Here is a 72,089-nt window from a genome sequence, read left to right as displayed (position 1 = left end):
TGTAAATAAACTTATTTTTGTTTGTAAAAAAAAAAAAAAGAAGAAAAAAAAGACTGAGCACCAAAGAATTGATGCCTTCGAACTATGGTGCTGGAGAAGACTCCTGAGAGTCCCTTGGTCAGCAAGGAGATCACACCAGTCAATCCTAAAGAAATCAACCCTGAATATTCATTGGAAGGACTGGTGCTGAAGCTCCAATACTTTGGCAACCTGATGCGAAGAGCCAATTCATTGGAAAAGTCCCTGATGCTGGGAAAGATTGAGGGCAGGAGAAGGGAGTGGCAGAAGATGAGATGGTTGAACAGCAGTATCGACTCAGTGGATATGAATTTGAGCAAACTTTGGGAGTTAAAGAAGGCTAGGGAAGCCTGGCTTGCTGCATTCCACGGGACCGCAAAGAGTTGGACATCACTTAGCAACTGAACAACAAGGAGGCAGGTTACATCAAGAAAGAAGGTTCCTTTCCTCTGGAAAGTAGGGATCTTAACCTCTACTGGACAAAGCAGAAAATTCCAGGAGACATTCTAGAATGAATGAACCAAAACTCTGAGGATACATAAGGGATTCTGGAAGCAAGTGATCCTCACCCAAGCAGGCCAGATTCCAGTAGTTCTCTAACATCACGTCCTTGTACAATTCCCGCTGACCGAGGTCCAGGCATTCCCACTCCTCTTGAGTGAAATCCATGGTCACATCCTGGAATGTCAGCAGCCCCTGAAATATAAAGGACATGAGCCATGTTGACCAGGGAAGACTTCCTAATGTGACCCAAGATGAAACCAGCAAGAGAAATGGTTTTGATTTAGGAGAATGTCTGGTGTTACACAAGAATATAATTTTTATACTACCGTATTTTCCACTGTATTTCTAACCCCAGGAAAAGAGAATGAGATATGATCCACAGACCACTATAGAAACTATTCTGATCTGGAAGAGAAATTATAAAAGAATCACATCAACACTGACATCTATTTTTGAGAGTTGTACTCCTGTGACCCAGGATAAACTGTCTATCAAGGAAAGCATGTTAGTCACTCAGTCATGTCTGATTCTTTCCGACCCCATGGACTGTAGCATGCCAGGATTCTCTGTCCATGGGATTTTTCAGGCAAGAATACTGGAGTGAGTTGCCATTTCCTTCTCCAGGGGAATCTTCCCCACCAAGGGATCGGGCCTGGGTCTCCCACTTTGCAGGCAGATTCTTCACCATCTGAGCCACCAGGGAAGCCCCCTATCAAGGAAACAGGAAATATTTTAAAAAAGCATGCTCTGATCTAAGAGTACTGGAGTGGAGCCAATGTGCCGCATTTTTAACAAGCTTATTTTAACTAGTAATGTTGAAAATTCTGATACATGAATGACCGTTCTGAATAGCAAAGAAGTAGACCACTAAGGTAAGAATTAATACTTAACTTTGAATTTTAAGTGTTTTACAAAATTGAGAGGTCTGATAGAATACTACCGATAGCAGCAATAATCCTTTGAAGTATTTAGTATATACTATATGTCTTTCTAAAAGTTTTTACAGGTTCTTGAATGCATCACATAAATAATATAAAATCAACAATTGTTGTTCCACCGTTTTGCAAATATTTTGTCAAACATTCATTAAATGACAGATCTTGAATTTGCTTCAGTTCATGTGAACTAAAATTTAACTAGTAAAACACAAATACACAGAGTCAACACTAAAGAAAGTGTATGCGAGTTTTTCTAGGGTCTTCCCTGGTAGTCTGAGCTCCCAAGTCAGGAGGCTGGGTTCAGTCCCTTGTTAGAGAACTAGATCCCACACGCCACAGCTAAAGTTTGCCTGCTGCAACAAAGTCCCCTACATGGCTCCAAGATTCTGCACGCTACGACCAAGACACAACTCAGCCAAACATAAATACGTGTATTTTTTTTTTTTTTTGAAGAACTTTATATAACTGGGGAGAATACCAAAACAAGAAAAAAAAATACTTTTAACATTTTCATGCATACAGACATATTACAATGAGACTGTATAGTTACTAAGAGTATTAAGAAAAAGCTAACATTCAGAAAACTAAGATCACAGCATCCGGTCCCCTCACTTCATGGCAAATAGATGGGGAAAGAGTGGAAACAGTGGCTGACTTTCTTTTTGGGGGCTCCAAAATCCCTGCAGATGGTGACTGCAGCCACGAAATTAAAAGACGCTTACTCCTTGCAAGGAAAGTTATGACCAACCTAGGCAGCATATTAAAAAGCAGAAACATTACTTTGTCCACAAAGGTCCGTCTAGTCAAGGATATGGTTTTTCCAGTAGTCATGTATGGATGTGAGAGTTGGACTATAAAGAAAGCTGAGCATAAAAGAATTGATGCTTTTGAACTGTGGTGTTGCAGAAGACTCTTGAGAGTCCCTTGGACTGCAAGGAGATCCAACCAGTCCATCCTAAAGGAAGTCAGTCTGGATGTTCATTGGAAAGACTGATGTTCAAGCTGAAACTCCAATATTTTGGCCATCTGATGCGCAAAACTGACTCATTTGAAAAGACCCTGATGCTGGGAAAGATTGAAGGCAGGAGGAGAAGCGGACGACAGAGGATGAGATGGTTAGATGGCATCATTGATTCAATGGACATGAGTTTGGATACACTCCAGGAGCTGGTGATGGACAGGGAGACCTGGAGTGCTGCGGTTCATGGGGTCACAAGGAGTGAGACACGAATGAGCAACGGAACTGAAGTGATTCATGTACAGTTCAGTTCAGTTCAGCTGAGTTCATTCATATTCATGTCAATAAAATTGATATTCACGTCAATAAAATGAGTTCATGTTCAGTTCAGTTCAGTCATTCCTATTCATGTCAATAAAATCGACATTATTTTTAATGGGTTAAAATATATACATCTACTTGTGGAAGATATTCTTTGTATATTTTAAATACACTAGGGGGCAAACATATACAATGGTATGAGATAAATTAAAGCTCTTGGCTCTGAAACTTTAATTTCTTGAAAAACTGTATCATTTTGTTGAGCTGTATCTTAGAAATTCAACACAGGTGAAAACAGATTAGCACCAATAGGATCTTTGCAAATATTTTGACAAAAAAATGCAAAAATGTGAGTAAGAAGACTATGTCTGTGATATGAGCGAGGAGTGTACTGGAAACATCACACTTGGGCTTGAGTGATGAAAACTCTCACTCCCCAAACCCAGTATCGATCATCAACACAGTGAGTGTTCATTTTCCAAAGCAAAGAGAAACCAAGAAGATGTGGAGTTTCTCCATTAAGTGTGAGGGTTTTCACATGTTCCTCATTCCATTTTTCCGCAGCCTTGTTTAAAGACAGAGGGAAACAAAATGAACGTTATAGCCTGATAATCTCAGAGAAATCACCAGAGCCAGTGGAGATCATCTGTCATGGTGTAAATGGATCACACGGAAGATGCACTATCAGAACCTGGGCATGTCAGAAAAAACAAGGAAATTCTAACTTGAACCTAACATAAAAAATATCAGTTTTATGCAAAATTCATTTCATATATACTTCCTCTGTTTTGTATCCTAACAATGTTGTCACGCGAGTGTCTGTTCCTGGGTTCTTTGTCTCGTCACAACGAAAATTTGGAGTGATGGACATTAACGCCCCTTGGCGGGTCACGGCTCTCAGAGGACAGGCCGTGTTATAGCTCTTAAATAAATCAGTGTTAGAGCTCTATTTATTTGGATAATACCCGGAAAACCCATCTTTGAGTTGTGAGGACATGTCGATCCCAAGACGCGAGGAGATCACCCCATCGCGAGGGAGAGAGAGAGATGGAGACAAGAAGGAAGAGGATTTGGCTCCTCTTTTTATCTGTTTCTCTGCCCCTGGGTCTGTCTAATGTAAATTAGGCCTAGGCAGGCGCGTTGTTTTACCTGAGATTCGCACTCCGGTCCTCTGACCTACCTTTGTTCTGTTTTTTCGGGCTTTCCCTTCCAGGTCTTTTAGCCACTGCCATTTTGGACTGTTTTTCCCTATTCTAACTACCTAACAATGTGTTTAACTACTAAGTTTTAGCATTACAGAGGACAGTATCGCCTAGTTTTCTTTTTATTTCTGAGCATTTTCTGAAAAATTCTGGATCACTGAGTTTATTCAATATATAAGGGCATTTTCTAACTCCTAAAGAGCTGAAATTGCATCCCCATGTAAACTCATCATGGCATTTCCCCTAGTTCCCTAAGATCCCGACACCGAACCACATCCCAGTGGGAATATAGGATACCAGTGCCTCTCCGTGCTTCTCTCTCACAAAGGGAATATATTCAGCAGTTGAAAGTCGCTAATTCATGCTGAGAATTCATCATGCTCCGTAGAAAGCCAGGATACAGACAAGGGAGACAAGATTCTGGGACACAAGGAAGAAGTGGTCTAAAGAGCCAGGCTTCACTATGATAAGAAGAAAAGGAAAAAATAAAGAAGTTGATAACAAACACCCAGGCAGAAAAGTTAGAAGCAGAGAACTAAAGGTGTGCAGGTTCTCAGTCCAGGCATTTCAGGAAGAAAAGCAGACACAGCCCCAGACCCGGGACAGGACACGTACCTGAGAAGCTGCCATTTCCTCCTCTTCTTCCTCCTGCTCTGCGTCTTCTCTGGGGATGTTACATCCCAAACTCACATCTGCATCTTGAGAAAATACCTTCAAAGGCATCCATGCAGCTGTTTAACCTGCAACTGCTGCAGGGAAAGAGAAGAAAAGGTTTTCCTGTTTCCCTCACCCTTTTCTGAGCTCCTTCTCGACTTTCTGTGTTCCCAATCTGTAGTGGGGAATCAAGACTAACCTGATAATGCTAATCACATCCTGGTGCTCTACACTATTTGCAGATCTTCGGGGCTAGTTCTTCTCCTTCCATTTCGAGTTACAGAGAACAGTTCACGAGAGACAGTGGGCCCTCCTTCTGTACTACCGGACCCACCCTAGGAGGGTTGTGAAAGAAATGTAAGAGGAAGACCCGCATTCAGAGACCTGAGGGGAAACCTCACACCTGAAACCTCAGGAAGGGAGGGTTTAGGGAGGGAACTTCTAGAAACAAAGAAGGTCAACCTGATTCCCTGGGGAGGGGCTCTTTCTAGGATGGGTGTGGTCATCCACAGCCTGCCTGTATCCTTGGGGGCTGGGAGGGGAGAGGTGAGTGTTTGGTGGGCATCACCTGGGGGTCTTGGGTTCCTGCCAGGCTTGACTTGCAGAATTCTTCCCAAAGGTCTCCCCTGTCCTTAGTTTTTTTTCACCCCCCTCTGCAGCCTGGGGACACAGGTTTTCACAAAATGATTTGCTTTGTGACCACCTCTCTGCAGGCGTGGCACCTCCAACTTCAGAGACCAAGAGCCTGGAGGCACTTCCATCCCCGCTTTCTTGGAGAAGAAACCAGGGGCAGCAGGAGACGTGGCGTGCTGCAGTCCACGGGGACTGAGTGACTGAGCTGAACTGAACTGAGCAGGACACGCTAGGTTCACAGTGCGTATGGGCGGAGTCAAATGCCTCTGAAAACGATGCCCTAAATGCTATCTGATGACCAACCAAGAAGTAATGATCCGTGTTGTCATAAGTTACATCACACATGAATTAACACCTGAGAATGTTGTTGCTCTACTTCCTGTCTGTGTTTTTCTAGGTTTTATGAATCAACTGCTACAGTTCGTTGTCTCCTCCATTTAGAGAGCTCTATTTTCCCACATCTTTAAAGCATAATGACCAAGGAAAAATTAAAGATAGAAGCATATTGATATTTCTCATATTATATATTCTAAAAAATATTCAGTCTGCATTCACCAGTACCAACTTTGTAGAAGATTTATTTCACTGCAGATTTGAGAATAAAGTATAGACATTTCCCATATACCTCTTGTTCCCACATGTGGACAATCTCCTTACTTAGCTTTCCCCACCAGAGTGAGCATTTGTTACCACTGATGAATCTACATGGGCAGTAAATAGATAAACTCTCTAGTTTACCCCTTTGTTCCTCTTTTAGAAATGTGTACTCCATACCTCTGGATAAATCTTTAATAACATGTGTCCATCATGACAGTTTAACACAAATTATTTCATGGTCCTGAAAGTTCTCTAGACTTAGGATATTCATAGTCGCTTTTTGAAACCCACAGTAATCATGGACCTTTTTAATCTCTTCTATATTTCTTACTAGATTCCCAGGTAACTGATTGGTAAGCAATCTGCCTGCAGATGCAGGACATCCAGGTGATGCGGGTTCAATCCTTGGGTCAGGAAGATCCCCTGGAGGAAAAGATGGCAACCCACTCCAGTATCCTTTCCTGGGAAATGTATGGACAGAGGTGAGCCTGGCAGGCTACAGCCCCTGGGATCACAAATACTCAGACACAACTGAGCACACATAAGAACATTTACCTACACCAGAAAGTCTTATTGTAAAAATCCTACTTTTTGTAACATTTTCAAATGGGCTTCTTTCACTTGGTAATGAAGGAGGAAACAGAGACAGCTGGACTCCCTCTTAGGCCAGGCTGTGAGCATTAGGCTACACGCATGGTCACCCTCCCAGTGGACTCTGAACTTTGTGCCCTGGCGTCTATAGAAATGGCATACCAATGGAAAATCAGATCCCCCCTCCTGCCCCCCATAAAAGAGCCTCAGGACTTGTACTTGGACTCTGTTGCCTAAAAGAATATGTTAATTATCTCTGTAACAAAACAAAGTTGTGAATTCCATTCTGTTTATTGGGATATGACCACAGGCCTGTTGATAAATATCCACTGTTCCTTTAGTCCTGTGACACAAGAATCATGGGTTAACTTTGATCATATCTCTCTTTTACCTTGTCCAGACTAGGTTCAAGGAGTTGGGGAGGTGGGTTTGAGCAAGTACACTTAGGGTATATAAAGTTTTCACAAACACTGTTTGGGGTCCTTGGCTAAGAGGAGACTGTGCCTTGGCCCCATCGGTGTAATAAACTACACTCCGCTATCTGCATTGTCCTTCTGAGTCAGTTTGTTTCCCAAAACACACAGCTACAACAGTAAAATGCATGGAATGATTGTCAATGTATTTTATGCCTTGAAAGCTTAACATGCAAAAGCTTAAGAACTATCTCTGCGCCTATATTCCTGCTCAGAAAATAAGTTCGTCAATACCATTTTTTAAGTTCCATACATATCTGTTAAGACAATATTTGTACAAATATAGAGATCAGACGTGGACACAGCAGGAGAAGAAGAGGGGGACCAATTGAAAGGGTACCACTGACATATATACACCACCATGAGTAAAATGTTGGAGAAGACTCTTGAGAGTCCCTTGGACTGCAAGGAGATCCAACCAGTCCATCCTAAAGGAAATCAGTCCTGAATATTCATTGGAAGGAATGATGTTGAAGCTGAAACTTCTATATTTTGGCCACCTGATGTGAAGAACTGACTCATTGGAAGAGACCCTGATGTTGGGAAAGGTTAAAGAGGGGAGTAGAAGGGGACGACAGAGGATGAGATGGTTGGATGGCATCACTGACTCAATGGACATGAGTTTGAGCAAGGTCCAGGATTTGTTGATGGACAGGGAGACCTGGCATGCAGCAGTCCATGGGGTCACAAAGAGCCAGACACGACTGAGCAACTGAACTGAACTGATGGTGAAAATAGGTAGATGGTCGGAAGCTGCTGTTTACCACAGTGGGCTCAGCTTGGTGCTCTGTGCTGACCAGAGGGGTGAAATGGAGACCACGGGAAGGAGGTCGAAGAGGGAGTAGATTTATGTATAGTTATGGCTGATTGACGATTTCATACAGCACAAACCAGCACAGCATTGTAAAGCAATATATATTCCAATAAATAAATATGTGTGTATATATATATATATATATATATATATATATTATATATATATATATATATGTCTCAAAAGGGAAAAAAGCTAAACAGATTGGTCACCGGTGGTGGAGAATCCATCTGACACTGCGGGGGACAAAAGCCTGATCCCTGGTCCAGGAATACTCCACATGCTGTGGGGAGACTAAGCCTGTGCCCCACAGCTGCTGAGGCTGGGCGGGGCAGCTTGCTCTTTTCCATGGGCAGGAGGCAAAAGAAATATGCTCACCACCCCTAAACAATAAGGAATGCAAAAGAAGCTACAGGGATGTATCACCGCATGCAAGGCGGAATAACAATGCGCAAAAAGCCCACAAACAATATCACAAACACTGAAGGGGTTTGGAGATCAGGGAACCTCCTACATGGCTGGAGGGATTGTAAGCTGGTGCAGTCACGAGAGAGGACCGTGTGGAAGTTCCTTAAAAAACATAACCTCCTGACATTTAAGGCAATGAATTCCATGAAAAGTAGACAAAACATATTAATCAACAAATTGACAAGCTTTAGAGGTTTTAGTAAATCCTCTGCAATTCTGAAAGGACCAGTTTTGATCTAGCATTTCTAAATTCTCTAAGTTAAATGTGGAGGAATACACATACACTCACATATTCCTACTTCGTTTTCTCACTAACATGTATACCTTCAGATATTTATATCTTGTATTCAATGTGTGTTATATAAATCATATTATGTATATATCTTCAGATATTTATATATTGCATTCAAAGTATGCCAAAGCCGTGAGAAAACAGTTCCTTTAAGCCTTACAAGACACATGTGCTAAGAATGATACAGGGTAAGATTTTAGAAATCTTGGTTCAGAATTTTACCATCATGGCTTTTGACTATTCTTTTTGTGACTTTGTTAAACTTACATTTGCTTAAATGTGCCCCTGAAAAGTTTTAGCTAAAAGAAGAACAAAGGACAATTGCAGCAGGTGAGTTTATGATTCTAGGTCCTCAGAAAATTCACAGCAAGCCTTGAGGGCCCCTGAGGAAGGTCCAGCCTAGAACCAGGCAGAGAAACTTCCAGTACTTGGGGTTCAGACCTGACCCTGGGTAAAGTGCTGTGGGTCCCACACGCTGAGTATAGATGGGTCCATTCAAACAAAGACGAGCAGGATGCTGGTGAGCTCTGAGGGTAACACTGAAGGGGGGGGGGGCCTGTGCAGTAGACCCTGGGGTTCAGCAAGACTGCTGGTCCCAAGGAAGGGGTCATCTAGTGCAGGTGCTCACAGGACTGGCTGGTGTGAGTTCAAGAACCTGTAGGCTGCCTGCTCCCCAGACAGACGCTGAGGCAGCAACAGCATGGAGCAGTTCAGGGGAGCTCTCAACAGTACTCTGTATGATCCTTCTTATTAGAAACACCACGATGTCCAAGTAGATAAAAATGGGAGTGGAGATACAACATAGAAATGGTGGGAAATATATGAAGTTATGACAGGTTTAACGGCAGTAAGGAACTAATTTCTACAGATGCCATCCCCCTGTGCTTCAAATAGTTTATCATTACGTTACCTTTCCTGCAACCTTAAATAGGTGGGAGAGGTTAATGCTGGTGGTGGGTTAACCCTTCATTCATTCCACATCAATTGCCACACTGAAAAACCATTCACTTTTATTAAGATACATTAATTTTGCACAGGTGGAATAAAACCTTTTACAATTGTTGTTTGATCCTTGATTAAAATACACATTACAAGCTTCTAAAAACTGTCCTGTTTCTCTGATGAAATGATCTGATAATGTGATTTATATGGTTTACAAAATGGAGGCTAATTTACTAAACATGGATGGACATTAATTATATTAATATGACTTTTCCAGAGTTTTCTATACTTACATCAGATAGAAGAGGTGTCTTTACTTCAAGCCTGCGAGATAATATGCATGATTTCTCTATGTTGCTGTTATAAAAATACCTTTGATTTTCATGAACTATCCTTGTTTTATGCTTAAAAAGCAAGTGACATAATTATTGAAAACTTAGAGCAAACTTCTGTCTTACTTTGAATTATTCCCTGATCACTTACATCATGGTGACCACAGAGGTGTTTGACATCAGTGAGAAATACCTCCATTCAGAGGTTTAGTGTGTATATAACATGACTGTGTTCTTAATCTTATAAACTGGAGAATAAATGTAAATAATTCCCACTTCATATAGAAGGGCTTCTCTTACCATTGCGCAACTGTCAAAAACGTAAGTTCATATATACAGTAGATACAAATCACAGCATGTAGTAATTTGAGAGTTGAAATACATTCCTTTTCGTTCCTTAATAATCTCAAACAACATTAACATAAACAAGGATACATTAATAATAATTATACCTCTGCAAATATCCACCCCTTCATCTTGTGATCCATACTAACATATCAATTTTGTATGTGTTTTACTTATGGAATACTTGCTACAGTGTTTCTGCTTCGAGTAATTCAACAAAAGTGGTACTAATGAAATGCTTTCTAGTATGAATTCTCTGGTACTGAGCTACGTTTGATTAAGCAGTTTTCTACATTTTTCTATTTCATTCATGTACCTTTCCAAAGAAAACACTGGTTTTTTTCAAAATTGCATATTTAGGACCAAATTTTTTTTTTTATCACTGATTCATTTCTAGGGTTTCTCTGCAGTATGTATTCTCTGATTGTGAGTGAGGTGATGGCTGTGATGAAATTCTCAGCCACATTCCTTACATTTCTAACATTTCTCTGCAGTATGAACTCTCTGATGTCTAGAAAGACCTGAATTGTGGGAAAAGGATTTGCCACAGTCTGGACATTTATAAGGCCTTTCCCCGGTATGGATTCGCTGATGTTGAGTTAAATTTGAAGTGTGCTTAAAAGCCTTGCCACATGCTGTACATTTATAAGGTCTCTCCCCAGTATGGATTCGCTGATGTCGAGTAAGAAGTGAATAACGGATAAAGGCTTTGCCACATGCTGTACATTTATAAGGTCTCTCCCCAGTATGGATTCGGTGATGTTGAGTTAAACTTGAACTGTGCTTAAAAGCCTTGCCACATGCTGTACATTTATAAGGTCTCTCCCCGGTATGGATTCGTTGATGTCGAGTAAGAAGTGAATAACGGATAAAGGCTTTGCCACATGCTGTACATTTATAAGGTCTCTCCCCAGTATGGATTCGGTGATGTTGAGTTAAACTTGAACTGTGCTTAAAAGCCTTGCCACATGCTGTACATTTATAAGGTCTCTCCCCAGTATGGATTTGGTGATGTTGAGTTAAACTTGAACTGTGCTTAAAAGCCTTGCCACATGCTGTACATTTATAAGGTCTCTCCCCAGTATGGATTCGTTGATGTCGAGTAAGAAGTGAATAACGGATAAAGGCTTTGCAACATGCTGTACATTTATAAGGTCTCTCCCCAGAATGTATTCGTTGATGTCGAGTAAGAAGTGAAAAATGGATAAAGGCTTTGCCACAGTCTGTACATTTATAAGGTCTCTCCCTAGTGTGAATTTGCTGATGTTGAGTAACACATGAACAGCAGATAAAGACTTTCTCACATTCTGTACATTTGTATAGTTTCTTCCCAGCATGGATTCGCAGATGTTCAGTTAAATAGGAACTCTGATTAAAGGTTTGCCCACATGCTGAACATTTGAAATATTTTCTTCCTGTATGAATTTTCCTATGTCTACTTCGATTTGGTGAGTTACTAAAGACTTTTCCACATGTATTACACTTGCAATGTTTCTGCTTAGTCTGAATATTCTGCTGTTGAATAAGTTTTGGAGACTGGTTAAAAACTTTACCATAATCATAACAATTATAAGTCTTCTCTCCAGCATCCATATTCTTATAAGTATTAATAGTAAGATTTGAGCTTTGATAAAATATATTCCTACACTTATGATGTTTAGAATTGTTGTCTGAAAATTGATGTCCCTGTTGTTTCATGAGATATGAGTCTTGGTCAACATTATGCCCAGTTTCATTGCATGAAGAGCTTCTCATTCTATCAGGTACACGCTTGTATTTGTTGGGGGTAGAGCTCCTGCTTAAGGCATTCCTCATTTTGTTACACTTGTAAAGATGTTCCACGCTAATTATACCTCCATATGTATTGACCAATGATGGTTGAATAAGGTCTCTCCCATTATTTTCAACATTACAGATTTTGCAACAAGGAGAAAATAGTTGCTGGTTGAAGAACAATAAACCCTTGTTAAAGGATCCCTCAGATTGATTGTATTGGGGATTTTCCCCCACATTTTTAACTTTCTCATTTCCAGACATGTTGGAATGTATATTTAATAGACACCTATGCTCAGAGTATAGGTTTGAATGAGTATTTGCAGTAGAGACTAGATGACTTTCCAAATTTTCCTCATTTCCCTTCAGAGAAGATGTATGTTTCAAGAGATGATGTGGATTTTTCCTGACAAATATACAGTTATCTGCAGATGTTGATGACTGAAAGTGGTCACCTGAAATTGGTTTTTCCTTATTTGATTCACATCCTTGATTTCTTTTGATGGGAATGTTTACTTTATGGGAAACTGTACCAACTTGGTTGTGTCCATCATAACATGCTCTCCGCTCTTTATATGCCCTCATAGATTCCCAGTCTTTGGTTAAATGTAAATTTGCAAGGTGAAATCTTTCATATATTCCTAGCTTTGCTGTTGGGAGTAAATCTTCTAAGCCTGGCTTTTGGGTCCTCAAACCCTGGGTGTCGTGAGAAGACACAGCTGAAAGATACCAAATAATAAGTTATTCTACTTACTATTCTTGGGGAATATAGTTTACAATTTACATAAAATTGGCATACACTTGGCTAGATTAAGCCTAAAACCGAGATAGAAGGAGTCAAGATGGTAGAGGATTCGGAAGACGTGGAGTTCATCTCTCTCCACCAAAGCATCAAGAATACATCTTGAAGTGGAAATATTGTCACAGAGCCCTGCAGAACACGGGCAGTGAAACTTGGACATCTGAAAGGACAAGAAAGATTCCTGCTGAGCCAGGTAGGACAAGAGAGTGATGGAGGAAAGGGAAGAGGAAAAGAAGCAGGATGGGACCCACAAAAACCTGGGGGGATCTGAAGAGAGGAGAGGTCTCCACATCCAGGGAAGACCCTCACTGGGGGGAGCTCAGTTGGGACAGACGGGGAGCCTCATCCTCTGTGGGAAGAGAACACGGCAACCAGTGTGCAGGACAGAGTGAGACCTGTACGCAGGGTACTGACCCTTGCCCTGCCCACCCAGCCTGAGAGGGTGTCCTCCGATGCAGACAAGGCCTGGGTGCTGGAACGTGGGTTTCGGAGAGCAGACCCAGGTAGAGGACTACGGTTGGCCATAAGGAGACATCCTGAGTGGACAGGAGGGAGGGAGGAGCTCTGCAAATGGGATGCTTGTGGAGGAAGCCTGAACCACCAGAGAAGCAAAGTGGGGCTGCTGAGTGATGCCCGAAGGGAAGAACCTCCTTGCAGCCTCTCTGCCCCTGTGCCTGTCCCTGCCTCTCCAGACACGAGGAACGGCTCGCAGCTAGGTGGGTGATCTCATGACCCCCACAGCTGCTTCCTCCTCCCCACCCTCCTCCCCACCATGGTAGTCTCATGGGCTCCAGGGGCACCTTCAGAGCACACGCCTGTGGGTGGTCCCAATGTACAGGTGGTGCTGAAACCACAGCTGAGCCCCAAGTCCCTGCCACTAAGCAAGAAAAGCTGAGACCTCTCCTTGCATCTGTACAAACCATGGTGTTACACCCCACAACTGGCTTGGTAAACTCAGCCCCAACAGAACATCTGGATGGAAATGAGGCTCTGGCAATCAAGACCAGTCTGGCTTTAGCAACTGTAGACTTTGTAGGCAGACACATGAGGCATTTGTCCCAGGTCACAGTCTACATTGCCCCCATAGCACCGCAGAGGGTCCAGCTCCACAATGAATGTACACCTGGGATATGACTACAGTGGATCTCTGCTGGTGACCTGGTGAAAATAACATCTAAGAGACACCAGGGTCAAGTGCCAGCATACCTATGGTTGAGGTGCGGCCAAGATCAATGCCGACATAGGGTCACACGAGAGCTCGCACAGCACATGAAAGATGACACGCAGAGCACTCTCCGAGAAGAACATCCCCAGAGGAGCAACACTCAGTGGCTTCCCTCCCAGTGGGTGTGCACCAGTTCCACTAGATCAGCAGCACCACAGATCAGAGCAGAGCTCATTTCAGATCTGGGGCCTCTGCTCCACCAATCAGGAAGCAGACCCCGCCACAAACAGTGACAGCCACAGAGGAAAGGTGAAGTGGCCCTCAGGATCCGGGCAGGCTCTGGTCACAATAGTAACAATCAACCCCCTCTCAAGGGGATAAGGGCACAAGTCTCAGGACCACCTCACCCGCCAGGGAGCAGACACCATAGCAAGATGAACTAGGATCTGCAGCCTGCAGAACAGAGACCACAAACACAGAACGTTGGACAAGATGAGATGACAGAGGAGTATGGTGCAGAGGAGAAGTCAAGATAGAAACCTGCAGGAACAAGGAAGCGAGGAGAAGTTGAGCAGTGTAATGGTTAATTTTTGCTTTAAGTAATCAAATTTACAAACAAAATGTTTTCACAAATGCTAATGCCTACTAATTATTTAACCCACTTACCACTCATGTTATCTGAGCATTTTCTAATAGAGTCTAAAATAGTAAATGATTTTGACCTACAACTAATCAGAAATAGATGGCAGAAACGATAAAGTCCTGGGATGTTTCACAACAAACAAGATAGATTTAATAAGGTAACAGTTCTTAACAAATCACATGAGAAGTGAGACTTGAAAAATATGGTGATAACACAGGGAACTCTACTCAATGCTCTGTGGTGACCTAGATGGGAAAGAAATCTCCTCAAGAAGGGAAATGTGTATATGTATCATTTATTCTTTCTGTATAGCAAACCTCACATAACATTGTAAAATAGCATTTTTGGAACAGAAAAATTTCTTCTTAAAGATTTCTCTATATAATCTATAAGCTTAATAGTGGAGAACAATCAGAAAAAACCACTGTGGGAAATGTCCTAAACTCCCATGTCAATAATCTCTTTAAAAACTCTGTGAGTTAAATAAATATATTAAAGCATTTTAGCATTAATGAATTGGGACAAATATACTTAACACATTTACTGTTAGTTCACATAAAAAAAGAGAAACTTTAACATAAAATTCAGATTTGCATTTTCTCATTTTAGTGAGGTGTCTTATGCAGTGAAGAAAGAATTTGACTATGAAATTTCTAAGGTCATATGTGTAGTTTCCAGTGGACTGGAAATTATATGGTAGAAAACAAAAAAAACTCTGTCCCCAGTATTCCTAGAAGTTTGGCAGTTTTTTCATAGCTCCACCCACACACTTCTGACTAGGGACAGAATCAGCACTTTTAAAAGGGCTTAATATAGTTACTCAGAAACACGCAGATTTTCTACAACCTCCCCAAAATGGACGAGTTATCAGGTCATGCAGGTTGTTCCAGGCGAAGACAGGAATTTTGATTCTAAGTGCAAGTATGAAAATTAATCACTAGAGAAAAATACACAAATGATGAAAAGAATCAGGAATGGGTCAGGAGATGACGCTCTATGACAGTGACAGAAATAAACCTAGGCTAATCCAAAATCATCTCCACTGAAGCAGATCTTCTCAAACCACACGACAAAGTATGACTTCCTCCACAATGCTTGTCCCTCTCACCTGACTTATCTGCTTCATCCATAGACACATACCTGGGTATATGGCTGTCTCCATTCTCCTTACATCCCAGGGATCCTTCATTTGCTCCAGAAACGTGACCAGGCCCGGCTTAGAGACCACAAGACCTGTTCATCAGAAAAAGGAATGTGTGTTTTCTGAGATATTCATCAATTTCCAATCCAATATGTATTCAGGTGAGAGAGAAGACAAGGTAGAAAGTTAAAATAGCATAAAAAAAAAATGATTTCACCAAATAGTTTATTGGAAGCATCTTTAAAAGACAAATGCATCAGAATCAGATTCTGATATTATGCTCAAGTACTACTAAGGCAAAAGCAGGTAGTGGAGTTCTGGTTTTAAGAGGAGAGTGGCACTATTTGATACCACAGAACTTACAGAATTACCACCAACCTAGAATGAAGAATATGCAGGTCAAGAAGCAACAGTTAGAATTGTACATGGAACAGTTGACTAGTTGCAGATTGGGAAAGGAGTACATCAAGGCTGTACATGGCCACCCTGCTTATTTAATTTCTATGCAGAGTACATCATGCGAAATGCTGGGCTGGATGAATCACAACCTGGAATCAAGATTACCAGGAGATCTTAACCTCTGCTGGACAAAGCAGAAAATTCCAGGAAACATTGTAGAATGAAGGAACCAAAACCCTGAGGATACATAAGAGATTCTGGAAGCAAGTTATCCTCACCCAAGCAGGCCAGATTCCCGTAGTTCTCTAACATCACCTCCCTGTACAATTCCTGCTGACCGGGGTCCAGGCATTCCCACTCCTCTTGAGTGAAATCTATGGTCACATCCTGGAATGTCAGCAGCCCCTGAAATATAAAAGACACGAGCCACGTGGACCTGGGAAGACTTCCTAATGTGACCCAAGATGAAACCAGCAAGAGAAATGGTTCTGATTTAGGAGAATGTCTGGTGTTACACAAGAATATAATTTTTATACTACTGTATTTTCCACTGTATTTATAACCCCAGGAAAAGAGAATGAGACATGATCGACAGACCACTATAGAAACTATTCAACACTCACTTATCTATTTTTGAGAGTTGTACTCCTGTGACCCAGGATAAACTGTCTATCAAGGAAATCATGTTAGTCACTCAGTCATGTCTGATTCTTTCCGACCCCATGGACTGTAGCATGCCAGGCTTCTCTGTCCATGGGATTTTTCAGGCAAGAATATTGGAGTGAGTTGCCATTTCCTTCTCCAGGGGAATCTTCCCCACCAAGGGATTGGACCCGGGGCTCCCATACTGCAGGCAGATTCTTCACCATCTGAGCCACCAGGGAAGCCCCTTATCAAGGAAACAGGAAATATTTTTTAAAAGCATGATGCTCTGATCTAAGAATTCTGGAGTGGGGCCAATGTGCCACATTTTTAACAAGCTTATTTTAACTAGTAATATTGAAAATTCTGATACATGAATGACCGTTCTGTAAAGCAAAGAGGTAGACCACTAAGGTAAGAATTGATACTTAACATTGAATTTTAAGTGTTTCACAAAACTGACAGGTCTGATACAATAGTACCCATAGCAGCAATAATCCTTTGAACTATTTAGTATATACTATATGTCTTTCTAAAAGTTTTTACAGGGTCTTGAATGCATCACATAAATAATAGAAAATCAACAACATTGTTGTTCCACCGTTTTGCAAATATTTTGTCAAACATTCATTAAATGACAGATCTTGAATTTTGCTTCAGTTTATGTGAACTAAAATTGAACTGGTAAAACACAAATACACAGAGACAACACTAAAGAAAGTGTATAGGAGTTTTTATAGGGTCTTCCCTGGTAGTCTGAGCTCCCAAGTCAGGGGTCTGGGTTCAGTCCCTTGTTAGAGAACAAGATGCCACACACCACAGCTAAAGTTTGCCTGCTGCAACAAAGTCTCCCACATGGCTTCAAGATTCTGCAGGCTACGACCAAGACACAACTCAGTCAAACATAAATACGTGTATTTTTTAAAAAGAACTTTATATAACTGGGGAGAATACCAAAACAAGGGAAAAAAATAATTTTAACATTTTCCTGCATATAGACATATATTAAAATGAGACTACATACTGACTAAGAGTTTAAGGAAAAGCTAACATTAGAAAACTAAGATGACGGCATCCTGTCCCATCACTTCATGGCAAATAGATGGGGAAAGAGTGGAAACAGTGGGTGACTTTATTTTGGGGGGCTCCAAAATCACTGCAGATGGTGACTGCAGCCACGAAATTAAAAGACGCTTACTCCTTGGAAGGAAAGTTATGACTAACCTAGACAGCATATTAAAAAGCAGAAACATTACTCTGTCCACAAAGGTCCGTCTAGTCAAGGCTATGAATTTTCCAGTAGTCGTGTATGGATGTGAGAGTTGGACTATAAAAAAAGCTGAGCAGAGAAAATTGATGCTTTTGAACTGTGGTGTTGGAGGACTCTTGAGAGTCGCTTGGACTGCAAGGAGATGCAATCAGTCCATCCTAAAGGAAATCAGTCTGGATGTTCATTGGAAGGACGGATGTTCAAGCTGAAACTCCAATATTTTGGCCATCTGATGTGAAAAACTGACTCATTTGAAAAGACCCTGATGCTGGGAAAGATTGAAGGCAGGAGGAGAAGGGGACGACAGAGGATGAGATGCTTAGATGCCATCACTGACTCAATGGACATGAGTTTGGGTAAAGTCTAGGAGTTGGTGATGGACAGGGAGTCCTGGAGTGCTGCGGTTCATGGGGTCGCAAAGAGTCAGACACGAATGAGCGACTGAAATGAACTGATTCATGTTCAGTTCAGTTCAGTTCAGCTGAGTTCATTCATATTCATGTCAATAAAATCGATATTCATGTCAATAAAATCAGTTCATGTTCAGTTCAGTCATTCATACTCATGTCAATAAAATTGAGATTCTTTTTAATGGCTTAAAATATATACATCTACTTGTGGATGATATTCTTTGTATATTTTAAATACACAAGGGTGCAGACATATACAATGGTATGAGATAAATTAGAGCTCTTGGTTCTGAAACTTTAATTTCTTGAAAAACTGTATCATTTTATAGAGCTGTATCTTAGACATTCAACACAGGTGAAAACACATTAGCACCAATAAGATTGTTGCAAATATTTTGATAAAAAAATTCAAAGATGTGTGTAAGACTTTGTCTGTGATATGAGCGTGGAGTGTACTGGAAACATCACACTTGGGCTTGAGGGATGAAAACTCCCACTCCCAAAACCCAGTATCTATCCTTAACACAGTGAGTGAGTGTTCATTTTCCGAAGCAAAGAGAAACCAAGAAGATGTGGAGTGTCTCCATTAACTGAGGGTTTTCACATGTTCCTCATTCCATTTGTCCACAGCCTTGTCTAAAGACAGAGGGGAAAAAAAAATGAACTCTATATCCTGATAATCTCAGAGAAATCACCAGAGCCAGTGGACATCATCTGTCATGGTGTAAATGGATCACACGGAAGATGCAGTATCAGAACCTGGGCATTTCGGAAAAAATAAAGAATTTATAGCTTGAATCTGACATAAAAAATATCAGTGTTATGCAAAATTCATTTCATATATACTTCCTCTGTTTTGTATCCTTACAATGTTGTCACGCAAGTGTATATTCCTCGGTTCTTTGTCTCGTCACAACAAAAATTTGGAGTGACGGACATTAAAGCCCCTTGGTGGATCACAGCTCTCGCAGGACAGACCGTGTTACAGCTCTTAAAGAAATCAGTGTGACAGCTCTATTTATTTAGATAATATCCGGAAAATCCATCTTTGAGTTGTGAGGACATGTCGATCCAAAGACACAAAAAGATCGCCCCATCGCGCGGGAGAGAGAGAGAAGGAAGAGGGCTTTGGCTCCTGTTTTTATCTGTTTCTCTGCCCCTGGGCCTGTCTTATGTAAATCGGGCCTAGGCAGGCGCGTTTTTTCTTTTACCTGAGGTTCTCACTCCAGTCCTAGGACCTTCCTTTGTTCTATTTTCGCGGGCTTTCCCTTCCAGATCTTTTAGCCACCGCCATTTTGGACTCTTTTTCCCTATTCTAACTACCTAACAATGTGTTTCACTACTAAGTCTTAGCATTACAGAGGACAGTATCGCCTAGTTTTCTTTTTATTTCTGAGCATTTTTTCAAAAATTCTGGATGACTGAGTTTATTCAATATATAAGGGCATTTTCTAACTCCTAAAGAGCTGAAATGGCATCCATATGTAAACTCATCACGGCATTTCCCCTAGTTCCCTAAGATCCCAACACCGAACCACATCCCAGTGCAAATCTCGGATACCAGTGCCTCTCACAAAGGGAATATATTCAGCAGTTGAAAGTCGCTAATTCATGCTGAGAATTCATCATGCTCCGTAGAAAGCCAGGATACAGACAAGAGAGACAAGATTCTGGGACTCAAGGAAGAAGTGGTCTAAAGAGCCAGGCTTCACTATGATAAGAAGAAAAGGAAAAAATAAAGAAGTTGATAACAGACACGCAGGCAGAAAAGTTAGAAGCAGAGAACTAAAGGTGTGCAGGTTCTCAGTCCAGGCATTTCAGGAAGAAAAGCAGACACAGCCCCAGACCCGGGACAGGACTCGTACCTGAGAAGCTGCCATTTCCTCCTCTTCTTCCTCCTGCTCTGCGTCTTCTCTGGGGATGTTACGTCGCAAACTCACATCTGCATCTTGAGAAAATACTTTCAAAGGCATCCATGCAGCTATTCAACCTGCAACTGCTGCAGGGAAAGAGAAGAAAAGGTTTTCCTGTTTCCCTCAACCTTTTCTGAGCTCCTTCTCGACTTTCTGTGTTCCCAATCTGTAGTGGGGAATCAAGACTAACCTGATAATGCTAATCACATCCTGGTGCTCTACACTATTTGCAGATCTTCGGGGCTAGTTCTTCTCCTTCCATTTCGAGTTACAGAGAACAGTTCACGAGAGACAGTGGGCCCTCCTTCTGTACTACCGGACCCACCCTAGGAGGGTTGTGAAAGAAATGTAAGAGGAAGACCCGCATTCAGAGCCCTGAGGGGAAACCTCACACCTGAAACCTCAGGAAGGGAGGGTTTAGGGAGAGAACTTCTAGAAACAAAGGTCAACCTGATTCCCTGGGGAGGGGCTCTTTGTAGGATGGGTGTGGTGGTCTACAGCCTGCCTGTACCCTTGGGGGCTGGGAGGGGAGAGGTGAGTGTTTGGTGGGCATCACCTGGGGGTCTTGGGTTCCTGCCAGGCTTGACTTGCAGAATTCTTCCCAAAGGTCTCCCCTGTCCTTAGTTTTGTTCACCCCCCTCTGCAGCCTGGGGACACAGGTTTTCACAAAATGATTTGCTTTGTGACCACCTCTCTGCAGGCGTGGCACCTCCAACTTCAGAGACCAAGAGCCTGGAGGCACTTCCATCCCCGCTTTCTTGGAGAAGAAACCAGGGGCAGCAGGAGGCCTGGCGTGCTGCAGTCCAGGGCGACTGAGCACCTGAACTGAACTGAACTGAACCGAGCTGGACACGCTAGGTTCACAGTGCGTATGGGCGGAGCCAAATGCCTCTGAAAACGATGCCCTAAATGCTATCTGATGACCAACCAAGGAAGTAATGATCGGTGTTGTCACAAGTTACATTAAACATGAATAAACACCTGAGAATGTTGTTGGTTTACTTCCTGTGTGTTTTCCTAGGTTTTATGAATCAACTGCTACAGTTCGTTGTCTGCTCCATTTAGAGAGCTCTATTTTCCCACATCTTTAAAGCATAATGACCAAGGAAAAATTAAAGATAGATGCATATTCATCTTTCTCATATTATATATTCTAAAAAATATTCAGTCTGCATTCACCAGTATCAACTTTGTAGAAGATTTATTTCACTGCAGATTTGAGAATATAGTATAGACATTTCCCATATATCTCTTGTTCCCACATGTGGACAATCTCCCTACTTAGCTTTCCCCACCAGAGTGAGCATTTGTTACCACTGCTGAATCTACGTGGGCAGTAAATAGATAAACTCTCTAGTTTAACCCTCTGTTCCTGTTTTAGGAATGTGCACTCCATACCTCTAGATAAATGTTTAATAACGTGTGTCCATCATGACAGTTGAACACAAATTATTTCATGGTCCTGAAACTTCTCTAGACTTAGGATATTCATAGTCCCTCCTTTGAATCCCACAGTAATCATGGACCTTTTTAATCTCTTCTATATTTCTTACTAGATTCCCAGGTGACTGAGTGGTAAGGCATCTGCCTGCTGATACAGGTCATCCAGGTGATGCGGATTCGATCCGTAGGTCAGGAAGATCCCCTGGAGGAAGAGATGGCAACCCACTCCAGTATCCTTTCCTGGGAAATCAATGGAGAGAGGTGAGAATGGCAGGCTACAGCCCCTGGGATCACAGATACTCAGACACAACTGAGCACACAAATGAACATTTACCTACACCAGAAAGTCTTATTGTAAAAATCCTACTTTTTGTAGCATTTTCAAATGGGCTTCTTTCACTTAGTAATGAAGGAGGAAACAGACAGAGCTGGACTCCATCTTAGACCAGGTTGTGAGCATTAGGCTAAAGGCATGGTCACCCTCCCAGTGGACTCTGAACCTTGTGCCCTGGAGTCTGTAGAAATGGCATACCAATGGAAAATCAGATCCCCCCTCCTGCCCCCCCATGAAAGAGCCTCAGGACTTGTACTTGGACTCTGTTGCCTAAAAGAATATGTTAATCATCTCTGTAACAGAACAAAGTGGTAAATTCCATTCTGTTTATTGGGATATGACCACAGGCCTGTTGATAAATATCCACTGTTTATTCAGTCCTGTGACACATGAATCATGGGTTAACTTTGATCCTATCTCTCTTTTACCTTGTCCAGACTAGTTTCAAGGAGTTGGGGAGGTGGGTTTGAGCAAGTACACTTAGAGTATATAAAGTTTTCTCAAAAATTGTTTGGGGTCCTTGCTAAGAGGAGACTCTGCCTTGGCCCCGGCGGTGTAATAAACTGCACTCCAATATCTGCATTGTCCTTCTGAGTCAGTTTGTTTCCCAGAACGCATGGCTAGAACACTAAAATGCATGGAATGATTGTCAATGTATTTTATGCCTTGAAAGCTTCACATGCAAAAGCTTAAGAACTACCTCTGCGCCTATATTCCTGCTCAGTAAATAAGTTCATCAATACCATTTTTGAAATTCCATACATATCTGTTAAGACAATATTTGCACAAATATAGAGATCAGACGTGGACACAGCAGGAGAAGAAGAGGGGGACCAATTGAAAGGGTACCACTGACATATATACACCACCATGGGTAAAACGTTGGAGAAGACTCTTGAGAGTCCCTTGGACTGCAAGGAGATCCAACCAGTCCATCCTAGAGGAAATCAGTCCTGATATTCTTTGGAAGGACTGATGTTGAAGCTGAAACCTCAATACTTTTGCCATCTGATGTGAAGAAGTGACTCATTTGAAGAGCCCCTGACGCTGGGAAAGATTGAAAGGGGGAAGAGAAGGGGCCGACAGAGTATAAGGTGGTTGGATGGCATCACTGACTCAATGGACATCAGTTTGAGCAAGCTCCAGGAGTTGGTGATGGAGAGGGACACCTGGCATGCTGCACTCCATGGGGTCGCAGAGTCAGACACGACTGAGCAACTAAACTGAAGCGATGGTGAAAATAGGTAGCTGGTGGGAATCTGCTGTTTGCCACAGGGAGCTCAGCTTGGTGGTCTGTGCTGAGTAGAGGGGTGAAACGAAGACCACGGGAGGGAGGGGCAAGAGGGAGATTTATGTATACTTACGGCTGATTGACGATGTCATACAACACAAACTAACACAATATTGTAAAGCAATTATATTCCAATAAATAAATATAAATATATATATATATGTCTCAAAAGGGAAAAAAAAGCTGAACAGACTTGTCACCCGGTAGTAGAGAATTCATCTGACAGTGCAGGAGACAAGGGCCTCATCCCTGGTCCAGGAATACCCACATGCTGTGGGGAAACTAAGCCTGTGCCCCACAGCTGCTGAGGCTGGGTGGGGCAGCTTGCTCTTTTCCATGGGCAAGAGGCAAAAGAAAGATGCTCACCAGCGATAAACAATAAGAAACGCAGAACAAAGCTACAGTGATATATGACCTCATGCCAGTCAGAAGAACAATGAGCAAAAAGCCGACTAATAATATCATAAACGCTGAAGGGGTTTGGAGATAAAGGAACCTCCTACATGGCTGGAGGGAATGTAAGCTGTGGCAGTCATGTGGGTAGACCATGTGGAAGTTCCTTAAAAACATAACCTCTTGACATTTAAGGAAATGAATTCCATGAAAAGTAGACAAAACAGATTAATCAACAAATTGACAAGTTTTATAGTTTTTAGTAAATCAACTGCAATTCAGATATGACCAGTTTTGATCTAGCATTTCTAAATTCTCTAAGTTAAATGTGTAAGAATACACATACATTCACATATTCTTCCTTGGTTTTCTCATTGCTAACATGTATATTTTCAGATATTTATATCTTGTATTCAATGTGTGTTATATAAATTATATTATGTATATATCTTCAGATATTTATATACTGCATTCAAAGTATGCCAAAGCCATGACAAAACAGTTCCTTTAAGCCTTACAAGACACATGTGCTAAGATTTATACAGGGTAAGATTTTATACATCTTGGTTTAGACAGAATTTTCCCATCATGGCTTTTGATTATTCTTTTTGTGACTTTGTTAAACTTACATTTGCTTAAATGTGCTCCTGAAAAGTTTAAGCTAACAGAAGAACAAAGGCCAATTGCAGCAGGTGAGTTTATGACTCTAGGTCCTCAGAGAATTCACAGCAAGCCTTGAGGGCCCCTGAGGAAGGTCAAGGCTCGAACCAGGCAGAGAAAATTCACAGCAAGCCTTGAGGGCCCCTGAGGAAGGTCAAGGCTAGAACCAAGCAGAGAAAATTCCAGTACTTGGGGTTCAGACCTGACCCTGGGTGAAGTGCTGTGGGTCCCACAGGCTGAGTGTGGAGGGGTCCATTCAAAGAAAGACGAGCAGGATTCTGGTGAGGTCTGAGTGTATCACTGAAGGGGGGGCCTGTGCAGTAGACCCTGGGGTTCAGCAAGACTGCTGGTCCCAAGGAAAGGGTCATCTAGTACAGGTGCTCACAGGACTGGCTGGTGTGAGTTCAAGGACCTGCAGGCTGCCTGCTCCCCAGACAGACGCTGAGGCAGCAACTGCATCGAGCAGTTCAGGGGAGCACTCAACAGCACTCTGTATGATCTTTCTTATTAGAAACACCACGATGTCCAAGTAGATAAAAATGGGAGTGGAGATACAACATATAAATGGTGAGAAATATATGAAGTTATGACAGGTTTAACGGCAGTAAGGAACTAATTTCTACAGATGCCATCCCCCTGTGCTTCAAATACTTTATCATTAGGTTACCTTTCCTGCAACCTTAAATAGGTGGGAGAGGTTAATGCTGGTGGTGCATTAATCCTTCATTCATTCCACATCAATTGTAACACTGAAAAACCATTCACTTTTATTAATTAAGATACATTAATTTTACACAGATGGAATAAAACCTTTTATAATTGTTGTTTGATCCTTGATTAAAATACACATTACAAGCTTCTAAAAACTTTCCTGTTTCTCTGATGAAAGGATCTGAGAATGTAATGTATATGATTTACAAAATGGAGGCTAATTTAGTAAACATGGATGGACATTAATTATATTAATATGACTTTTCCAGAAAGAGTTTTCTGTACTTACATCAGATAGAAGGTGTCCTTACTTCAAGCCTGCCAGATAATATGCATGATTTCTCTATATTGCTGTTATCAAAATACCTTAGATTTTCATGAACTATCCTTCTTTTATGCTTAAAAAGCAAGTGACATAATTATTGAAAACTTAGAGCAAACTTCTGTCTTACTTTGAATTCTTTCCTGAACAGTTACATCATGGTGACCACAGAGGTGTTTGACATCAGTGACATATACCTCCATTCAGAGGTTTAGTGTGTATATAACATGACTATGTTCTTAATCTTATAAATTGGAGAATAAATGTAAATGATTCCCACTTAATATTGAAGGGCTTCTCTTACCATTTGGTAACAACCATCAACAACGTAAGTTCATATATACAATAGAAACAAATCACAGCATGTAGTAATTTGAGAGTTGAATTACATTCGTTTTGGTTCCTTAATAATCTCAAATAACGTTAACATAAACAGGGATACATTAATAATAATTATACCTCTGCAAATATCCACCCCTTCATCTTGTGATCCATACTAACATATCAATTTTGTATGTGTTTTCCTTATGGAATACTTGCTACACTGTTTCTGCTTCGAGTAATTCAACAAAAGTGGTACGAATGACATGCTTTCTAGTATGAATTCTCTGGTATTGAGTTACATTTGATGTTTGATTAAGCAGTTTTCTACATTTTTCTATTTCATTCATGTATCTTTCCAAAGAAAACACTCATTTTTTCAAAACTGTATATTTAGGACAAACTTTTTTTTTTTTTAATCACCGATTCATTTCTAGGCTTTCTAGGCAGTATGAATTCTCTGATTGTGAGTGAGGTGATGGCTGTGAGGAAATCCTTTGCCACATTCCTTACATTTCTAACATTTCTCTGCAGCATGAACTCTCTGATGTCGAGAAAGACCTGAACTCTGGGAAAAGGCTTTGCCACAGTCCGTACATTTATAAGGTCTCTCCCCAGTATGGATTCGTTGATGTTGAGTAAGAAATGAATAATGGTTAAGGCTTTGCCACATTCTGTACATTTATAAGGTCTTTCCCCGGTATGGATTCGCTGATGTTGAGTTAAATTTGAACTCTGCTTAAAAGCCTTGCCACATGCTGTACATTTATAAGGTCTCTCCCCACTATGGATTCGTTGATGTCGAGTGAGAAAAGAATAACGGATAAAGGCTTTGCCACATGCTGTACATTTATGAGGTCTCTCCCCAGTATGGATTCGTTGATGTTGAGTTAAAGTTGAACTCTGGTTAAAAGCATTGCCACATGCTGTACATTTATAAGGTGTCTCCCCAGTATGAATTCGTTGATGTCGAGTAAGAAGTGAATAATTGATAAAGGCTTTGCCACATTCTGCACATTTATAAGGTGTCTCCCCAGGATGGATTCGTTGATGTTGAGTAAGAAGTGAATAATTGATAAAGGCTTTGCCACATGCTGTACATTTATATGGTCTCTCCCCAGTATGGATTCGCAGATGTGGAGTTAAAGCTGAACTTTGCTTAAAAGCCTTGCCACATGCTGTACATTTATAAGGTCTCTCCCCAGTATGGATTCGCTGATGTTGAGTTAAAGCTGAACTCTTCTTAAAAGCCTTCCCACATGCTGTACATTTATAAGTTCTCTCCCTGGTATGAATTTGCTGATGTTGAGTAACACATGAACAGCAGTTAAAGCCTTTGCCACATTCTGTATATTCGTATGGTTTCTCCCCAGTATGGATTCGCAGATGTTCAGTTAAATATGAACTCTGATTAAAGGTTTGGCCACATGCTGAACATTTGAATTGTTTCCTTCCTGTATGAATTTTCCTATGTCTGCTTAGATTTGGTGAGTTTCTAAAGACTTTTCCACATGTATTACACTTGCAATGTTTCTGCTTACTCTGAATATTCTGCTGTTGAATAAGTTTTGAAGACTGGTTAAAAACTTTACCATAATCATAACAATTATAAGTCTTCTCTCCAACATCAATACTCTTATAAGTATTAATAGTAAGATTTGAGCTTTGATAAAATATATCCCTACACTTATTATGTTCAGAATTCTTATCTGAAAATTGATGTTCCTGTTCTTTCACGAGATATGAAACTTGGTCAACATTATGGCCAGTTTCATTGCATGAAGAGCTTCTCATTCCATCATGCATACTCTTGTAATTATTGGGGGTAGAGCTCCTGCTTAAGGCATTCCTCATTTTGTTACACTTGTAAAGTTGTTCCACACTAATTATACCTCCATATGTATTGAACAATGATGGCTGAGTAAGGTCTCTCCCATTATTATCACCATTACAGATTTTGGAACAAGGAGACAGTAGTTCCTGGTTGAAGAACAAGAAATCCTTGTTAAAGGATCCCTCAAATTGATTGTATTGGGAATTTTCGCCCTCATGTTTAAGTTTCTGGTTTCCAGACATGTTTGAATGTATATTTAATAGACAGCTATGCTCAGAGTATAGGTTTGAATGAGCATTTGCAGTAGAGACCAGATGACCTTCCAGATTTTCCACATTTCCCTTCAGAGAACATGTATGTTTCAAGAGATGATGTGGATCTTTGCTGACAAATATACGCTTAACTTCAAATGTTGATGACTGAAATTCGTCATCTGAAATTGGTTTTTCCTCATTTGATTTACATCCTTGATTTCTTTTGGCGGAAATGTTTACTTTATGGGAAACTGTACCAACTTGGTTGTGTCCATCATAACATGCTCTCCGCTCTTTATATGCCCTCATAGATTCCCAGTCCTTGGTTAAATGTAAATTTCTAAGGTGAAATCTTTCATATATTCCTAGCTTTGCTGTTGGGAGTAAATCTTCTAAGCCTGGCTTTTGGGTCCTCAAACCCTGGGTGTCGTGAGAAGACACAGCTGAAAGATACCAAATAATAAGTAATTCTACTTACTATTCTTGGGGAATATAGTTTACAATTTACATAAAATTGGCATACGCTTGGCTAGATTAAGCCTAAGACCGAGTTAGAAGGAGTAAAGATGACAGAGGATTCGGAAGACGTGGAGAATACCCATGGTTCAGGTGGGGCCAAGATCAATGCCAACACAGGGTCACACGAGAGCTCGCACAGCACATGAAAGATGACACGCAGAGCACTCTACGAGAAGAACATCCCCAGAGGAGCAACACTCAGTGGCTTCCCTCCCAGTGGGTGTGCTCCAGTCCCACTAGATCAGAAGCACCACAGATCAGAGCAGAGCTCATTTCAGATCTGGGGCCTCTGCTCCACTAATCAGGAAGCAGACCCCGCACAGACAGTGACAGCCACAGAGGAAAGGCGAAGGGGCCCTCAGGATCCGGGCAGGCTCTGGTCACAATAGTAACAATCAACCCCCTCTCAAGGGCATAAGGGCACAAGTCTCTGGACCACCTCACCCACCAGGTAGCAGACACCAGAGCAAGAGGAACTAGGATCTGCAGCCTGCAGAACAGAGACCACAGACACAGAACATTGGACAAGATGAGATGACAGAGGAGTATGGTGCAGAGGAGAAGTCAAGATAGAAACCTACAGGAACAATGAAGCGAGGAGCAGTTGAGCAGTGTCATGAGTAATTTTTGCTTGAAGTAATCAAATTTACAGACAAAACATTTTCACAAATGCTAATGCCTACTTATTATTTAACCCACTTACCACTCATGTTGTTATCGGAGCATGTTCTAATAGAGTCTAAAATAGTAAATGATATTGAGCTAGAACTAATCAGAAATAGATGGCATAAATGATAAAGTCCTGGGATGTTTCATAAAAAATAAGATAGATTTAATAAGCTAAGAGTTCTTAACAAATCAAATGAGAAGTGAGACTTGAAAAATATGGTGAGAACACAGGGAACTCTACTCAATGCTCTGTGGTGACCTAGATGGGAAGGAAATCTAATCAAGAAAGGAAATGTGTATGTGTATCACTTATTCTTTCTGTATAGCAAAACTAACATAACATTGTAAAATAGCATTTTTGGAACAGAAAAATTTGTTCTTAAAGATTTCTCTATATAATCTATAAGCTTAATAGTGAAGAACAATCAGAAAAAAGCACTGTGGGAAATGTTCTAAACTCCCACGTCAATAATTTGTTTAAAAACTCTGTGAGTTAAATAAATATATTAAAGCATTTTAGCATTAATGAATTGGGACAAATATACTTAACACATTTAATGTTAGTTCATATAAAAAAAGAGAAGACGTAACATAAAATTCAGATTTGCATTCTCTCATTTTAATGAGGTGTCTTATGCAGTGAAGAAAGAATTTGACTATGAAATTTCTAAGGTCATATGTGTAGTTTCCAGTGGACTGGAAATTATATGGTAGAATTCCAAAAACATCTGTCCCCAGTATTCCTAGAAGTTTGGCAATTTTTTCACAGCTCCACCCACACACTTCTGACTAGGGACACAATCAGCATTTTTAAAAGGGCTTAATATAGTTACTCAGAAATATGCAGATTTCCTAAAACCGCCCCAAAATGGACGAGTTATCAGGTCATAGAGGTTGTTCCAGGCCAAGACAAGTATTTTGGTTCTAACTGTAAATATGAAAATTAATCACTGGAGAAAAATACACAAATGATGAAAAGAATCAGGAATGGGTCAGGAGATGACGCACTATGACAGTGACAGAAATAAACCTAGCCTAATCCAAAATCATCTCCACTGAAGCAGATCTTCTCAAACCACATGACAAAATATGACTTCCTCCCCAATGCTTGTCCCTCTCACCTGACTTATCTGCTTCATCCATAGACACATACCTGGGTGTATGGCTGTCTCCATTCTCCTTACATCCCAGGGATCCTTCATTTGCTCGAGAAACTTGACCAGGTCCGGCTTAGAGACCACAAGACCTGTTCATCAGAAAAAGGAATATGTGTTTTCTGAGATATTAATCAATTTCCAATCCAATATGTATTCAGGTGAGAGAGAAGTCAAGGTAGAAAGTTAAAATAGCATTAAGAAAAAGAATTTCACCAAATAGTTTTTTGGAAGCATCTTTAAAAGACAAATGCATCAGAATCAGATTCTGATATTATGCTCAAGTACTACTAAGGCAAAAGCAGTTAGTGGAATTCCGGTTTTAAGAGGAGAGTGGCACTATTTGATACAACAGAACTTACAGAATTACCACCTAAATGGTAAACCTAAAATGAAGTATACAAAGGTCAAGAAGCAACAGATGGAATCGTACATGGAACAGTTGACTGGTTGCAGATTGGGAAAGGAGTTCATCAAGACCGTACATTGACACCCTGCTGATTTAATTTCTATGCAGAGTACATCATGCGAAATGCTGGGCTGGATGAATCACACCCTGGAATCAAGATTACCAGGAGAGATATCAACAACCTCAGGCACGCACATGATATCACTCTAATGGCAGAAATTGAAGAGGAACTAAAAAGGCTCTTGATGGGGGTGAAAGAGGAGAGTGAAGAAGCTGGCTTAAAACTCAACATTCAGAAAACTAAGATCATGGCATCCAGTCTCATCACTTCATGGCAGATAGATAGGGGAAAAGTGGAAACAGTGACAGATTTAGTTTTGAGATGTGGGCATGGGCTCCAAAATTACTGCAGATGGTGACTGCAGCCATGAAATTAAAAGATGCTTGCCCTTTGGAAGAAAAGCTATGACAAAGACAGCATATTAAAAGCAGAGACATCACTTTGCCAACAAAGGTCAAAGGTATGGTTTTTTCAATAGTCATGTATGGATGTGATATTTGGAACATAAAGAAGGCTGAGCATCAAAGAATTGATGCCTTCGAACTGTGGTGCTGGAGAAGACTCTTGAGAGTCCCTTGGTCAGCAAGAAGATCACACCAGTCCATCCTAAAGAAATCAACCCTGAATATTCATTGGAAGGACTGATGCTGAAGCTCCAATACTTCGGCCACCTGATGTGAAGAGCCAATTCATTGGAAAAGACCCTGATGCTGGGAAAGATTGAGTACAGGGGAAGGGAGTGGCAGAAGATGAGATGGTTGAATAGCATTATTGACTCAATGGATATGAATGTGAGCAAACTCTGGGAGTTAAAGAAGGCTAGGGAAGCCTGGCTTGCTGCATTCCACAGGATCGCAAAGAGTTGGACATGACTTAGCGACTGAAGAACAAGAAGGCAGGTTATATCAAGAAAGAAGGTTACTTTCCCCTGGAAAGTAGGAATCTTAACCTCTACTGGACAAAGCAGAAAATTCCAGGAGACATTCTAGAATGAATGAACCAAAACCCTGAGATTTTTGGAATTTTGGGGTTTTTGAGGGATTTTATAAGCGAGTGATCCTCACCCAAGCAGGCCAGATTCCCGTAGTTCTCTAACATCACGTCCCTGTACAATTCCCGCTGACCGAGGTCCAGGCATTCCCACTCGTCTTGAGTGAAATCTACGGTCACATCCTGGAATGTCAGCAGCCCCTGAAATACAAAGGACATAAGCCACGTGGACCTGGGAAGACTTCCTAATGTGACTCAAGATGAAACCAGCAAGAGAAATGGTTCTGATTTAGGAGAATGTCTGGTGTTACACAGGAATATAATTTTTATACTGCCGTATTTTCCACAGTATTTCTAACCCCAGGAAAAGAGAATGAGATATGATCCACAGACCACTATAGAAACTATTCTGATCTGGAAGAGAAATTATAAAACAATCCCATCAACACTGACTTATCTATTTTTGAGAGTTGTACTCCTGTGACCCAGGATAAACTGTCTATCAAGAAAACCATGTTAGTCACTCAGTCATGTCTGATTCTTTCCGACCCCATGGACTGTAGCATGCCAGGCTTCTCTGTCCATGTGATTTTTCAGGCAAGAATACTGCAGTGAGTTGCCATTTCCTTCTCCACGGGAATCTTCCCCACCAGGGGATCGGACCCGGGTCTCCCACACTGCAGGCTGATTCTTCACCATCTGAGTCACCAGGGAAGCCCCCTATCAAGGAAACAGGAAATATTTTTAAAAAGCATGCTCTGATCTAAGAGTTCTGGAGTGGGGCCAATGTGCCACATTTTTAACAAGCTTATTTTAACTAGTAATGTTGAAAATTCTGACACATGAATGACCGTTCTGAAAAGCAAAGAGGTTGACCAGTAAGGTAAGAATTTATACTTAACATTGAATTTTAAGTGTTTTACAAAATTGACAGGTCTGATAGAATAGTACCCATAGCAGCAATCATCCTTTCAACTATTTAGTATATACTATATGTCTTTCTAAAAGTTTTTACAGGGTCTTGAATGCATCACATAAATAATATAAAATCAACTACATTGTTGTTCCACCGTTTTGCAAATATTTTAACAAACATTCATTAAATGACAAATCTTGAATTTGCTTCAGTTTATCTGAACTAAAATTTAACTAGTAAAACACAATTACCCAGGGACAACACTAAAAAAAGTGTATAGGAGTTTTTCTAGGGTCTTCCCTGGTAGTCTGAGCTCCCAAGTCAGGGGGCTGGGTTCAGTCCCTTGTCAGAGAACTAGATGCCACACCCACAGCTAAAGTTTGCCTGCTGCAACAAAGTCTCCCACATGGCTCCAAGATTCTGTAGGCTACAACCAAGACAAAACTCAGGCAAACATAAATATGTGTATTTTTTAAAAAGAACTTTATATAACTGGGGAGAATACCAAAACAAGAAAAAGATAAACATTTTCATGCATACAGACATATATATTAAAATGAGACTATATACTTACAAAGAGTATTAAGGAGAAGCTAACATTCACAAAACTAAGATCATGTCATCCGGTCCCATCACTTCATGGCAAATAGATGGGGAAAGAGTGGAAACACTGGCTGACTTTATTTTGGGGGGCTCCAAAATCACTGCAGATGGTGACTGCAGCCACGAAATTAAAAGACGCTTACTCCTTGGAAGGAAAGTTATGACTAACCTAGACAGCATATTAAAAAGCAGAAACATTACTCTGTCCACAAAGGTCCGTCTAGTCAAGGCTATGAATTTTCCAGTAGTCGTGTATGGATGTGAGAGTTGGACTATAAAAAAAGCTGAGCAGAGAAAATTGATGCTTTTGAACTGTGGTGTTGGAGGACTCTTGAGAGTCGCTTGGACTGCAAGGAGATGCAATCAGTCCATCCTAAAGGAAATCAGTCCGGATGTTCATTGGAAGGACGGATGTTCAAGCTGAAACTCCAATATTTTGGCCATCTGATGTGAAAAACTGACTCATTTGAAAAGACCCTGATGCTGGGAAAGATTGAAGGCAGGAGGAGAAGGGGACGACAGAGGATGAGATGCTTAGATGCCATCACTGACTCAATGGACATGAGTTTGGGTAAAGTCTAGGAGTTGGTGATGGACAGGGAGTCCTGGAGTGCTGCGGTTCATGGGGTCGCAAAGAGTCAGACACGAATGAGCGACTGAAATGAACTGATTCATGTTCAGTTCAGTTCAGTTCAGCTGAGTTCATTCATATTCATGTCAATAAAATCGATATTCATGTCAATAAAATTAGTTCATGTTCAGTTCAGTCATTCATACTCATGTCAATAAAATCGAGATTCTTTTTAATGGGTTAAAATATATACATCTGCTTGTGGATGATATTCTTTGTATATTTTAAATACACAAGGGTGCAGACATATACAATGGTATGAGATAAATTAGAGCTCTTGGTTCTGAAATTTTAATTTCTTGAAAAACTGGATCATTTTGTTGAGCTATATCTTAGACATTCAACACAGGTGAAAACAGACTAGCACCAATAGGATTGTTTCAAATATTTTGATAAAAAAATGCAAAAATGTGAGTAAGACTTTGTCTGTGATATGAGCGTGGAGTGTACTGGAAACATCACACTTGGGCTTGAGGGATGAAAACTCCCACTCCCAAAACCCAGTATCTATCATCAACACAGTGAGTGTTCATTTTCCAAAGCAAAGAGACACCAAGAAGATGTGGAGTGTCTCCATTAACGGTGAGGGTTTTCACATGTTCCTCATTCCATTTTTCCACAGCCTTGTTTAAAGACAGAGGGAAAGAAAAACGAACTCTATAGCCTGATAATCTCAGAGAAATCACCAGATCCAGTGGACATCATCTGTCATGGTGTAAATGCACGGCACATGCAGTATCAGAACCTGGGCATTTCAGAAAAAATAAGGAATTTATAACTTGAAGTGACATAAAAAATATCAGTTATATGCAAAATTCATTGCATATAAACTTCCTCTGTTTTGTATCCTAACAATGTTGTCACGCGAGTGTATGTTCCTGGGTTCTTTGTCTCGTCACAACGAAAATTTGGAGTAACGGACATTAAAGCCCCTTGGCGGGTCATGGCTCTCGGAGGACAGACCGTGTTATAGCTCTTAAATAAATCAGTGTTACAACTCTATTTATTTAGATAATACCCGGAAAATCCATCTTCGAGTTGTGAGGACAGGTCGATCCAAAGACACGAAGAGAAGATCACCCCATCGAGCGGGGGAGAGAGAGAGAGAGAGAAGGAAGAGGGCTTTGCCTCCTCTTTTTACCTGTTTCTCTGGCCCTGGGTCTGTCTTATGTAAATCGGGCCTAGGCAGGCGCGTTGTTTGTTTTACCTGAGGTTCGCATTCCAGTCCTAGGACCTTCCTTTGTTCTATTTTTGCGGGCTTTCCCTTCCAGGTCTTTTAGCCACTGCCATTTTGGACTCTTTTTCCCTATTCTAACTACCTAACAATGTGTTTCACTACTAAGTCTTAGCATTACAGAGGACAGTATCTCCTAGTTTTCTTTTTATTTCTGAGCATTTTGTGAAAAATTCTGGATGACTGAGTTTATTCAATATATAAGGGCATTTTATAACTCCTAAAAAGCTGAAATTGCATCCCTATGTAAACTCATCACGGCATTTCCCCTAGTTCCCTAAGATCCCAACACCGAACCACATCCCAGTGCAAATCTCGGATACCAGTGCTTCTCACAAAGGGAATATATTCAGCAGTTGAAAGTCGCTAATTCATGTTGAGAATTCATCATGCTCCATAGAAAGCCAGGATACAGACAAGAGAGACAAGATTCTGGGACTCAAGAGAGAAGTGGTCTAAAGAGCCAGGCTTCACTATGATAAGAAGAAAAGGAAAAAATAAAGAAGTTGATAACAAACACCCAGGCACAAAAGTTAGAAGCAGAGACCTAAAGGTTTGCAGGTTCTCAGTCCAGGCATTTCAGGAAGAAAAGCAGACACAGCCCCAGACCCGGGACAGGACACGTACCTGAGAAGCTGCCATTTCCTCCTCTTCTTCCTCCTGCTTTGTGTCTTCTCTGGGGATGTTACATCGAAAACTCACATCTGCATTTGAGAAAATACCTTCAAAGGCATCCATGCAGCTGTTTAACCTGCAACTGCTGCAGGGAAAGAGAAGAAGTTTTCCTGTTTCCCTCACCCTTTTCTGAGCTCCTTTCGACTTTCTGTGTTCCCAATCTGTAGTGGGGAATCAAGACTAACCTGATAACGCTAACCACATCCTGGTGCTCTACCCTATTTGCAGATCGTCCGGGCTAGTTCTTCTCCTTCGTTTTCGAGTTACAGAGAACAGTTCACGAGAGACAGTGGACCCTACTTCTGGACTAGCTGACCCACCCTAGAGGGCTGTGAAAGAAATGTAAGAGGAAGACCCGCATTCAGAGCCCTGAGGGGAAACCTCACACCTGAGACCTCAGGAAGGGAGGATTTAGGGAGGGAACTTCTAGAAACAAAGAAGGTCAACCTGATTCCCTGGGGAGGGTCTCTTTCTAGGATGGGTGTGGTGGTCCACAGCCTGCCTGTACCCTTGGGGGCTGGGAGGGGAGAGGTGAGTGTTTGGTCAGAATCACCTGGGGGTCTTGGGTTCCTGCCAGGCTTTACTTGCAGAATTCTTCCCTAAGATCTCCCCTGTCCTTAGTTTTTTTTCACCCCCCTCTGCAGCCTGGGGACACAGGTTTTCACAAAATGATTTGCTTTTTGTGACCACCTCTCTGCAGGCGTGGCAGCTCCAACTTCAGAGACCAGGAGCCTGGAGGCATTTCCATCCCCGCTTTCTTGGAAAAGAAACCAGGGGCAGCAGGAGGCCTGGCATGTTGCAGTCCAGGGCGACTGAGCGACTGAACTGAACTGAAGTGAGCAGGACACGCTAGGTTCACAGTGCGTATGGGCTGAGCCAAATGCCTCTGAAAACGATGCCCTAAATGCTATCTGATGACCAACCAAGGAAGTAATGATCGGTGTTGTCATAAGTTACATCACACATGAATTAACACCTGAGAATGTTGTTGCTCTACTTCCTGTGTGTGTTTTTCTAGGTTTTATGAATCAACTGCTACAGTTCATTCTCTGCTCCATTTAGAGAGCTCTATTTTCCCACATCTTTAAAGTACAATTGAAGAAGGAATTCATAGGGCCTGGAGTCCATCTCAGGCCTGTCTGTGCTGACCGTGCATGGCCACCTCTCCAGTGGACTCTGAACTCTGTGCTTAGCGCCTGTGGGAATGATAATGGAAGGATAAGACCCCCTCTGGGCAGGGGAATCTTGAAGAAGAGAAAACAGACACTAATCACCCCTGCCTCTGGACACTATCTATCACAATGTAAGCACAGGCTTATCGGTTATTAACTATTTGGAATGTAACTGCGGGCTTATTGATTATTGACTGTTTGAACACATAACACGTGAATGATGGGGTTATTGTAGTTGTATTTACCCTTCCTTTGTTTATGTCTCAAGGGAATTGGGGTAGTGGGTTTGGACACATGGGGTATAAAAGATTTTCACAAATGCTGGTCGGGGTCCTTGGCTAAGAGGAGACTCTGCCTTGGGCCCGCCGGTGTAATAAACTGCACTCCACTATCTGCATTGTCCTTCTGAGTGAGTTTGTTTCCTGGAAAGCGTGGCTATAACATTTGGTGCATTGGCCGGGAAACTCCTCACTTTGAGGAGACAGGTCTCATTTGAGGCCACCCCGAGGCTTTGTAGCTTGAATCTCCTAGAGGGGGGAAGGCGCCTCGCCCCTCTGGAAGTATTCAGCCTTTCAAAGCCCGCTTTCTTCGCTTTGGCAGGTAGTGAACGGCAGCAGGGAACTGAGCGCTCAGGTGAGGAGGAGCCCACCCAGCAGGGTGGAAGAGGGGGCCTGATCACCCCCCTGGAGGGACCAGAAGGGAGCCGCATAGGAAACTGGTTTGGGTTGGTGACAATAGCTGTTCGGCACTCAGGCCGACGGCCGTGCCAGGGATGAAGAGAGGGACTTAGGGTTTAAGAAGGCCAGTCAGGAGGTGTGTCCACGCCGCCCTAGGGAACGTGCCGAGCTGTCGCCACAGGTTTTTCTTTTTCTTTTTTTTTTTTAAATATATATTTATTTATTTATTTGACTGCATGAGGTCTTAGTTACAGCACATGGGATCTTGTTCCCTGACCAGGGTTTGAACCCGGGCCCCCTGCATTGGAAGCACAGAGTCTTAGCCACTGAACCACCAGGGAAGTCCCAGGTTTTTCTTTTTTTTACAAAGAGGATATTGATTTCTGCATGTTCGTATTCTGCCCTCCCCCAGGAAGTACCCATCTGCTGTGTGACCCATCATCTCCCCTGCCAGTGGAGACAGGTAAATTGGCTTCTCAGGAAGGCCCTGGGACGTGGGAATCCAGAGGTAAGAAAATGGGAGGAAGGCCACTGTATTGGAGAATATGATTAAGAATTTTAAGAAAGGATTCGATGGAGACTATGGGAAGAAAATGACACCCGGCCGGCTGCGTACCCTTTGTGAAGTCGAATGGCCTTCAGTGGGAGTTGGCTGGCCACCAGAGGGAACTATGGACTTAAATCTCATAAAGGCAGTCTATGCTATAGTTACGGGAAAGCCCGGACACCCTGATCAGTTCCCGTACATAGACTCTTGGCTGGGAATAGCCGAAGACCCCCCCAAATGGGCCCGTTTTTATGCTCATGGCGGGGAAGGAAAAATCTTGATGGCTCAAAAGATAACCAAAGATGAGAAGGAAATTTTACAGGACCCTGAAGGAGATGAGCTTCCCCTACCGCCGTATTGGATGATGGTTCCGCCAGCTAGTAACACCGTGGCCACCGGAGGAAGCAGCCAGGGACCGGTAAGCCTCCCGGACTCCTCAGGGGTCCCGACAGCTCCACAGGTTGTAGAGCCACCCTCCCAGCAGGCTCCAACCTCAACTGGAGGGGCAATGAGCCCACCGGACTCTACCACCCCGGATGCTGCTCCTACTTTCCCTAAACTCTACCCTCCACTCCCGGTAAGTACTCCCGGACGACGGGGAGGAACCACTGGAATTAAACAAAGGCTCCGCTCTGCAAAAGAGCCAGAGGAAAAAATACCCTTGCAGATGCCCTTCAGAGAAGTTCAGCAATCGCCAGTGATAGGGGAGGATGGTAATTATCACCAAGCTCCTGTAACCTATTACTATCAGCCCTTTTCATCAACTGATATACTGAACTGGCAAAAACACACCCCCTCTTACTCGTTGGAACCCAAGCGTATGACTAGACTAATGGAGACTATTTTCCGCACTCATCTACCAACCTGGGACGATATAATGCAATTACTATCATCCCTCTTCAGTACAGAAGAGAGATACAGGATCAACGCTGAGGCAAGGAAATGGTTACAGGAGATGGTCCCTGAGGGCACTGCTAACCCAGAGAGGTGGATAGAACAAGCCTTCCCCACTGACAGACCTAACTGGGACTATAATACAGAGGAGGGAAAAATCCAATTAGAAAGATACGGGACAGCGATTATACAAGGGCTTAGAAGGGGAGCCCGGAGGCCGATGGACATGTCTAAACCGGCCGGAATAGTTCAGAAGGGAAACGAGTCACCCTCCAAATTTTACGAGAGGCTTTGTGAGGCTTACAGACTCTATACACCCATAGATCCAGAAGCTACGGGCTCCCAGATTGTTATAAATTCGTCATTCATCTCGCAAGCATTTCCTGACATAAAACGAAAGCTTCAAAAGACCAAGGGAGTTCTATCCATGTCTAGCTCTCAGTTGATTGAGATAGCAGACAAGGTGTTCCTGAATAGGGACACGGAAATAGAAAAGAAATACGAGAAGAGGTATAAAGACGAGCAGAGGAGAACAGATGAGAGGTTTGCAATGTTGGCTGCTATGCTTGGAAAGTCTTCCGGAGACTTTTCCACCACCAGAGCAAAGAAGACCCCCCTAGCTTCGAGGTCAGGACAGCCCTCCAACCGGTCCCAACGGAGGCCACGGGCTCCATTACAGCCAAATCAATGTGCCCGATGCCGCGGGTTTGGTCATTGGAAGAATGAGTGCCCAGAAGGAAGAAGGGAAAATAAATCCCTCCCAGTTGCAGAACTCACTAACATAGAGACTGAATAGGGACGCCGGGGCTCAAAGACATCAGGTCCCTGAGAGCCCATGGTAACTTTAAAAATTGGGGACCAAGACATTGACTTTATGGTGGACACCGGGGCAGAATTGTCTGTGGTAACTAAACCAGTGGCGCCACGGTCTAAAAGGACTGCTGCTGTAACTGGGGTTTCGGGAGAAGAAATGGTTAAGTCGTTTTGCCAGCCCAGAAAATGTCAGATGGGGGGTCACCAAGTGACTCATGAGTTCCTCTATATCCATGAGTGCCCAGTACCCCTGCTGGGGAGAGACTTACTCTCCAAACTGGGAGCACAAGTGACTTTCTCTCCTGAAGAGAGGTCCACTTTTCGGGTGGGCACAACAACCTACTTACTCTCCCTCTCTGTGCCCCCTCAAGACGAATGGAGGCTACATGAGCCTCCTGGAGATAAACAAGACCAGGCAACAGAGTTGGAGAGAAGGCTGACTCAGCTGTTCCCTGAGGTCTGGGCCGAAGATAACCCCCCTGGGCTAGCTAGACACCAAGCCCCTGTAATAATAGAACTCAAACCTGGCGCAACCTCGGTGAGAAAGTGTCAATACCCAATACCCATAGAAGCCCGAATTGAGATTCTGCCTCACATCAATAGGCTAAAACAGGCAGGCATCCTGGTGGAATGTCAATCAGCCTGGAACACACCAATCTTGCTGGTAAAAAAGGAAGGAGGACAAGACTATAGGCCTGTGCAGGATCTAGATTGGTCAATCAGGCCGCTGTAACTCTGCACCCGACCGTCCCAAACCCCTATACCTTACTTAGTCTCCTCCCACCTAAGACAAGGATCTATACTTGTTTGGACCTCAAAGATGCCTTTTTCTGTATATGCATAGCACCTGCATCACAACCCATCTTTGCCTTTGAATGGGAGGACCCCATCGGAGGCAATAAGCAGCAGCTCACCTGGACTCGCCTCCCGCAAGGATTCAAAAACGAGCCAGCCATCTTTGGAGAAGCCTTGGCCTCGGACCTGGAACCTTTCCAGCCTGAAAGGTATGGATGTTGGCTCCTGCAATATGTGGACGACCTGTTGCTGGCCGCTGAGACCTGGGAAGAATGCTGGGAAGGGACCCGAGCGCTCCTCCAATTGCTGGCAGAAGCGGGATACCGAGTGTCCAGGAAAAAGGCACAAATCTGCAAGGAGAAGGTAAAGTATTCGGGGTTTGTCTTAAGGGAAGGCACAAGGTTGCTGGACCAATCTAGAAAGGAAGTAATTCTGAGGCTCCCCACGCCTAAGACTCGGCGGCAAGTCAGGGAGTTCCTAGGGACCACTGGATTCTGCAGGATTTGGATTCCAAGGTACTCTCAAATAGCCCAGCCCTTATTTGAGCTCCTGACAGGGCCTGAAGAAAATCCTGTAAACTGGACTGAAAAACAGCAGGAAGCCGTTGAGGAGCTGAGGCTAGCAACCACCTCCGCCCCCGCCTTGGGATTGCCAGACCTCACCAAACCATTCACCTTGTATGTGACTGAGAAAGATAAAACAGCCATGGGGGTTTTGACTCAAACCTTGGGAACGTGGGACAGGCCAATAGCTTATCTTTCAAAGCGACTTGATCATGTTGCCACCGGTTGGCCTGGCTGTCTGCGGGCAGTGGCCGCAGTCGCCTTACTGGTACGTGAGGCCACAAAGCTGACTTTTGGCCAGGACGTGATCGTAAAGGTCCCACATGAAGTCAACACCCCTTCGAGGAGACCCCCACAAATGGCTGTCAAATTCCCGGATTATTCAATACCAGGGACTGCTATGTGAAAACCCCAACCTCCGTATTGAACCTTGCCAGGGTTTAAACCCGGCAACGCTCCTCCCAGTGGGAGAAGGAGGACCCACTCACGATTGCAAGGAAGTCTTAGACGAGGTCTATGCTAGCCGTCCAGACCTCTGAGACAGGCCAATTTCAAATCCTGACTGAACTCTGTATACTGATGGCACCAGCCTGGTAAAGCTAGGACAGCGACTCTCAGGCTATGCTGTAGTTACAGAGAGGACTGTTATAGAGGCCGGCCGCTTGCCACAACACTGGTCAGCCCAACGAGCAGAGTCATGGGCCTTAGTCCGGGCACTGCAGCTGTCAAAGGGCAAGAGAGCGAACGTCTACCCTGACCCCCGGTATGCTTTCGCTACACTCCACGTACATGGGGCGCTATACCGGGAGAGAGGCCTTCTAACGGCCAATGGAAAGGACATTAAGAATAAGGAAGAGATCTTGATTCTGTTAGACGCTGTCTGGAGCCCCACGGAGGTAGCAGTCATGCACTGCCGTGGGCACCAGAAGGAAGACACCCCACAGGCTCGAGGAAATAGGCTGGCTGATGAGACCGCCCGGCGAGCAGCCGAGGACAGGAAAGAATCCGGGGAAATCCCCATGAGGACATTTGTCCTAGCTGAGCTACCCGAGCTGGCCCTAGACTCCCCGACATACACCGAGGCTCAAAACCAGCTAGCTGAAGCGGAGGGAGCCACCAAAACAGAGAAAGGATGGTGGGAACTGCCAGGTGGTAAGCTACTAGTGCCTGAAAGGATGGCCCCCTCTCTGGTGAGCCAAGCTCATCGTATGACTCACCTAGGACATGACAAACTGGAGGACTTGATCCGAAGGTATTTTCTGGTTCCTCGCCTCTCCTCTCTATGTAGAATGGAATCCCAAAATTGTAACGCCTGCTCTCAGATTAACGCTGCTCCAGGGTGCAGACCAAAACCCCCAGGCATCCAATTAAAAGGTACCCCTCCTTTTGAACATCTGGAAGTGGCCTTCGCTGAGATGAAGCCATATCGTCATTTTCATTACCTGTTGGTCTTGGTATGTACATTCTCGGGATGGGTGGAGGCCTTCCCCACCCGAACTGAAAGAGCATCAGAAGTGGCTCGGAGCCTGCTTAGGGAGATAGTTCCTCGATTTGGATTCCCCACCAGCATAAGATCAGATAATGGGCCAGCCTTCATATCGGATCTGATACAAGTAAGTAAAGCCATGAATGTAAAATGGAAGTTACACACTGCCTACCGGCCTCAGAGCTCCGGAATGGTAGAACGAACTAACTGGACACTAAAGGAGACATTTTCTAAGTGGATTATAGAGACTGACTGTTCCTGGGTGGATTTACTTCCCATGGCCTTGCTCAAACTCAGGATGACCCCACAGTCCCATGGCTACTCTCCCTATGAAATTGTGTATGGGAGGCCTCCTCCCATAATAAGACAGGTAACAACTGATATACTTCAGGTAGGAGGAGACGGCATATCACAGCAGATGGAACAACTAGGTAAGGTAAATAATCAAGTAACTAAGTTTGTGCAAGAAAGAATACCGTTCCCCTTGAGGGAGCAAATGCATGAGTTTATACCAGGGGACCAGGTATGGGTGAAAGACTGGAAACATGACTCCCTAGCCCCCCGGTGGAAAGGTCCTTATACTGTTGTTTTAACCACTCCTACCGCAGTTAAAGTTGCAGGCATTGCCCCTTGGATCCATCACACCAGAGCGAAGAAGGCATACAACACTGACCCGGAAGACGCTGAGTGGACCACCCAGAAGGACCCCACCGACCCACGGCGAACCAAGATCATTCTGAAGAGGAAGAAGAGAACGAGATCCCAGACGAGCCCTCTACAGGATGGAGCTGGGTAAACGACTCCTGCTGCTCGGCCTCATCAACGCAATTCTGAACCTGACCAGTGTTCCTGCACAGGACAACGTCTTCATCTCGTGGGCACATTCTTATGCGAACTTCCACAACTCCTCCAACTGTTGGGTATGTGGGGCCATGCCCCTGTCAGTAATGGACGGACTCCCCTGGTGGGTATCGCCACTCCGTTATGGGGACTTTATACCACTGTGTTCCTTCTTAGAGCAACAGAAAGGAACTTTTCTCTCTCTCACCAATCATAACCTTTCTTTGCTCTCCTGGTGTAAAAAGAAGCCATCAATGGGCCACGGACATAGGGTTACATTTAACATGAACACCAGCCTTATGGAAGTAACAAAGGCTTATACCTCATATATGAAAAATAAAAAGGAGAAGGGTTCTCTTACAAAAGGGGGACAGGCCTCCCGGTACCTTGAGCAATACTACCAGGCCTGGGATGAATATTTCTGGATGACTCCTGAGAAAGGACAGTTGATTACCCCTGCTACTATTTGCTGGGAACAAAAAGAACAGAAAGTTGGATTTGGAGACCACCCCCTAGACCCAAAAGAATTAAAATATATGGGTTATTTGCCCCCTGAACAATGTAAACAAATCTTGGAAGTTACCTATCACCCCAATCAGTCTGTTCAGTGGCCCGGTTCCGACTGGAAATATAATCCTGGAATCCGCTGGGTAGCCCCCAATGGGACCCAGTGGCTCTGTGGGCTTAATTTATGGCCATGGTTACCAGTTGGCTGGGTGGGGCGTTGCACATTAGAATTTGCTTTCGCCCATGGCAGTATTAAGCCTGGCCTACACCAGCCTCCAGTAAACCTGCCTTATCTGCATGCAAGATGGACACGATCTGTGTTCCAATGGTATGACTATCTTGCTGCCTTGTTTGTACCCTCTGTAGGAACAACAGATATCATGGTTAAGGTAGAGGCCTTAACTAATTTCACTAAACAGGCCCTCTTAGACAGTACTAAAGCCATTCAAGCTTTGAACGAAGAACAGATTCAGATGAGGAAGGCAGTAATTCAAAATAGGATGGCATTAGACATACTCACAGCAGCCCAAGGAAGGACTTGCGCCGTAATTAAAATCGAATGTTGTGTGTATATCCCTGACCTGTCTGGAAATGTATCTACTGCCTTGAAGGATATGCAAAATCAAGAGAAAGCCATGTCTAATGAAAATATTCCCTTTTGGACTTCAGTTCTGTCCTGGGTAAAGGGAGACTGGTGGAAAACCATTGTGACTGTTGTTATAGTACTCTTCATCATACTGCTCTGTGGGCCCTGCTTCCTACAATGCCTTGTGAATTTTGTAACCCAGAGGTTGATAGCATTCTCTCATGTGGGTGACAGGAGGGCTAAGGTACAATATGTCTCAATAAATGATGCTCGTTATGGAAACTAAGAGCATCAAGAGGGGGGAATGAAGAAGGAATTCATAGGGCCTGAACTCCATCTCAGGCCTGTCTGTGCTGATCGTGCGTGGCCACCTCTCCAGTGGACTCTGAACTCTGTGCTTAGCGCCTGTGGGAATGATAATGGAAGGATAAGACCCCCTCTGGGCAGGGGAATCTTGAAGAAGAGAAAACAGACGCTAATCACCCCTGCCTCCGGACACTATCTATCAGAATGTAAGCACAGGCTTATCGGTTATTAACTATTTGGAATGTAACTGCGGGCTTATTGATTATTGACTGTTTGAACACATAACACGTGAATGATGGGGTTATTGTACTTGTATTTACCCTTCCTTTGTTTATGTAAGTCTCAAGGGAATTGGGGTAGTGGGTTTGGACACGTACACATGGGGTATAAAAGATTTTCACAAATGCTGGACGGGGTCCTTGGCTAAGAGGAGACTCTGCCTTGGGCCCGCCGGTGTAATAAACTGCACTCCACTATCTGCATTGTCCTTCTGAGTGAGTCTGTTTCCCAGAAAACGTGGCTATAACACAATGAGCAAGGAAAAATTAAAGATAGAAGCATATTCATCTTTCTCATATTATGTATTCTAAAAAATATTCAGTCTGCATTCACCAGTACCAACTTTGTAGAAGATTTAGTTTCACAGCAGAAATGAGAATAAAGTTTAGACATTTCCCATATACCTCCCATATATGTCGACATGTGGACAATCTCCCTACTTAGCTTTCCCCACCAGAGTGAGCATTTGTTACCATTGATGAATCCACATGGGCAGTAAAGACATAAACTCTCTAGTTTACCCCTGTGTTCCTCTTTTAGGAATGTGCACTCCATACCTCTAGATAAATGTTTAATAACATGTGTCCAGCATGACAGTTTAACACAAATTATTTCATGTTCCTGAAAGTTCTCTAGACTTAGGATATTCATAGTCCCTCCTTTGAAACCCACAGTAATCATGGACCTTTTAAATCTCTTCTATATTTCTTACTAGATTCCAAGGTGACTGAGTGGTAAGGAATCTGCCTGCCGATGCAGGACATCCAGGTGATGCGGGTTCAGTCCTTGGGTCAGGAAGATCCCCTGGAAGAAAAGATGGCAACCCACTCCAGTATCCTTTCCTGGGAAATCTATGGACAGAGGTGAGCCTGGCAAGCTACAGCCCCTGGGATCACAAATACTCAGACACAACTGAGCACACATAAGAACATTTACCTACACCAAAAGTCATATTGTAGAAATCCTACCTTTTGTAGCATTTTCAAATGGGCTTCTTTCACTTGGTAATGAAGGAGGAAACAGACAGAGCTGAACTCCGTCTTAGGCCAGGCTGTGAGCATTAGGCTACACGCACGGTCACCCTCCCAGTGGACTCTGAACTTTGCGCCCCTGCGTCTATAGAAATGGCTTACCAATGGAAAATCAGATCCCACCCCACCCCCCCATAAAACAGCCTCAAGACTTCTCCTTGGACTCTGTTGCCTAAAAGAATATGTTAATTATCTCTGTAACAGAACAAAGTGGTGAATTCCATTCTGTTTATTGGGATATGACCACAGGCCTGTTGATAAATATCCACTGTTTATTTAGTCCTGTGGCACAAGAATCATGGGTTAACTTTGATCGTATCTCTCTTTTACCTTGTCCAGACTAGTTTCAAGGAATTTGGGGAGGTGGGTTTGAGCAAGTACACTTAGGGTATATAAAGTTTTCACAAACACTGTTTGGGGTCCCTGGCTAAGAGGAGACTCTGCCTTGGCCCCGCCGGTGTAATAAACTACACTCCACTATCTGCATTGTCCTTCTTAGTCAGTTTGTTTCCCAGAACACATGGCTACAACAATCAAATGCATGGAATGATTGTCAATGTATTTTATGTCTTGAATGCTTAACATGCAAAAGCTTAAGAACTACCTCTGCGCCTGTATTCCTGCTCAGTAAATAAGTTCATCAATACCATTTTTTAAGTTCCATACATATCTGTTAAGACAATATTTGTACAAATATAGAGATCAGACGTGGACACAGCAGGAGAAGAAGAGGGGGACCAATTGAAAGGGTACCATTGACATATGTACACCACCATGGGTAAAACATTGGAGAAAACTCTTGAGAGTCCCTTGGACTGCAAGGAGATCCAACCGGTCCATCCTAAAGGAAATCAGTCCTGAATATCTATTGGAAGGAATGATGTTGAAGCTGAAACTTCTATACTTTGGCCACCTGATGTGAAGAACTGACTCATTTGAAGAGATGTTGACACTGGGAAGGATTGAAGGGAGGAGGAGAAGGGGACGACAGAGGATGAGGTGGTTGGATGGCATCACTGACTCAATGGACATGAGTTTGAGCAAGGTCCAGGATTTGTTGATGGACAGGGAGACCTGGCATGCAGCAGTCCATGGGGTCACAAAGAGTCAGGCACGACTGAGCAACTGAACTGAACTGATGGTGAAAATAGGTAGATGGTCGGAAGCTGCTGTTTACCACAGGGAGCTCAGCTTGGCGCTCTGTGCTGACCAGAGGGGTGAAATGGAGACCACGGGAAGGAGGTCGAAGAGGGAGTAGATTTATGTATAGTTATGGCTGAATGATGATTTCATACAGCACAAATCAGCACAACATTGTAAAGCAATTATATTCCAATGCGTGTATATATATGTCTCAAAAGGGAAAAAAAGCTAAACAGACTGGTCACCGGTGGTGGAGAATCCATCTGACACTGTGGGGGGGAAATGGCCTCATCCCTGGTCCAGGAATACTCCACATGCTGTGGGGAGACTAAGCCTGTGCCCCACAGCTGCTGAGGCTGGGCGGGGCAGCTTGCTCTTTTCCATGGGCAGGAGGCAAAAGAAAGATGCTCACCACCGCTAAACAATAAAAAGCTACAGGGATGTATCACCGCATGCCACTCAGAACAATGAGCAAAACGCCCATTAATAATATCACAAACGCTGAAGGGGCTTGGAGATCAGTGAACCTCCTACATGGCTGGAGAGAATGTAAGCTGGCGCAGTCACGTGGGAGGACCGTGTGGAAGTTCCTAAAAAACATAACCTCCTGATATTTAAGGAAATGAATTCCATGAAAAGTAGACAAAACAGATTAATCGACAAATTGACAAGCTTTAAAATTTTTAGTAAATCATCTGCAATTCTGAAATGACCAGTTTTGATCTAAGATTTCTAAATTCTCTAAGTTAAATGTGTAGGAATACACATACACTCACATATTCCTTCTTGGTCTTCTCACTAACATGTTTACCTTCAGATATTAATATCTTGTATTCAATGTGTGTTATATAAATCATATTATGTATATATCTTCAGATATTTATATATTGCATTCAAAGTATGCCAAAGCCATGAGAAAACAGTTCCTTTAAGCCTTACAACACACATGTGGCTAAGAATTATACAGGGTAAGATTTTAGAAATCTTGGCTCCGAATTTTCCCATCATAGCTTTTGCCTATTCTTTCTGACTTTGTTAAACTTACATTTGCTTAAATGAGCCCCTGAAAAGTTTTAGCTAACAGAAGAACAAAGGACAATTGCACCAGGTGAGTTTATGACTCTAAGTCCTCAGAGAATTCACAGCAAGCCTTGAAGGCCCCTGAGGAAGGTCAAGGCTAGAACCAGGCAGAGAAAATTCCAGTACTTGGGGTTCAGACCTGACCCTGGGTGAAGTGCTGTGGGTGCCACAGGCTGAGTGTGGAGTGGTCCATTCAAACAAAGACGAGCAGGATGCTGGTGAGCTCAGAGGGGATCACTGAAGGCGGGGGGGTGGGGGGGGGGCTGTGCAGTAGACCCTGGGGTTCAGCAAGACTGCTGGTCCCGAGGAAGGGGTCATCTAGTGCAGGTGCTCACAAGACTGGCTGCTGTGAGTTCACGGACCTGCAGGCTGCCTGCTCCCCAGACAGACGCTGAGGCAGCAACAGCATGGAGCAGTTCAGGGGAGCTCTCAACAGTACTCTGTATGATCCTTCTTATTAGAACCACCATGATGTCCAAGTCAATAAAAATCGGAGAGGAGATACAACATAGAAATGGTGGGAAATATATGAAGTTATGAGAGGTTTAATGGCAGTAAGGAACTAATTTCTACAGATGCCATCCCCCTGTGCTTCAAATAGTTTATCATTACGTTACCTTTCCTGCAACCTTAAATAGGTGGGAGAGGTTAATGCTGGAGGTGCGTTAACCCTTCATTCATTCCACATCATATGTAACATTGAAAAACCATTGACTTTTATTAATTAAGATACATTAATTTTACACAGATGGAATAAAACCTTTTTCAATTGTTGTTTGATCCCTGATTAAAATACACATTACAAGCTTCTAAAAACTGTCCTGTTTCTCTGATGAAATGATCTGAGAATGTGATTTATATGGTTTACAAAATGGAGGCTAATTTACTAAACATGGATGGACATTCATTATATTAATATGACTTTTCCAGAAAGAGTTTTCTATACTTACATCAGATAGAACAGAAGGTGTCCTTACTTCAAGCCTGACAGATAATATGCATGACTTCTCTATGTTGATGTCATAAAAATACCTTAGATTTTCATGAACTATCCTTCTTTTATGCTTAAAAAGCAAGTGACGTAATTATTGAAAACTTAGAACAAACTTCTGTCTTACTTTGAATTATTCCCTGAACACTTACATCATGGTGACCACTGAGGTGTTTGACATCAGTGACAAATACCTCCATTCAGAGGTTTAGTGTGTATATAACACGACTGTGTTCTTAATCTTATAAATTGGAGAATAAATGTAAATGATTCCCACTTAATATTGAAGGGCTTCTCTTACCATTGGGCAACAACCATCAAAAACAGAAGTTCATATATAGAGTAGAAACAAATCACAGCATGTAGTAATTTGAGAGTTGAATTACATTCGTTTTGGGTCCTTAATAATCTGAAATAACTTAACATAGACAAGGATACATTAATAATAATTATACCTCTGCAAATGTCCACCCCTTCATCTTGTGATCCATACTAACATATCATATTTGTATGTGTTTTACTTATGGAATACTTGCTACAGTGTTTCTGCTGAGACTAATTCAAGAAAAGTGGTACTAATGACATGCTTTCTAGGATGAATTTTCTGGTATTGAGTTACTTTTGATGTTTGATTAAGCAGTTTTTTACATTTTTTTTATTTCACTGATGTATCTTTCCAAAGAAAACACTCGTTTTTTCAAAATTGTATATTTGGGACCAACTTTTTTTTTTTTATCACTGATTCATTTCTAGGGTTTCTCTGCATTATGTATTCTTTGATTGTGAGTGAGGTGATGACTGTGATGAAATGCTTTGCCACATTCCTTACATTTCTAACATTTCTCTGCAGTATGATCTCTCTGATGTCGAGAAAGACCTGAACTCTGGGAAAAGGATTTGCCAGAGTCTGTACATTTATAAGGTCTTTCCCCGATATGGATTCGCTGATGTTGACTTAAATTGGAACTCTGGTTAAAAGCCTTGCCACATGCTGTACATTTATAAGGTCTCTCCCCAGTATGGATTCGCTGATGTCGCGTAAGAAGTGAACAATTGATAAAGGCTTTGCCACATGCTGTACATTTATAAGGTCACTCCCCAGTATGGATTCGGTGATGTTCAGTTAAAGCTGAACGCTGCTTAAAAGCCTTGCCACATGCTTTACATTTATAAGGTCTCTCCCCAGTATGGATTCGCTGATGTTGAGTTAAGGTTGAAATCTCCTTAAAAGCGTTGCCACATGCTGTACATTTATAAGGTCTCTTCCCAGTATGGATTCGTTCATGTCGATTAAGATGTGAATAATACATAAAGGCTTTGCCACATTCTGTACATTTATAAGGTCTCTCCCCAGTATGGATTCGTTGATGTCGCGTAAGAAGTGAACAATTGATAAAGGCTTTGCCACATGCTGTACATTTATATGGTCTCTCCCCACTATGGATTTGGTGATGTTCAGTTAAACCTGAATGCTGCTTAAAAGTCTTGCCACATGCTGTACATTTATAAGGTCTCTCCCCAGTATGGATTCGCTGATGTTGAGTTAAAGTTGAAATCTCCTTAAAAGCCTTGCCACATGCTGTACATTTATAAGGTCTCTTCCCAGTATGGATTCGTTCATGTCGAGTAAGATGTGAATAATTCATAAAGGCTTTGCCACATTCAGTACATTTATAAGGTCTCTCCCCAGTATGGATTCGTTGATGTCGCATAAGAAGTGAACAACTGATAAAGGCTTTGCCACATTCTGTACATTTATAAGGTCTGTCCCCAGTATGGATTTGGTAATGTTCAGTTAAACCTGAACGCTGCTTAAAACCCTTGCCACATGCTTTACATTTATAAGGTCTCTCCCCAGTATGGATTCGCTGATGTTGAGTTAAAGTTGAAATCTCCTTAAAAGCCTTGCCACATGCTGTACATTTATAAGGTCTCTTCCCAGTATGGATTCGTTCATGTCGAGTAAGATGTGAATAATTCATAAAGGCTTTGCCACATTCAGTACATTTATAAGGTCTCTCCCCAGTATGGATTCGTTGATGTCGCATAAGAAGTGAACAACTGATAAAGGCTTTGCCACATTCTGTACATTTATAAGGTCTGTCCCCAGTATGGATTTGGTAATGTTCAGTTAAACCTGAACGCTGCTTAAAACCCTTGCCACATGCTTTACATTTATAAGGTCTCTCCCCAGTATGGATTCGCTGATGTTGAGTTAAAGTTGAAATCTCCTTAAAAGCCTTGCCACATGTTGTACATTTATACGGTCTCTCCCCAGTATGGATTCGTTGATGTTGAGTCAAAGTTGAACTCTGCTTAAAAGCCTTGCCACATGCTGTACATTTATAAGGTCTCTCCCCAGTATGGACTCGTTGATGTTGAGTAAGTAGTGAATAATGGATAAAGGCTTTGCCACATTCTGTACATTTGTATGGTTTCTCCCCAGTAAGGATTCGCTGATGTTCAGTTAAATATGAACTCTGATTAAAGGCTTTGCCACATGCTGTACATCTCAAATCTTTCCTTCTTGAATGAATTTTCGTATGTCTGCTTCGATTTGGTGAGTTACTACAGACTTTTCCACAGGTATTACACTTGCAATGTTTCTGCTCAGTCTGAATATTCTGCTGTTGAATAAGTTTTGAAGACTGGTTAACAACTTTACTATAATCATAACAATCATAAGTCTTCTCTCCAATATCCATACTCTTATAAGTATTAATAGTAAGATTTGAGTTTTGATGAAATATATTCCTACACTTATTATGTTCAGAATTGTTGTCTGAAAATTGATGTCCCTGTTGTTTCAGGAGATATGAGTCTTGGTCAACATTATGGCCAGTTTCATTGCATGAAGAGCTTCTCATTCCATCATGTATACTCTTGTAATTATTCGGGGTAGAGCTCCTGCTTAAGGCATTCCTCATTTTGTTACACTTGGAAAGTTGTTCCACACTAATTATACCTCCATATGTATTGAATAATGACGGTTGAATAAGGTGTCTTCCATTATAATCAACATTCCACACTTTGGAACAAGGAGACAATAGTTGTTGGTTGAAAAACAAGAAACCCTTGTTAAAGGATCCCTCAAATTGATTGTATTGAGAATTTCCCCCCTCATTTTTAAGTTTCTGGTCTCCAGACATGTTTGAATGTATATTTAATAGACAGCTATGCTCAGAGTATAGGTTGGAATGAGTATTTGCAGTAGAGACTAGATGACTTTCCAGATTTTCCATATTTCCCTTCAGAGGACATGTATGTTTCAAGAGGTGACGTGGATCTTTGCTGACAAATATACACTCATCTGCAGATGTTGATGACTGAAATTCGTCATCTGAAATTGGTTTTTCCTTATTTGATTCACATCCTTGATTTCTTTTGGCGGTAATGTTTACTTTATGGGAAACTGTACCAACTTGGTTGTGTCCATCATAACATGCTCTCCGCTCTTTACATGCCCTCATAGATTCCCAGTCTTTGGTTAAATGTAAATTTCCAAGGTGAAATCTTTCATATATTCCTAGCTTTGCAGTTAGGAGTAAATCTTCTAAGCCTGGTTTTTGGGTCCTCAAACCCTGGGTGTCGTGAGAAGACACAGCTGAAAGATACCAAATAATTATTAATTCTACTTACTATTCTTGGGGAATATAGATTACAATTTACATAAAACTGGCATACACTTGGCTAGATTAAGCTGAAAACTGAGATAGAAGGAGTCAAGATGGTAGAGGATTCGGAAGACGTGGAGTTCATCTCTCTCCACGAAAGCATCAAGAATACATCTTGAAGTGGAAAAATTCTCAGAGCCCTGTGGAACACGGGCAGAGGAACTTGGACACCTGAAAGGACAAGAAAGATTCCTGCTGAGCCAGGTAGGACAAGAGAGTGATGGAGGAAAGGGAAGAGGAAAAGAAGCCGGATGGGACACGCAAAACCCTGGGGGGATCTGAAGAGAGGAGAGGTCTCCACATCCAGGGAAGCCCCTCACTGGGGGGAGTTCACTTGGGACAGACGGGGAGCGCGTCCTCTGTGGGAAGAGAACACGGCAACCAGCGTGCAGGACAGAGTGAGACCTGTAAGCAGGGTACTGATCCCTGCCCTGCCCACCCAGCCTGAGAGGGTGTCCTCCGCTGCAGACAAGGGCTGGGTGCTGGAACGTGGGGTTGGAGAGCAGAACCAGGCAGACGACTGCGGGTGGCCGTGATGAGACATCCTGAGGGGACGGGATGGAGGGAGGAGCTGTGCAAATGGGATGCTTGTGGAGGAAGCCTGAACCATCAGAGAAGCAGAGCGGCGATGTAGAGTGATGCCCGAAGGGAAGAACCTCCTTGCAGCCTCTCTGCCCCTGTGCCTGTCCCTGCCTCTCCAGGCACTAGGGATGTCTCCCACCTAGGTGGGTGATCTCATGACCCCCACAGCTGCTTCCTCCTCCCCAGCCTCCTCCCTACCAGGGTAGACTCATGGGCTCCAGGGGCACCTTCAGGGCACAGGTCTGTGGGTGGTCCCAATGTACAGGTGGTGCTGAAACCACAGCTGAGCCCCAAGGCCCTGCACTAAGCAAGAAGAGCTGAGATCTCTCCTTGCATCTGTACAAACCACAGTCTTACATCCCATAACTGGCTTGGTAAACTCAGCCCCAACAGAACATCTGGATGGAAATGAGGCTCTGGCAGTCAAGACCAGTCTGGATTTAGCCACTGTAGACTTTGTAGGCATGCACATGAGGCATTTGGGCCAGGTCACAGTCTACATTGCCCCCATAGCACCGCAGCGGGTCCAGCTCCACAATGAATGTACACCTGGGATATGACTACAGTGGATCTCTGCTGGTGACCTGGTGAAAACAACATCTGAGAGACACCAGGGTCAAGTGCCAGCATACCCATGGTTCAGGTGGGGCCAGGATCAATGCCAACACAGGGTCACACGAGAGGTCGCACAGCACATGAAAGATGACACGCAGAGCACTCTCCGAGGAGAACATCCCCAGAGGAGCAACACTCAGTGGCTTCCCTCCCAGTGGGTGCGCTCCAGTCCCACTAGATCAGAAGCACCACAGATCAGAGCAGAGCTCATTTCAGATCTGGGGCCTCTGCTCCACCAATCAGGAAGCAGAGCCCGCCACAGACAGTGACAGCCACAGAGGAAAGGCGAAGCGGCCCTCAGGATCCGGGCAGGCTCTGGTCACAATAGTAACAATCAACCCCCTCTCAAGGGCATAAGGGCACAAGTCTCTGAACCGCCTCACCCACCAGGGAGCAGACACCAGAGCAAGAGGAACTAGGATCTGCAGCCTGCAGAACAGAGACCACAAACACAGAACATTGGACAAGATGAGATGACAAAGGAGCATGGTGCAGAGGAGAAGTCAAGATAGAAACCTACAGGAACAACAAAGCGAGGAGCAGTTGAGCAGTGTCATGAGTAACGTTTGCTTTAAGTAATTAAATTTACAAACAAAACGTTTTCACAAATGATAATGCCTACTTATTATTTAACCCACTTACCACTCATGTTGATATCTGAGCATGTTCTAATAGAGTCTAAAATAGTAAATGCTACTGACCTAGAACTAATCAGAAATAGATGGCATAAACGATAAAGTTCTGGGATGTTTCATAAGAAACAAGATAGATTTAATAAGGTAAGAGTTCTTAACAAATCAAATGAGAAGTGAGACTTGAAAAATATGGGGAGAACACAGGGAACTCTACTCAATGCTCTGTGGTGAACTAGATGGGAAGGAAATCTCCTCAAGAAGGGAAATGTGTATATGTATCACTTATTCTTTCTGTATAGCAAAACTAACATAACATAACATTGCAAAATAGCATTATTGGAACAGAAAAATTTCTTCTTAAATATTTCTCTATATAATTTATAGGCTTGATAGTGAATAACAATCAGAAAAAAGCACTGTGGGAAATGTTTTAAACTCTCATGTCAATAATTTCTTTAAAAACTCTGTGAGTTAAATAAATATATTAAAGCATTTTAGCATTAATGAATTGGGATAAATATACTTAACACCTTTAATGTTAGTTCATATAAAAAAAGAGAAACTTTTAAAATTCAGATTTGCATTTTATGATTTTAGTGAGGTGTCTTATGCAGTGAAGCAAGAATTTGAGTATGATATTTCTAAGGTCATATGTGTAGTTTCCAGTGCACTAGAAATTATATGGTAGAAAACAAAAAACATCTGTCCCCAGTATTCCTAGAAGTTTGGCAGTTTTTTCACAGCTCCACCCACACACTTCTGATTTGGGACAGAATCATCACTTGTAAAAGGGGTTAATATAGTTATTCAGAAATACGCAGATTTTCTAAAAACCCCCCAAAATGGACGAGTTATCAGGTCATGCAGGTTGCTCCAGGCCAAGACAATTATTTTGGTTCTAACTGTGAATGTGAAAATTAATCACTGGAGAAAAATACACAAATGATGAAAAGAATCAGGAATGGGTCAGGAGATGACGCTCTATGACTGTGACAGAAATAAACCTAGCCTAATCCAAAATCATCTCCACTGAAGCAGATCTTCTCAAACCACACGGCAAAGTCTGATTTCCTCCCCAATGCTTGGCCCTCTCACCTGACTTATCTGCTTCATCCATAGACACATACCTGGGTGTATGGCTGTCTCCATTCTCCTTACATCCCAGGGATCCTTCATTTGCTCCAGAAACGTGACCAGGTCTGGCTTAGAGACCACAAGACCTGTTCATCAGAAAAAGGAATATGTGTTTTCTGAGATATTCATCAATTTCCAATCCAATATGTATTCAGGTGAGAGAGAAGTCAAGGTAGAAAGTTAAAATAGCATTAAGAAAAAGAATTTCACCAAATAGTTTTTTGGAAGCATCTTTAAAAGACAAATGCATCAAAATCAGATTCTGATATTATGCTCAAGTACTACTAAGGCAAAAGCAGGTAGTGGAATTCCAGTTTTAAGAGGACAGTGGCACTATTTGATACCACAGAACTTACAGAATTACCACGAACCTAGAATGAAGTATATGCAGGTCAAGAAGCAACAATTAGAATCGTACATGGAACAGTTGACTGGTTGCAGATTGGGAAAGGAGTACATCAAGGCTGTACATTGCCACCCTGCTTATTTAATTTCTATGCAGAGTACATCATGTGAAATGCTGGGCTGGATGATTCACAACCTGGAATCAAGATTACCAGGAGAGATATCAACAACGTCAGATAGACAGATGATATCACTCTAATGGGAGAACTTGAAGAGGAACTAAAAAGGCTCTTGATGGGGGTGAAAGAGGAGAGTGAAAAAGCTGGCTTAAAACTCAACATTCAGAAAACTAAGATCATGGCATCCAGTCTCATCATGTCATGGCAAATAGACAGGGGAAAAGTGGAAACAGTGACAGACTGAATTTTAGGAGGGGGTGGGGCCTCCAAAATAACTGCAGATGGTGACTGCAGCCATGAAATTAAAAGATGCTTGACCTTTGGAAGAAAAGCTATGACAAAGACAGCATATTAAAAAGCAGAGACATCACTTTGCCAACAAAGGACCGTAAAGTCAAAGCTGTGGTTTTTTCAATAGTCACTTATGGATGTGATATTTGGAACATAAAGTAGGCTGAGCACCAAAGAATTGATGCCTTTGAACTGTGGTGCTGGAGAAGACTCCTAAGAGTCCCTTGGTCAGCAAGGAGATCACACCAGTCAATCTTAAAGAAATCAACCCTGAATATTCATTGGAAGGACTGATGCTGAAGCTCCAATACTTTGGCAACCTGACTGTGAGAGCCAATTCATTGGAAAAGACCCTGATGCTGGGAAAGATTGAGTACAGGGGAAGGGAGTGGCAGAAGATGAGATGGTTGAAGAGCAGTATTGACTCAGTGGATATGAATGTGAGCAAACTCTGGGAGTTAAAGAAGGCTAGGGAAGCCTGGCTTGCTGCATTCCACGGGATCGCAAAGAGTTGGACATCACTTAGCGACTGAACAACAAGGAGACAGGTTACATCAAGAAAGAAGGTTACTTTCCCCTGGAAAGTAGGGATCTTAACCTCTACTGGACAAAGCACAAAATTACAGGAGACATTCTAGAATGAATGAACCAAAACCCTGAGAATATATAAGGGATTCTGGAAGCAAGTGATCCTCACCCAAGCAGGCCAGATTCCCGTAGTTCTCTAACATCACGTCCCAGTACAATTCCCGCTGACCGGGGTCCAGGCATTCCCACTCCTCTTGAGTGAAATCTATGGTCACATCCTGGAATGTCAGCAGCCCCTGAAATATAAAGGACATGAACCACGTGAACCTGGGAAGACTATCTAATGTGACCCAAGATGAAACCAGCCAGAGAAATGGTTTTGATGTAGGAGAATGTCTGGTGTTACACAAGAATCTAATTTTTATACTGCCGTATTTTCCACTGTATTTCTCACCACAGGGAAGGGAATGAGATATGATCTACAGACCACTGTAGAAACTATTCTGATGGAAGAGAAATTATAAAACAATCCATCAACACTGACTTATCTATTTTTGAAAGTTGAACTCGTGTGGCACAGGATTAACTGTCTATCAAGGAAAGCATGTTAGTCACTCAGTCATGTCTGATTCTTTCCGACCCCATGGACTGTAGCATGCCAGGCTTCTCTGTCCATGCGATTTTTCAGGCAAGAATACTGCAGTGAGTTGCCATTTCCTTCTCCAGGGGAATCTTCCCCACCAGGGGATCGGACCCGGGTCTCCCACATTGCAGGCAGATTCTTCACCATCTGAGCTACCAGGGAAGCCCCCCATCAAGGAAACAGGAAACATTTTTAAAAAGCATGATGCTCTGATCTAAGAGTTCTGCAGTGGGGCCAATGTGCCACATTTTTAACAAGCTTATTTTAACTAGTAATCTTGAAAATTCTGATACATGAATGACTGTTCTGAACAGCAAAGAGGTAGACCACTAAGGTAAGAATTTACACTTAACTTTGAATTTTAAGTGTTTTACAAAATTGACAGGTCTGATAGAATACTACCGATAGCATCAATAATCCTTTGAACTACTTAATATATACTATATGCCTTTCTAAAAGTTTTTACAGGGTCTTGAATGCATCACATAAATAATATAAAATCAAAAACATTATTGTTCCACCGTTTTGCAAATATTTTGTCAAACATTCATTAAATGACAGATCTTGAATTTGCTTCAGTTTATGTGAACTAAAATTTAACTAGTAAAACACAAATACACAGAGACAACACTAAAGAAAGTATATAGTTTTTCTAGGGTCTTCCCTGGTAGTCTGAGCTCCCAAGTCAGGGGGCTGGGTTCAGTCCCTTGTTAGAGAACTAGATGCCACACGCCACAGCTAAAGTTTGCCTGCTGCAACAAAGTCTCCCACATGGCTCCAAGATTCTGTAGCCTACAACCAAGACACAACTCAGCCAAACATAAATACGTGTATTTTTTTTTTTAAAGAACTTTATATAACTGGGGAGAATACCAAAACAAGAAAAAAAAAATATGTAACATTTTCATGCAAAGAGACATATATTTAATTGACTATATACTTACTAACACTATTAAAGAAAAGCTAACATTCAGAAAACTAAGATGACAGCATCCAGTCCATCACTTCATGGCAAATAGATGGGGAAAGAGTGGAAACAGTGGCTGACTTTCTTTTTGGGGGCTCCAAAATCCCTGCAGATGGTGACTGCAGCCACGAAATTAAAAGATGCTTACTCCTTGCAAGGAAAGTTATGACCAACCTAGACAGCACATTAAGAACCAGAAACATTACTCTGTCCACAAAGGTCCATCCAGGCAAGGCTATGGTTTTTCCACTAGTCATGTATGGATGTGAGAGTTAGACTATAAAGAAAGCTAAGCATAGAAGAATTGATGGTTTTGAACTGTAGTGTTGGAGAAGACTCTTGAGAGTGCCTTGGACTGCAAGGAGATGCAATCAGTCCATCCTAAAGGAAATCAGTCTGGATGTTCATTGGAAGGACGGATGTTCAAGCTGAAACTCCAATATTTTGGCCATCTGATGCGAAAAGACCCTGATGCTGGGAAAGATTGAAGGGAGGAGGAGAAGGGGACGACAGAGGATGAGATGGTTAGATGGCATCACTGACTCAATGGACATGAGTTTGGGTAAACTCCAGGAGTTGGTGATGTACAGGGAGACCTGGAATGCTGCGGTTCATGGGGTCGCAAAGAGTCAGACACGAATGAGCGACGGAACTGAACTGATTCATGTTCAGTTCAGTTCAGCTGAGTTCATTCATATTTATGTCAATAAAATCGATATTCATGTCAATAAAATCAGTTCATGTTCAGTTCACTTCAGGCTTTCCTATTCATGTCAATGAAATCAAGATTCTTTTTAATGGGTTAAAATATATACATCTACTTGTGGATGATATTCTTTGTATATTTTAAATACACTAGGGTGCAAACATATACAATGGTATAAGATAAATTAGAGCTCTTGGTTATGAAACTTTTATTTCTTGAAAAACTGTATCGTTTTGTTGAGCTGTATCTAAGAAATTCAACACAGGTGAAAACAGATTAGCACCAATAGAATTGTTGCAAAAATTTTGATAAAGAAGTGCAAAAATGTATCTATGGTGAAACAGATGACCAGCCCAGGTGGGATGCATGAGACAAGTGCTCGGGCCTGGTGCACTGGGAAGACCCAGAGGAATCGGGTGGAGAGGGAGGTGGGAGGGGGGATCGGGATGGGGAATACGTGTAAATCTATGGCTGATTCATATCAATGTATGACAAAACCCACTGAAATGTTGTGAAGTAATTAGCCTCCAACTAATAATAAAAAAAATAAATAAATAGATGGCAAAAAAAAAAAAAAGTGCAAAAATGTGAATAGGAAGACTATGTCTATGATATGAGCGAGGAGTGTACTGGAAACATCACACTTGGGCTTGAGTGATGAAAACTCCCACTCCCAAAACCCAGTTTCTATCATCAACACAGTGAGTGTTCATTTTCCAAAGCAAAGAGAAACCAAGATGTGGAGTTTCTCCATTAACTGTGAGGGTTTTCACATGTTCCTCATTCCATTTTTCCACAGCCTTGTCTAAAGACAGAGGGGAAAAAAATGAACTCTATAGCCTGATAATCTCAGAGAAATCACCAGAGCCAGTGAACATCATCTGTCATGGTGTAAATGGATCACACGGAAGATGCACTATCAGAACCTGGGCATGTCGGAAAAAATAGGGAAATTATAACTTGAACCTAACATAAAAAATATCAGTTTTATGCAAAATTCATTTCATATATACTTACTCTGTTTTGTATCCTAACAATGTTGTCACGCGACTGTCGGTTCTTCGGTTCTTTGTCTCGTCACAACAAAAATTTGGAGTGATGGACATTAAAGCCCCTTGGCGGGCCATGGCTCTCGGAGGACAGACCGTGTTATAGCTCTTAAATAAATCAGTGTTACAGCTCTATTTATTTAGATAATAGCCGGAAAATCCATCTTCGAGTTGTGAGGACATGTCGATTCCCAAGACACAAAGAGAAGATCGCCCCATCATGCGGGGGGGAGAGAGAGAGAGAAGAAGGAAGAGGGCTTTGACTCCTCTTTTTATATGTTTCTCTGCCCCTGGGCCTCTCTTATGTAAATCGGGCCTAGGCAGGAGCGTTGTTTGTTTTACATGAGGTTCTAACTCTGGTCGTCGGACCTTCCTTTGTTCTATTTTCGCGGGCTTTCCCTTCCAGGTCTTTTAGCCACTGCCATGTTGGACTCTTTTTCCCTATTCTAACTACCTAACAATGTGTTTCACTAGTAAGTCTTAGCATTACAGAGGACAGTATCTCCTAGTTTTCTTTTTATTTCTGAGCATTTTCTGAAAAATTCTGGGTCACTGAGTTTATTCAATATATAAGGGCATTTTCTAACTCCTAAAGAGCTGAAATGGCATCCCCGTGTAAACTCATCATGGCATTTCCCCTAGTTCCCTAAGATCCCTACACCGAACCATATCCCAATGGGAATCTCGGATACCAGTGCCTCTCCGTGTTTCTCTCTCACAAAGGGAATATATTCACCAGTTGAAAGTCGCTAATTCATGCTGAGAATTCATCATGCTCCGTAGAAAGCCAGGATACAGACAAAGGAGACAAGATTCTGGGACACAATGGAGAAGTGGTCTAAAGAGCCAGGCTTCACTGGGATAAGAAGAAAAGGAAAAAATAAACAAGTTGATAACAAGCACCCAGGCAGAAAAGTTAGAAGCAGAGAACTAAAGGTGTGCAGGTTCTCAGTCCAGGCATTTCAGGAAGAAAAGCAGACACAGCCCCAGACCCGGGACAGGACACGTACCTGAGAAGCTGCCATTTCCTCCTCTTCTTCCTCCTGCTCTGCGTCTTCTCTGGGGATGTTACGTCGCAAACTCACATCTGCATCTTGAGAAAATACCTTCAAAGGCATCCATGCAGCTGTTCAACCTGCAACTGCTGCAGGGAAAGAGAAGAAAACATTTTCCTGTTTCCCTCACCCTTTTCTGAGCTCCTTTCTACTTTCTGTGTTCCCAATCTGTAGTGGGGAATCAAGACTAACCTGATAATGCTAATCACATCCTGGTGCTCTCTTGTAACCCGGATTGCGGAATTCCCCCAAACACGACAGGAGTCGCGCATGGATGCAAAAGCAGTGAGGAACTTTATTACAAGCTCGAGCAGGGACCCTCTTCACACAGTGGTGGAGCCCCGAGTGAAAGCGGCGAGTCCTTTTTATCCTGTCTAGCAGGGACGGCGGGAAGGGAAGCTGAGGGGGATTGGCTAATTCCCACGGTGCGCGGGAAGGAAAACTTAGGGGGATCGGCTAGTTTATACTGTGCAGGCTAGTTTATACTGTGCAGCCGGGGAAGCAGGAAGTCTTGGTGGGATGGGGGTGGGGTGAGGGACTTCTCCAGCCCTTCTCGATTGCCTAGGGGTGGAGGGTAACTCGTCTCCTTCTGATTGGTTGGTTTGATGAAGTTTTTTTTTTCTTCTTCTTCTTCTTCTCGGGAGGGGTTCTCGCTCAGAATTGTAATGGTATCTAAAATGGAGTTGTTTTAAATTTTTCTTTCACATTTCCCCCTCTTCTAGTTCCTATGGAAGACGCAATCATGCGTCTTCTACAGAGTCAACTATATCATCTGTGGAGACAGTCAAATATAGAGTTCTGAGTAACATTCGGTGGACGGACAGGCAGTGTGTTTTTCTTAATAACTCTCTCTTGAGAGACTTCATACTCAAGATGCTTTTTGGGAATTGGGGCGGAGGTCTCTTTCTTCTGTAATTTATTCCTGCTGTGCCTGGGCGTAGGCCTGCCTAGCAGAGCAGAAGTCTCTCTCTACCTGATCTAAGTTGGGGTGTTTTATATCTGAAACCAGCTTGTACTCTTATAATAACAGGAACTTAGTTTGAAACTGTTGGCGCCTCTCAGAGATAAAATAGACAGGGGCCAAACAGGAGACCTAACAGGATGGTCATCACTGGTCCCCAGAAACAGGAGGCACTGCTGGGATGATTGGCTGGTGGTCAAGCAACACAGCTGTGTTCTAGGAATCTTGTGTTTAGTCTGAAGTTACCATCTTTCACCTGGATGGGCTCCAGTTCTGTAGAAGAACTCAAAGACATTGTTATACATATTTCTTTGAGTAGGAACCAGGACCCGTCTCAAGGCTGTACCACCATTTGACTGTTTCCCCTCTGTTTTTGTATTTTTTTTCCTTTCTTGATTAGCAATTGTTTGAATCTACCCTTTGGAACTCAGGGAAGGTGAAGGAGGCTGAATAAAGCCTATATTTTACAGTACAGCAGATCTGTACTCCAGAGTTGCCACCCCACAGAGTCCTGCTCAGTTTTAATTTAGGGAACAGGGCAACTATGACTGTGATATTTGTCAAAACGGGGCTCAAGTCTTAGACCTGAGCCTTGTATGATTAAAATCTCAATCCCTTGGTCTGCCATTTTGTTGTAACATACCCAGTTAGTAGTAGCTGGAGAAGGGATAACTGGAGTTTTAATAGACAAAATATTTTTTTTTTTTTTTAGAAGAATAGGCCTGAAACCCAGTCTGGACCTGGCACTTCGGGGAGACTTTTAGCCAGGTGGCCAGTTGCTTAGTTTTATAAAAAGTAAGGTAGAAGTTACTAGCTTCTAGCAGACATTGTTTTGAGAATGGTGGCATTAAAGCCTGACACGACTCAGAAAACTCAAGTGTTTAGCAATACAATGTCTAATCTGAAATTGCACTCATAGTAACACCTGATTATTTCCCAGGATGTCTGAACCATCGCTGAGTACTCTATTTTGAGTTTTAATTGTAAAATTTTTTAATAGCCAAAGCAGATGGCACCATTAATGATGTCAGTGTTTCTCTAGGTATGAGAAGATGCAAGAATTGGGACTCATAAATTCTCTTGAAAAGATCTAACTATCTGAAGGCCTGTTCTGACAGTTTTTTCCAGAGCACCGAGTGTCTCATTCTTGATCTTCACCCTGAACTCCTTTCAGGGCCGTTGAAAGTCAGCAGTTTCAGTGGCCATGATATAATTGCTGTAGATGTAGATGGCAAGTGTCAATCTTCAGTTGGCAGAGCCCCTTTTTGTTCATAAACTTGACCACGACTTTGAGGGGGGCATTTCATGACCATTTTATCCCATGGTGCTGAGAATGTCTATTCTCAGGGTTGGCAAAGATTTTGTTGACTGGCCACTCAATGTGCTGTTACTGGACTAGGCCATAAAACAGTATCTAAAATTCTCTGGACCACCTGTCTTACTAGCCTCTTGGTCCAGGAAAACATTCCCTCTTGTTGTTTTTTTCTCATATCTAGAGTTATACTGCCATCATTATTGATCTCATAGGGAACTATATATTATGTTATCAGAGGCCTCAGTCACACATTTGGCACTGTAAGAAATGGCATTTTTGTAAAACAGGTGAAATACAGAGAACATAGCCAGCAGTACTAGCAAAGTCACGAGTAAGATGTACGAGCTTCTATTAGATGTAGCCCAGTATATCTCAGGTCATCTGACTTAGTCTACTCTGCACGAACATTTATCTTTCAGAGAAATTATACATTAGCACCACCATCTATAAGGCACACAGCCCAGTTTTCTAGTGTTACTAGACTGATTATTTTTAGTATGATTTAATTGTTTTTAACACAGAGGAGACTTTAAACCTAAATTACCATAGCCTGGTGTTATCTATATAAATTTATCTTATAATTGTGGGAGATTTTTTTCTTTTGCTAAAAACCTTTTTTTTTTTTTTGCTCTGATTGAGCTTGAGGAATAGAAAAAGGCTCAAATTTATGGCCAGAGTCAGAGTAGGCATTATTAATTGGCCTGGTGAGGGGATCTCATCTAGTAATATCACAGTGACCTGAATATGACTATAATTTTTTCAAGTTAATTTTTTCAGGGCCAACCAGTTAGAGTCTTGTAGTAGAGAAATTTACCAAAGTAACCCAGAACTAGATACAGGTGATTGGCCACAAACCCAACAATTGGATTGATTTTTAAAACTGGCATAGAATCAGGCCTATGATAGAAAAGCATTTGATTTATACACAAAGGTCTGAGAAGTCAAGAGAACACTATAAACGATCATATGAATCAGGTCCAGCATCTTGGACAAACTGTCTACCTCTGATGTCGTTGTCTTTTCATCCTGGTGTACTATAGTATTTCCTGTTTGAGCATCATTTTAAGGTGAGATCAGGTCAGCTGTCTTTTCTATAGACCAGTCCAGTGTAGGGGCCTCTGGAAGTGGGAATTAATCTAAGAGTTAATTTCTCTTTAGTTTTATTGTGCATGAGCTAATTAAGAGTACCTGATAAAAAGTCCTCTTATCCAGGTTGGAGACAGTCTCTTAAATTGTCTTTTTTCAGTCCTGCTTGCAGGTCATCAGGCATCTGATCGTCATCCAAAGATAGATTACTGAGATAAGCTTCAGAAACAAACTTTTACATTAATATCACATAACAGAATTGATCATAGACTTTTTATTTTGCTGAAACACTTGTAGGATCTCAGACTGAACTTTTAATATAAAACAGGGCTGGGAAACTCACACCAAAGGCTTATCACAGATTTTGCCTAACAAATCTAGGTGAACTCTTTTTTTTTTTTAATTTAACCAACCAAATAAACAGTTTAATATCTCTCTTTGGGATGTTTCAGGGGCCCTCTGAAACACCCCAAAGCTAGCTAGATGTCAAGGGAAATTTAAAAGAATTCGATTCAGGAAGTTTTATCGAAAAGATTAATTAAAAGCTTTACCTAATTGGCTCTAACCAGTTTTTTATGACTGTGTCATTTATAACAAAATCTATTTATTTAACTAATTGTAATCTAATTTTAGAAAATCCTGATCATGCATAACTCTTTTTAGTATTTTTTTAACACTTTTTTTTTTTTACTGAAAGCATACTTCTTGCTTTCTTTTAGCAACCAAGAGCTAACTTTTATATTAGCATTTTATAGATTGGTGAGCATAAATGCCAGTGATAATTTTTAAAACCCTTGTTTTCTTAAAACATTTTAGGATGGCATCAAACATTATTCATTTATAGTCCCAAATCTCTTTAGTTTTTCTGTAAAAGGAAATCAGTGTTTAGTAGTAAATGTTTCAAAATCTTATTTCATTTGGCAATGACCTAATTATTTAATAGACTTTCAATACTTAGTTTAGCACAACCCTTAGAAATTCAAGTTACCCTAATCTGGAGAGACTATTTTAAATAGATATTCTTAAGGAATAATTATTTTTAATAGAGTTTATATACAAACTCATACCTCATTTACATTTTTTACAAGTTTTTTTTTTTTACTCAAGGTAATTTCTTTGTCGACAAACTTGTAACAGGTATAATATTTAACTTATATTAAACCTAGGTACAATGAAAATATTTCACTTAATGTTAATTACTCTAAGACATGTCTGTATTAGATAGGGCAACAAACAAACAAACATTAATATCAGGTATTTAATACTGAATATCTCTCAGTTCACCTGAACCTGGAATTTATTGTTTAATTTAGAATTATTAGATTTGTAAGCGCTTACCCCCCCCCTTTTTTAAGCCAATTAAATTGGCTTAAAATTTAAGCCATTTACAAATTAACCTAAAAATATTTTTCAGAGACAAAGACATACCAAAACATATTTAGACAGACACAGGGCAAGATCTATCTTCATTTTCTAAGTTTGGTCATAAATTAGATATTACAATATAAAATTTAAACAAATAACATTTTTAAAGGCTTTTTTTCTTTTTTTTTTTTTCTCTCAGTCTCAGATGGTCTAAATAAGTGTTCTTGAGAGCCCTGGTCTCAAGGCACAGGGAAAGAAAATCAAGTTTTAACAAAATGGCGGCAGGTCTAAATGTTGGTCAGACAAAGCAAAATAGCTGTCACAAATCACAACACAGAACAGAGTTAAAACACACATATAAACCTGGAAGTCTTCATCAGACACTCCCTTAAATACAAGAATACAGTCTCTCAGAAAACCTTCTACAGAGACACAAAACTTCAGATGTCTTCAAAGATTTTAAAAGGAGGAAAAAAAGCCAGGTTGAAAGAAGAAGGAGGAGGAGGCGGGAAAGAGGGGCAAAAGGGGTGGACTTAAGACGTCTCCTGCCACCTCCAGACACCCAGGCATTACGGGACTTTTCCCTGGGCTTCCAGAAAAGGGAGGACTGGAACTCGGCCCTGCCAGAAACCAGATCAGAAAATTCGAGTTCTCTGCCCAGAGGAGGTGATCAGTCTCCAACCCTCAACTCAAGCTGAGGCCCTTCGACCAGATTCCTGCATCCAGGACCGGGGGACTAGAAAAACGGGAAGGATAGGAATGGCTAAGGAGAGGAAAGAGAGAGGGAAGGGGAGAGAGGTCAATAAAGTCTCATGTTCCTTACCGGTCGGGGCACTCTGGCCAGTTGTCTGCGTCAGGAGGAGACCAGGGACAAAAGGGTCCCATTTGCGGCCGCTGGGTCTGGTCCATTGGCAGACAAGCTGGCCCCTGAGTACTCTGGACGCTGAATCCGGTTATTAAGGTAAGCGGAGAGCATCTAGATTGGGCCTGTCCCCTCGTCAGTCAGTCACACAATGAACAAACAAGACAACACACCAGACAAATAACAGAGCGCGCAATCCCGAGAAAGAAAGTACAGAGTAGTCCCCGCACAGGTATATATATATACGGGACTACAGAGTGGGAGCTGGAAGACGTCTCCTCCGGCCCACTGCTGGAGACCACTATCGGCGCGTCCGCCTAGGTTTAATTTCCAGCTATAGACAGATACAGATTGGGCCCCCTTTGATACAGATGCAGCTGCTGTTATTGCTTACCGGCCGTTCGTCCTCCGAAGAGCGGGTCCTGAAGGGCTCGGGGGATCCCGGACGAGACCCCATATATTGTACCCGGATTGCGGAATTCCTCCAAACACGACAGGAGCCGCGCATGGATGCAAAAGCAGTGAGGAACTGTATTACAAGCTGGAGCAGGGACCCTCTTCACACAATGGTGAAGGAGCCCCGAGAGAAAGCGGCGAGTCTCTTTTATCCTGTCTAGCAGGGACGGCGGGAAGGGAAGCTTAAGGGGATTGGCTAATTCCTACGGTGCGCGGGAAGGAAAACTTAGGGGGATCGGCTAGTGTATACTGTGCAGCCGGGGAAGCAGGAAGTCTTGGTGGGATGGGGGTGGGGTGAGGGACTTCTCCCGCCCTTCTCGATTGCCTAGGGGTGGAGGGTAACTCGTCTCCTTCTGATTGGTTGGTTTGACGAAGTTTTTTTCTCTTCTTCTCGGGAGGGGTTCTCGCTCAGAATTGTAATGGTATCTAAAATGGAGTTGTTTTAAATTTTTCTTTCACTTGTCTGCTCCATTTAGAGAGCTCTATTTTCCCACATCTTTAAAGTATAATGAGCAAGGAAAAATTAAAGATAGAAACATATTGATCTTTCTCATATTATGTATTCTAAAAAATATTCAGTCTGCATTCACCAGTACAAACTTTGTACAAGATTTAGTTTCAGAGCAGAATTGAGAATAAAGTATAGACATTTCCCATATACCTCTTGTTCCCACATGTGGACAATCTCCCTACTTAGCTTTCCCCACCAGAGTGAGCATTTGTTACCACTGCTGAATCTACGTGGGCAGTAAAGAGATAAACTCCCTAGCTTACCCCTTTGTTCCTCTTGTAGGAATGTGCACTCCATACCTCTAGATAAATGTTTAATAACATGTGTCCAGCATGACAGTTTAACACAAATTATTTCATGGTCCTAAAAGTTCTCTAGACTTGGGATATTCATAGTCCCTCTTTTGAAACCCACAGGAATCATGGACCTTTTTAATCTCTTCTATATTTCTTACTAGATTCCCAGGTGACTGAGTGGTAAGGAATCTGCCTGCAGATGCAGGACATCCATGTGATGCGGGTTCAACCCCTGGGTCAGGAAGATCCCCTGGAAGAAGAGATGGCAACCCACTCCAGTATCCTTTCCTGGGAAATCTATGGACAGAGGTGAGCCTGGCAGGCTACAGCCCCTGGAATCACAAATACTCAGACACAACTGAGCACACTTATGAACATTTACCTACACCAAAAGTCATATTGTAAAAATCCTACTTTTTGTAGCATTTTCAAATGGGCTTCTTTCACTTAGTAATGAAAGAGGAAACAGACAGAGCTGGACTCCGTCTTAGGCCAGGCTGTGAGCATTAGTCTACACGCACGGTCACCCTCCCACTTGATTCTCAACTTTGCGCCCCGGTGTCTGTAGAAATGGCATACCAATGGAAAATCATATCCCACCCTGCCCACTCATAAAAGAGCCTCAGGACTTGTACTTGGACTCTGTTGCCTAAAAGAATATGTTAATTATCTCTGTAACAGAACAAAGTAGTGAATTCCATTCTGTTTATCGGGCTATGACCACAGGCTTGTTGATAAATATCCACTGTTCATTTAGTCTTGTGACACATGAATCATGGGTTAACTTTGATCGTATCTCTCTTTTACCTTGTCCAGACTAGTTTCAAGGAATTTGGGGAGGTGGGTTTGAGCAAGTTCACCAGGGTATATACAGTTTTCACAAAAACTGTTCAGGGTCCTTGGCTAAGAGGAGACTCTGCCTTGGCCCCGCCGGTGTAATAAACTGCACTCCACTATCTGCATTGTCCTATTGAGTCAGTTTGTTTCCCAGAACACATGACTACAACCATCAAATGCATGGAATGATTGTCAATGTATTTTATGCCTTGAAAGCTTAAAATGCAAAAGCTCAAGAACTACCTCTGCGCCTATATTCCTGCTCAGTAAATAAGCTCATCAATACCATATTTTAAATTCCATACATATCTGTTAAGACAATATTTGCACAAATATAGAGATCAGACATGGACACAGCAGGAGAAGAGGGGGACCAATTGAAAGGACCATTGACATATATACACCACCGTGGATAAAACTTTGGAGAAGACTCTTGGGAGTCCCATGGACTAAAAGGAGATCCAACCAGTCCATCCTAAAGAAATCAGTCCTGATATTCATTGGAAGGAGTGATGTTGAAGCTGAAAGTTCAATACTTTGGCCATCTGATGTGAAGAACTGACTCATTTGAAGAGACCCTGACGCTGGGAAAGATTGAAAGGGGGAGGAAAAGGGGACGACAGAGGATGAGGTGGTTGGATGGCATCACTGACTCAATGGACATGAGTTTGAGCAAGGTCCAGGATTTGTTGATGGACAGGGAGACCTGGCGTGCAGCACTCCATGGGGTCTCAAAGAGTCAGACACGACTGAGCAAGTGAACTGAACTGGTGGTTAAAATAGGTAGCTGGTGGGAAGCTGCTGTTTACCACAGCTAGTTTAGCTTGATGCTCTGTGCTGAGGAGAGGGGTGAAACGGCGACCACGGGAGGGAGGGCCAAGAGGGAGAACACTTATGTATACTTACAGCTGACTGATGACTTCATACAGCAAAAATAGCACAATATTGTAAAGCAATTATATTCCAATAAATAAATAAATTATATATATATATATATATATATATATATATATATATATATTTGTCCCAAAGGGAAAAAAGCTAAACAGACTGGTCACCCAGGGGTGGAGAATCCATCTGACAGTGCAGGGGACAAGGGCCTCATCCCTGGGCCAGGAATACTCCACATGCTGTGGGGAGACTAAGCCTGTGCCCCACAGCTGCTGAGGCTGGGCGGGGCAGCTTATTCTTTTCGATGGGCAGGAGGCAAAACAAAGATGCTCACCACCGCTAAACAATAAGAAATGCAGAACAAAGGTACAGGGATGTATCACCGCATGCCAGTCAGAACAATGAGCAAAACGCCCATTAATAATATCACAAACGCTGAAGGGGCTTGGAGATCAGTGAACCTCCTACATGGCTGGAGGGAATGTAAACTGGTGCAGTCATGAGGGAGGACGGTGTTGAAGTTCCTTAAAAAACATAACCTCCTGGCATTTAAGGAAATGAATTCCATGAAAAGTAGACAAAACAGATTAATCGACAAATTGACAAGTTTTATAGTTTGTAGTAAATCATCTGCAATTCTGAAATGACCAGTTTTGATCTGGCATTTCTAAATTCTCTAAGTTAAATGTGTAAGAATACACATACACTCACATATTCCTTCTTGGTTTTCTCACTGCTAACATGTATACCTTCAGATATTTATATCCTGTAATCAATGTGTGTTATATAAATCATATTATGTATATATCTTCAGATATTTATATATTGCATTCAAAGTATGAGAAAGCCATGAGAAAACAGGTCCTTTAAGCCTTACAAGACACATGTGCTAAGAATGATACAGTGTAAGATTTTATAAATCTTGGTTCAGAATTTTCCCATCATGGCTGTTGATTATTCTTTTTGTGACTTTGTTAAACTTACATTTGCTTAAATGAGCCCCTGAAAAGTTTTAGCTAAAAGAAGAACAAAGGACAATTGCAGCAGGTGAGTTTATGACTCTAGGTCCTCAGAGAACTCACAGCAAGCCTTGAGGGCCCCTGAGGAAGGTCAAGGCTAGAACCAGGCAGAGAAAATTCCAGTACTTGGGGTTCAGACCTGACCCTGGGTGAACTGCTCTGGACCCCACACTCTGAGTGTGGAGGGGTCCTTTCAAACAAAGACGAGCATGATTTCAGTGAGCTCTGAGGGTGTCACTGAAGGGGGGCCTGTACAGTAGACCCTGGGGTTCAGCAAGACTGCTGGTCCCAAGGAAGGGGTCATCTAGTGCAGGTGCTCACAGAACTGGCTGGTGTGAGTTCAAGGACCTGCAGGCTGCCTGCTCCCCAGACAGAAGCTGAGGCAGCAACAGCATGGAGCAGTTTAGGGGAGCTCTCAACAGTACTCTGTATGATCCTTCTTATTAGAACCACCACGATGTCCAAGTCAATAAAAATCGGAGAGGAGATACAATGTAGAAATGGTGGGAAATATATGAAGTTATGAGAGGTTTAATGGCAGTAAGGAACTAATTTCTACAGATGCCATCGCCCTGTGCTTCAAATAGTTTATCATTACGTTACCTTTCCTGCAACCTTAAATAGGTGGGAGAGGCTAATGCTGGTGGTGCGTTAACCCTTCATTCATTCCACATCAATTGTAACACTGAAAAACCATTCGCTTTTATTAATTA

The 72,089-nt window shown here is 42.3% G+C and overlaps 4 protein-coding genes and 1 non-coding gene across 5 annotated transcripts in view; all 5 read right to left on the bottom strand.

Annotated features, from left to right (window-relative positions):
• Positions 1-30,211, bottom strand: part of LOC122421202 (zinc finger protein 91-like) — a 158,364-nt gene extending 128,153 nt beyond the window's left edge. Inside the window, exons 1-3 of the mRNA XM_043437072.1 lie at positions 30,145-30,211; positions 4,557-4,690; positions 588-714 (exon numbers count right to left, since the gene is read on the bottom strand). Of these exons, the coding sequence (XP_043293007.1) occupies positions 588-714; positions 4,557-4,664 (235 nt within the window). The 5' untranslated portion in view covers positions 4,665-4,690; positions 30,145-30,211. The remainder of the gene's footprint in view (positions 1-587; positions 715-4,556; positions 4,691-30,144) is intronic.
• On the bottom strand, positions 10,448-20,392 carry LOC122420436 (zinc finger protein 708-like). Its single transcript, XM_043435575.1, has 4 exons — positions 20,193-20,392; positions 16,284-16,410; positions 15,606-15,698; positions 10,448-12,574 (listed from the first exon to the last, which is right to left on the bottom strand). Exons 1-4 carry the CDS (start codon positions 20,298-20,300, stop codon positions 10,560-10,562), a joined length of 2,343 nt encoding a protein of 780 aa, XP_043291510.1. The 5' UTR covers positions 20,301-20,392; the 3' UTR covers positions 10,448-10,559.
• LOC122420435 (zinc finger protein 501-like) lies at positions 26,121-27,791 on the bottom strand. The gene is given in 2 exon segments (XM_043435574.1): positions 26,121-26,372; positions 26,375-27,791. Coding segments are annotated over 2 exon segments (1,557 nt in total). The 3' UTR covers positions 26,121-26,232.
• A 7,570-nt stretch (positions 30,212-37,781) lies between the features above and the next one.
• TRNAG-UCC lies at positions 37,782-37,854 on the bottom strand. Its single transcript has one exon. It is a non-coding gene; the product is annotated as a tRNA-Gly (tRNA).
• A 10,924-nt stretch (positions 37,855-48,778) lies between these two features.
• LOC122421201 (zinc finger protein 665-like) lies at positions 48,779-68,227 on the bottom strand. The gene is made up of 7 exons (XM_043437071.1): positions 67,761-68,227; positions 65,242-65,358; positions 61,970-62,549; positions 61,733-61,866; positions 57,527-57,653; positions 56,008-56,100; positions 48,779-52,978 (listed from the first exon to the last, which is right to left on the bottom strand). The coding sequence occupies exons 4-7, from the start codon at positions 61,838-61,840 to the stop codon at positions 50,466-50,468; spliced, it is 2,841 nt and encodes a 946-aa protein (XP_043293006.1). The 5' UTR covers positions 61,841-61,866; positions 61,970-62,549; positions 65,242-65,358; positions 67,761-68,227; the 3' UTR covers positions 48,779-50,465.
• Between the last annotated feature and the right edge of the window lie 3,862 nt (positions 68,228-72,089).

This window comes from Cervus canadensis, chromosome 18, assembly GCF_019320065.1.
Source record: "Cervus canadensis isolate Bull #8, Minnesota chromosome 18, ASM1932006v1, whole genome shotgun sequence".
NCBI lineage: Eukaryota > Metazoa > Chordata > Mammalia > Artiodactyla > Cervidae > Cervus > Cervus canadensis.
The sequence above is the reverse complement of the archived record's forward strand: the minus strand, read 5'-3'. Positions and strand labels throughout refer to the sequence as shown.

Bases quoted from the DNA above. Each gene is read 5' to 3' on its own strand.
- LOC122421201 (XM_043437071.1), bottom strand. From the start codon at position 61,840: ATGCCTTTGAAGGTATTTTCTCAAGATGCAGATGTGAGTTTGCGACGT. The intron at 56,101-57,526 runs GTGAGGATCACT...TCTGATGAACAG, and splicing joins CGGGAATCTGGCCTGCTTGG to GTCTTGTGGTCTCTAAGCCA. The intron at 52,979-56,007 runs GTATGTGTCTAT...GGTATCTTTCAG, and splicing joins GGAGACAGCCATACACCCAG to CTGTGTCTTCTCACGACACC.
- LOC122420436 (XM_043435575.1), bottom strand. From the start codon at position 20,300: ATGCCTTTGAAAGTATTTTCTCAAGATGCAGATGTGAGTTTGCGACGT. The intron at 15,699-16,283 runs GTGAGGATAACT...TCTGATGAACAG, and splicing joins CGGGAATCTGGCCTGCTTGG to GTCTTGTGGTCTCTAAGCCG. The intron at 12,575-15,605 runs GTATGTGTCTAT...GGTATCTTTCAG, and splicing joins GGAGACAGCCATATACCCAG to CTGTGTCTTCTCACGACACC.